The sequence below is a fragment of the Panthera leo genome, chromosome B1 (assembly GCF_018350215.1).
Source record: "Panthera leo isolate Ple1 chromosome B1, P.leo_Ple1_pat1.1, whole genome shotgun sequence".
In the NCBI taxonomy this organism is placed as follows: Eukaryota; Metazoa; Chordata; class Mammalia; order Carnivora; family Felidae; genus Panthera; species Panthera leo.
This window is the reverse complement of record NC_056682.1, coordinates 177,584,437-177,656,525: the sequence shown is the minus strand read 5'-3', so window position 1 is coordinate 177,656,525 and position 72,089 is coordinate 177,584,437.

Genomic DNA, 72,089 nt, shown 5'->3' with positions numbered 1-72,089 from the left:
ATCTCTGGTGTAAAATTCATGGATAGAATTGGGAAAAAAAAGTCTCAAAAGTTCCCTTAAGGAGCTAATAATAATAATAATAATGATGATGATAAAGGTTGAGAAACGTTGTGTAGACTGGAGGTATTTGCAGAAAAGAAAGCTTTGGACACCAAAAAATAAACAAATAGTATTTAAATCAATGAAAATAGTAATAAAATTGCTATTCAAAAAATCCAAATTATAAGAAAAATATTAACCTCAGAAAGTATAAATGATGCCTCTTTCCCCGAGAAGAAAGAGGTTAAGGGTCGCCTGGGTGGCTCAGCCGGGTAAGGAGCTGAGTCTTGATTTTGGCTCACGTTATGATCTCCCAGTTCGTGACATTGAGCCCTGTATCAGGCTCTACGCTGACAGTGAGGAGCCTGCTTGGGATTCTCTCTCTGTGCTCCCCCACTCACTTGCACCTGAGTGTGTGTGCACAAAGGCACTTTCTCTATCTCCCTCTCAAAATAAATAAATACACATGAAAAAAAAAAACAGAGATAAGAATGAGAGTAGAGATCCATACTTTGTAAATAAAAGGAGTCCATTTGGTAGCTTTTATCTTCTCGTCCCTAAGAAATAAAATTATTTACTGAGAGTGATGGTTCAAGAGGTCAGATAGGAAGGAGAAATTAGAAGTTAAGCACATGTTGAACTATTACGGAAAAAGTGGGGGGCGGGGGATAGGGAGAATTCTGACATGGCCTCCTGGTGGACAAGCCCTGTATTTAGTTCTCTCCCCTTGAGTTTGGGCAGGACTGTGTATATGATTAATTTTGCCTTCATAATTAGGTTACATTATATAAAAAAGGAAGGGATTAAAATATATATATGAGGCCCCAAACACTTTGGAGGAATCAACAGAGATTGTGCTGGATGGGTCTGATTCAATTAACCCTTTCAAACCTCTAATGGTTTGGGCCCTTCCTGAAAGAAAAGTTCTGTGAAGTTTTTCTTGTTGGCCTTGAAGAAGCAAAGAGCCATGTTATGACCATCAGTGAGAGGTGTTCACATGGCTAGGGCCAGAGAGTGGCCTTTACCATCTAAGTAGTTTCTGGTAGATACTTAGCAAGAAAACAGGTAACTCAGTTTTATAACCATAAGGAGATGAATTTTGCCAACCACCTGAATGTGCTTAAAAGCAGATTCTTCCCAAGCTGAGCCTCCAGAGGAGGATATAGTCATTGAGTCTTGAATCTGTCTGTATAGCTTTAGGATGATTTTCCAGAATCAGTCATGGAGAGATGAGGAAAAAGGAATTAGCCTTATTTGTAATTTTTTTAAGAAAGCATGGTAAGAAAAGAAAAGGGAAGGACAAGATGACAAGATCGCAAGGGAGTGATTTAAGTAATGGAACATGACAGGGTCATTACAACTTATCAGAAGATGGATGCCAGAAACTTTCCTGGGCCTTGGCTTCCTAATCCACAAAATGGCATAATGATATCAGCTGCCTCATAGGATTCTTGTGAATATTTGATATATATAAATCACATACAATAGTGCTCGGCCTGTGGTAAGCTCTCAAGAACTGTTAGACAGTAATAAAGGGAATGGTTACAAATTAATAGTATTATAAACTGTGTAGGAAAGGAAGATGATATCAGTGTGAATAGATTAGAAGAAAATAGAAATCAAAGGAAATAAAAGCATAGTCAAAGAGAAAATGTTAATAGAGCAAAAAAATGAGAGAGCCTAAGGAGGTTGTAGTTAAAAGTGAACTTACACACCCACATAAGGATACACACACATGCACAGAAAAAAAAAAAACAACATATATATCATAAAAAACTTGTGCATTCAAGGAAATACATGATACAATTTTTCATGGAATATTTGTGAAAAAATGGGTGACTTATGAAATAAGAGAGGATATAGTTAAGTGGATTGGCTGGTATTTGAACAATTAATCTCATAAAAATTATTTTTTTATGGGATGAAGGTCTCTGGTGGCATGCCTACGACTCTTTTTGTTAAACAACTATATTAATCATACGTGTGGCATGACTGGCTAAATTGTAATGTATGTAACGTAAAGAAATATCTTGACCCATGGTAAAAATGGCACCATAGAATATTTTTAAGCTGAAATAATTAAACTTGTCCTTAGTTCAAACCTTTGCCTTAGGCACTCTTAATTTTGGTGAAAGCATAAGATCCTAAGTGTATTAGTTTGTTAAAGGAGCTACACTGCTTTGAAATCCCTTCCATCAAAGAGGTAGAACCCGTTATTCATCCCGCAAAGGTATATTGGCCTTATTACTTGCTCAAACTAATTAAATGTGAAGAAATTGATGCTGTGTAAATTCTGAGCCTGCCCCTCAGAGGCTGGACAATTGCCACTCTTGCTAATTTTGGAATTCTGTGAATGCCATATAAAGAAGTAAAACTTGACGTGAAACATGAGGTCTGGAGCCCTCTGTTGCCCTGGTCCGAAATCCAGCCAAAATCCAGCAACTGCTACACATGAATGAAGACATCCTTGATCAGCCAACCATCAGCCACATCCACCACCTAACCACATCCCATGAATGAGACCATGACAGATGAGCGAAGTTGGCTCAGACGAGACGAGGTGAACTGCCTAGCCAACAAAAAATCGTGAGCTAAATAAATATCTGTTATTTTAAGCCCCTAAGTTTTGAAATGGTTGGTGCAGATATATCAGTGCAATCAGAGAAAATAACCTAATATTTGATTATATACCCAATATGAATGACCTAGATGATAAATGTGCTAAAACAAGTAGAGAAACAAAGTGAAGATAATGACAGATTTGCTTAGGCTTCACTAATTGAAATAGGTTGTCCAAAATAATAATAATCATCCCAGGCTACATCTCACAGTCATGTTACAAATGGAAAATGGTATTCATTTCAAGTGCTGTACTTTTATAGAAATATTAATTTATTCTTGCATATTCAAAGGAAAGTAACTAGGATTGTACCCATGAGACACCATCATTCATTACTTCTAAAATCTGATAATAAGAATATGGAGGAAGAACATAAGAACTATCTTCAAATATCTGAGTTTTAACACGTTATGGAGAATTGAACTAACATTCTACCTAACTCTGAAGTTCAGAAAAAAAAATGTATATATATATATATATATATATATATATATATATATATATATGCTTTCTGGCTTTCTGGAGAGAAATACAGATCAAATGTGTACGTACATTTGATTTTAGGAAACAAATATAAGTTTAATCCAAACAGAAATATTCTCGCAATTAAAATTTAAAAAGGAATGAGCCCTTAAATGGTAGATATCCCCCTCCCAGGAAGCCATGTATCAGGTAAGACTTGAACTGTAAAGTTCCTTCTAACATGGAGATGTTACTATGTTATATATACTTCTTAACATAAGGGAGAATGGAAAGTCTTTAAACATGATCACATTGTTAATCAAAACAAAACAAAACAAAACAAAACAAAACAAAACAAACCGGGGCACCTGGGTGGTTCAGTTGGTTAAGCATCTGACCCGAAATTTTGGCTCAGGTCAGGATCTCATAGTATGTGAGTTTGAGCCCCATATCAGGCAGCAGGCTGGCAACATGGAGCCTGCTTGGGATTCTCTCTGCCCCTCCCAGCTCGCTCGCTCTCTCTCTCTTTCAAAGTACATAAATAAACTTTAAAGCAGCACCAACAAAAACAAAATCCTACCATTTACCAAGCTGGAAGACATGTGGCTTTAAGTTATGAAGGTGCAGAAGACGGAGAGGAAAGAGGAAGAAGTGGGAACCATCCAAACTCAAACTTCTTTGTTTTCTTTTGTGTCCGATTCCCATGTAGCAATTGGATTTGCCTGGTATGGTTCTCAGTTCAGCTCCCTTTGAGGATATCATTAGTCACGGAACTTGTATCACGATATTCAAGAAGAGGTAAATATCAAAAGAGAATGGAGCAAAGAAGTTCATAACTAAATGCTTAGTTTGGTGGCCTTTGTTATAATATTAAAGGAGCTGAGTGAAAATGAAACAATTATATAGAGGCTGCATCGAAGACAATTTTAAAATAAACTGAGCCGTAATGGAAAAAAAAAAATAGACAGAGAGAGAGAGAGAGAGAGAGAGAGACAGACAGACCAAGAAATGGATTTTTAATTATAGAGAACAAACTGATGGTTACCAGATGGGAGGTGGATAGGGGATGGGTGAAACAGGTGATGGGGATTAAGGAGGGAACTTGTCAGGATGAGCACAGGGTGATGTATGTAACTGATGAATCGCTATATTGTACCCTTGAAACTATTAGAACACTGTATGTTATCTGTACTGGAATTAAAATACAATCTTAATAAAAAAAATAAAACGAGCCTTGAGTTGAGCCTTAACGGATAAAAAGAGAAAAAGGAGGCATATTTAAATTCAATGTCCTGAAGTTTAGATCTATTCACTAAGCATGTAATGACAACGGGTTATATTTATGGACTACTTATTAAGCACACAATACTGTTAGTTTTATTAATTCATTTTTAACTTACAACAATCCTATTAAGTGTGTCCATATTTCTCAATTTTAGAGAGAAACTCAGAGAACAGAAAGGTTCCTTGCTTTGCCTAAGGCTGCACAGCTAAGAATGAGCAGAATCAGCAATCGACCCTATTCAATCAGATCCCAGAACCCAGGCATTGAATAAGCACAGCACTACCTCTGTGCAAAATCTGTGCGCAAGGCATCGCACCACACTTAGCAGAAGACGCTGAGCAATGTCTTTCTGATTGAGGTCCTAAATACCATCGTAAAGTGAGAAAGACTAATTTGGAATAAACTAAACACAACTGAAGGCAGAGTTGTATAAAGTTTCAAGCTGACGTGCAAACAAAATGCTCTGGGATCACAGTAGTAGGTGAGATTAGTTTGGCTGATGAGATTGAGGACCGCTTCAGGAAGGAGGTAATATTTAATTTTGATTTTGAAAAAGGGGTACAATTTTGAGCATTTTAATCACTCAGACACTTTAGGAGAGACAGATGATGTTTTGTTGCTATGGGTTGAAGCAAAAACTCCAGGGGGAATGAAGAGAGGATTTTTTCCTCCTATTCACAATGCAAAGCACACTCTGCTACCGAAAAAGAAAAATCAGGTGCATGATCTTTTAGATTCTTGTGGATATCTTTTACCAGGAGATCATTTTGTTTCCCGCACGCTGCAATGCATTAAAGTATACCTCACATACAACTTTCTTTTAGACGCAGATGCTTTTGATGTAATACAATGCTGCCAGAGGATTAATAAAATTAATGTTGTGAGGGTATACTTACGTGCTTCATTGAGTTCTTATAAAATAATCTGTGGAAGAAATTAAAGTAACATTATTTTACACTAAGGGAACACTTTACAATGCTCCTCTGGCGGGGGGAGCACCACTTTTTAATCAAGCTGCTAAATTATTATTTTTTTTTCTCTCTCTTTCCTCTCAAGTCCCCGACTTGGGTTCCTTATCTTGGAATCGCATTAGAAGGCAAGGCCAGAATTCACTTTCAAACTGGAAACCTCTGCCCCCACCTAGTCCCTTCCAGTTAAGGCTTCAGTGGGAAAATACATTGCTGGAAGCAGCCTGTCATGTCCACCTGGGAGTTAAGTCTCCCATGAAACTTTCAGGGTCTTCTGGGTCATCTGCTTTTATGTGCCACTGACCTCACTCACATGCCCAAAGTCCACACACCGTCCACAACATTGACATCTCTGACAGAATGCCTCATGCTCAGTGATGCCTTCTTCCTAGAGATATCCCTTTAGACAAAGACAAAATTGTAGGTGGGGATAGAATTGAAATGGAAATACAAGCTTGGAAAGAGGATATAACTCATTCTTAAAAAGTTGTGAATTCCATGCTGCAAAAATATGAACTTCAGTGAATCGTTCAGGATTATTTAAACTTGGTGCCAGTACCACGATAGTGGTAATATCTGTGTTGTGTCACTGGAGTGAAAAAAAAATCGAGAAAGTGAGAGAGTAAATAAAGGGGAATTAGTTTATAATATTGTAATGATTCAAATGTGTGGTGAAAATGGCTGAAAATGGACAGTCGAAGTAGGCATTAATGAACAGAGTCGATGAGAGAGAAACTGCAGAGATAGCATAAATAGAAAATGATGCCATAACTGAGGGCTTGGGCAAACGCAGAGATGGCTTTAACATTTTCAGTCTGGGAAGCTAATGAATTTAATTCACTCAGGAAAACCTTAACAACTATCTAAAATGTGCTTGTCTCAGAAAGAGGTGCTTGCATCCAGAAATAAAAGCTCCAATCCCTACTATCAGATAGCTCACAGTTTATCATGGAAGAGCAATGGTCTAGACAATAAAAGTTGACAATAATTTTAGTAATGGGGGGTCAGAAATCATTTGTATGTTTAAAGATAGGAGCATGCCATGAAAGTATGATATTCAGGAAGAACTTAAACAAATGATGGCAGTCCAATGAGTGATAAAGGATAAATGCATCTGCCTTTTCTAGACATGGCCGGATTGGGGAAGGATATATTTGGAACAGAACCAATGTCTTCAAATAAAATTGTGAGAAAAACTAAATTTTTAAAAGCCATTATTCATGCCTAGAAATTGGAATTCAGTGGAAGAAGGAGAAGACAGTAAAATATTGGGTGGTCAGGGAGCTTCTCATGAAAGATTTTCTGTGGACACTGCCTTGAATCAGTGGAAAACATTAAAGGTTTTAATTAGGGAAGTTTAAGGATTGGATTTGAAATTCTAAAAGCTCCAGGGTGGTATCCTGAAGAATTGATTCTGTGGTGGTCAGACTGGAGGCATGAGCCTAGTTAGGGAAATGAGGCTACAAGAGAGGGGAGGAGTAGAAAGACCTTTACTAACACAGGACAGGGACAATGGGAATGGAGACTAAAAAAACAGATTCAAATGGCTTATTAAAGAGATGAAGTCAGTAGTATGGAACGATCAGAAATACATGCTGAGATTCTACTCCTCCAGAAAGACCCTCCCTGCTAATGCTAACTAAATAGCCACCTATAGCAGAAACATCTATTTGCCCCAAATCCTTTCCCCATGCAATAGCACAGTGCAATTTTGTTTGGAGTGGCCAGATAACTAGCGAAGAGCATCCTTTCCAGCATGATGTAGTCGATGGTAGTCAAATGAACATATTTTTCTGAGTCTCCAGGAATATTACTGAAAGCTGGCAGTTATGTTGGCGTGTGCCTCTTTTTTTCTCTTCCATGCTTTCTGTTTTCTGCTATCTGGAACTTAGACTCAATGACTGAAGTCCCAACTGCCTTCATGAACCAAGAAGTGAGCTGGAGTTGAGAGTTCACGTGGTTGGCTCAGGCTGCTATAACAAACTACCATAGCCTGGATGGCTTATAAACAACGGAAATTTATTTCTCATGGTTCTGGAGGCTGCAAGTTTGTCAACAGGATGCCAGCCTGGCTGGGTTCTGGTGAGAACCCTCTTCTGGGTTTTAGACTGCCACATATCCTCACATGGAGGAGAGCAGACATAAGAAGCAAGCTCTCTCATGAAACCCAAAGAGACAGTAATTCTATCATGAGGGGTCCACCCTCATGACCTTATCTAATTCTAGTTACCTCCCAAGGTCCCCAACTCCTAGTATAATCACACTGGGGGTAGGGTTTCAACACATGGATTTTGGAGAGACAAACATTCAGTCCATAACAAAAGCTCTATATAAGACTTGTAGAGGAAAGTGATTCAGAGGTCCCTAAAGAAGATGATGCCACCATACAAGCTCTAGACTGCCTACGAACAGAGTTTCTCTACAATGAGAGGGAAATAAATCTGAACATTAAGTTGCCATTATTTTAGTTTTTCTGTTTTATGCAGCTAAATCTAATCCCCTCCATGCTTAATATTCTTTGTTACTTTCTATTCTCTAAAACCATGTGCTTTATTTGTTGCTTTTTCATTGTCTACCACCTTCCCATTAGATCATAAGCATTATGGGAGAACAGTTATTGTTTATCTTGTTTATCCTAAGCACCTAAAACCATACCTAACATATATTGGGTGGCCAATAATTATGCTTTGAATAACTAAACGGATGAAAGTAGATAGGGGGTATGGGATAGACACACATACCAAATATTGGTTTCTGGCTTTGCAGGCTACCTAGATAATGGAAACAGTTTTCAAAAAGGAGAAAATCCTCAGTTCTGAGGAAAGGGTGATTTCAGTTTGTATCATCATGACGCTGAGGTGCCTATTTCACAGTTTGAACCAGCCAGTAGAACATTAAGTACATGGAATTAGAACTCAAAAGAGTGTTGTAGGCCTGGGAATATCTATATTGTTAATAATGAGAACATAAGGATATTGAAGTCCAGGGTGGTGATGAGGTTGTTATAAAGAAAAGCATTGAGAGCAGAAGCCAGAGAAACACAACTATCATGTGCAACAGAAGAAGAAGAGTTAGAAAAGCAGGAAAAGAAAGGGCAATGCATCCTGTAACCAAGGCAGGGGAGGGTTTAAGGTAAGGTAAGAGTCAAATACTTACTACAATAAGAAATTATTCTTTGGATTTCATATCTAGAAGATATCTGTGAATATTGAGGCAGCAGTAGATTTTGTGAGGTGAAAGACAAAAGCACATGGGAACAGAATTGAGATATTGAATGTAGACCAATTGTTCATTAAAATATACTAAAAAAAAAAAAAACAATGAGAGTTACAGCAAGATTGACAGGGAAACATAAATCAAGAGAGAGTCACTTGTTTATTTTCAAATGGGGAACATTTGGATATATTTTGATCTAATGGAGAGTCAGCATCAATAAAAAGAAAAAAAAAAGTTGAAAATACAGGGAGAAGAGAGAATTTTGATGGGATGAAATCTCTCCAGACCCTGAAAGCTGAAGTGAGATATTTTGTAATTCTAAACGGGTAAGTAGAAAAGAGAAATTTATGTTTATAGATCTAAATTCTGACTCAAATCTTGGTCCCAATTTACACTGACTTTTTGAAAATTGTAATGGAAATGTTCAGTCTGACTTTTTATCTGGTATGATTTCTTCACAATCCCTGAAGAATACGAGAGGTTATTCGTTCCCTTCCTTGACATGGACTCAATATTTCCAAAACATCTCCTGCGAGGGAAAGATGTTATTAGGATTAGAGGTAAAATCTCTGCACAGGATTAAGTATACCCAAATTTTTAAAAGATGAATGTGTAAGTTGGGACTGTAATATTTCAGATATCTAAAGTGATGCTATTGAAGGATGCAAAAAAGAAAAGAAGAAAATGTCATAAAGTGCCTCCTACTTATAAGATCTTTATCAATCTTACATATGCAGAAATAGCAACTTTATGTGCACAGAAAATGAAGTTGAAATATTTAGCAACTTACCTTGAGGACAGACCTAGTTAGTATATGACATATGATTCCAAGGTCCATGCATTTTCAAGCCCATGTCACTACCCCCTTACAACTATCTTCATTGAAAATTATTCATGGGGTGCCTGGGTGGCTCTGTGGGTTAAGCAGCCAACTCCTGATTTCACTTCAGGTTGTGATCTCATGGTTGTGATCAGAGCCCCACATCAGGTTGGGCTTCTTGTTGGGTGTGGAACCTGCTTAAAATTCTCTTTCCCTCTTCCTCTGCCGCTCCATGGCTCATTCTCTCTCTCTCTCTCTCTCTCTCTCTCTCTCTCTCTCTCTCTTTCTCTCTCAAAAAGAAAATATCAAGATGTATATTTCAATGTTGTGTGTTTATCATCACATCACTTCCCATTTAGAATAAAGGAATTACATTATGAGCATTTTTTTGTGCTGTGGTGAAAGGAAATTGGACGAAACAGTCAAGCAATGCCAAAGTTGGATGCTTAACCCACTGAGCCACCCAGGTGCCCCTATTTTTGTCTTAATTCTTAAATTTAACACAATAACCCCACAAAATTAATACTGACCAATGATTACAATTATATTCTGTTTCTTGACAAAGTTCTTAGGTATTACATACTGACAAAATGTTGACTCCCTAGTCTTTGTTATCTAATCAATTGGTTTTTAGCTGTATGCTTTACACTGCTTAGGTGATGGGCCAGGGAAGATATTATCTTGTTAGATATTATTGCTTTGAAGGCAATGATTTTGTGAATTTACTGTGTCTCAGTATGTAGCAAATCTCTGGGACTCTAAAAGTAGGACTTAGTGATTGAAATAAATGAATAAAAAAAGAAACTTCTAGACAAATCAAAATATGGAAGAATAAATGTCCCTTAAGCTTTGATAAGAAAGTTCTATTTCATGTCAAGAACTCTGACATAGCACCTCTATGTCATGGCGCCACAGTTGAAAGCTTCAAATACTAGGTGTTATAATGTGATCAGAATGAAATAAACCATTTTTACTTCTTTATGAGGAGAACTTTGACAGTTTGCCTTAATTTTAGGAAAATGTTTTTTTTCTTTTTTTTTAATTGAAAAAGGACACCCGTCTTGACCCATTACGCCAAGCTATGTTGTTACTGGAACTAAAAGGAAACCCAAAGAAAAGATTTTTCTTGAAGGAATATTTTAATTTAAGAAAATTGATGCTATGTCCAATTTCTCCTGCTGGATTTACTGTTATTTACAACTGTATCTTTGGAAAAGATGGCATATGTGTTATAGAAAAATGAAGGAACACTATTAGTTACAATTTGACTCATGGATATAGAAGAACATTAGAAAAACAATATGTTTTGGTGCATCTTTTCTCCCACAGACTCCATCTTCATTTGAAAGTTATGAAAGGCAATATATAAATATTGAGATTATATATTTGTTGTTACATCCAAGGAAGATGTTTTATTTTTTTCTACAAATATCAAAATTTAAAATGAGAGAAAAGGAAAGGGGCTAGAAATATGCACATTTTAATTAGGATTTACATAAACATTCTGTGGTATAATGTAGCAGAAGATACATTGATGTGAGGATAGTATTGATTATTTTTTTTGGAGGTTGTAAAATGTTGAATAGAAAGGCCAATCAGTATATCATCACACATCAGTTTGGTCTATAATAGAGATGGAGCTTTCACTGGCTTGATTTTGATAAGACCACCTCTGTGATCCCATGTGAACTTAGATAGACGTTAGGGTATTAACTATGTGATTTTGGAAATATAATCAAAAACAAATCATTGGAATTTCATAAAGCTGAAATACAGTCGTAAGATGATTTTAAGTAGAAAATTCCATTGCATATTATTGTAGGGAAGCAATATGGGTCTTGCTTTTTTAAAAATAATAGAGATGAGAGCTTAAAATAAAATGAAGAAATTAGTCTATAACATCTCAGATGTCTCCTTTAGTCCCCTTGTGCTCACAGAATACCAAATTCCTCTCTATTCAATCCTTTAAAAAAATTGCCTGTGTTGCTGTATTGTGTTTTATTTTTTTGATTTATTTGAAATTTTTGCTCCTACCTAGATACATTTTTATATAGTAATTGTGCATGGTAGTATAGTTATTTAATTTTTAAATAAAAATATCCTCTGGACATAACGATTTTTATTTATTGCTATGTAAGATGATCTATGATTCAAATTCACAAAATAGAAAGAATAAAAAATATCTTAATAAAATATCTTAATAAAAAATATCTTTCACCTCCTTTTCCTGGGCTTATGGATATAAAATCAGTATTTTGAACCCAACAATGTGATAAATTAAATATTGGGTGTTTAAGTCATTGTTCTATTCAGCAAATATATTGCCAATAGAGATATCCTCACAAAGGCTGCAATGTGTTGCGGTTGGAAGCCTTGTTCTGACTCAGGGACATGAATTTAAATATTTGCTTTTCCACTTGCTATTATGAGATGTGTGACAATATATTTAAAATCTCTAAACCCTATTTATCAAATTTGAAAAATGTGATAACACAAAATTGTTGTGACAGTTAAATACTGAATATCAACAATACACTTACTCTGCATCTGGATCATAGTAAGCACTAATTTAGGTAAGAACTATGCTAAGATGGGTTGGCAGAATGGTCCAGAACTTAGGTTTTCGAGTCAGACAAGGAAGGTTGACTCTCAGCCCCACTGCATATAAGTAGAGGTATGACAAGTTGCAAAAAATTTTGAATCCTTAGTATTATCATGGGATTATTTACACTATAAGGTTATTTTCAGAATTAAATTGCATAAATCATGGAAAACATCTACTGGATGGTGAGAGTAACTATCAAACCTCCTAGACACACATCTAATGTGCATATGTGTGTGTGTGTCTATATTTAAATGCAAAAGCTAGTTTCAGATCAATAGGTATCATATTGCACAATCATATATAAATATAGACACACATATGTGTAATATATATATAAATACACATATATGTGATATATATCCTTATATGTGATATATATTTGATATATATAGATAGATTCATGAACAATTTAGAAGCATTAACTGTAATGACCAATAGTTTACTATATGTTCTGACTAATTAACTATGTATTCTTATTTCTAATTCAGCAGAATCATTTTTTTCTTTTTTGTTTATCTATATTTTCCAAGTTTTCTTAACAAGTAAATTATTTGCATAATAATTCATAACAGGAATGTTAGTTCTATTTGTATGGAAGTTTAACTAATTAATGTAGGTATTTTACACAAAGCAAACAAATTAGAATAAATGTATTTAAATATATAGAAGGGTTTAGGGCACCTAGGTGGTTCAGTCAGTTAAGTTCTGATTCTTGATTTTGGCTCAATGTATAGAAGGGCTTAGGGCACCTAGGTGGTTCAGTCAGTTAAATGTCTGATTTTTTATTTCGACTCAGTTCAAGATCTCATGACTTGTGGGATCGAAATCCACATTGGGCTCTGTACTGACAGCATTGAGCCTGCTTGGGATTCTCTGCCTCCTTCTCTCTCTGACCCTCCCCCACTCACATGTGTGTGCATACACTTCCTTTCTCTCTCAAAATAAATAAATAAAACTTTAAAAATAAAATAAATATATAGACAGTTTCAATAACGAAAAGAGAAATTTCAGGTGCAAGAAATAAAAAGCACAGCAGAGACTATAATTGCTCAACAATATCTTTGTGCTTTCTTTTCTCTAAAGCCACAACTAAACTATATTTTCCAGCATGTCTTATTGATAGTTGAATTATTTATCTTATATCTGGCCCTTAGGCTGTGAATGGACTTGTGATGAGCACTAGGTGTTATAGGTAACCAATAAGTCACTAAGTTCTACTCCTAAAACCAATGTTACACTAAATGGTAACTAATTAACTAGAATTTAACTAAAAATTTAACAACAAAGAATGTGAGTGGAAGTGATATATGCTATTTATTGCACGGAAAATAAAATTATACCATGAAATAAGTTCATGTTTTATGTCCCACTTTTCAACTGGCTCAAGAGGATTCCAAAGGCCAAAATGGTCTTTCAAGTTGAAAGAAACCTGGATCTCTAAATGCAAGTGTTGAGTAAAACCTTATACTCCTGTTCCACTGATATCATTGGACTTTGCCATAGACCACACGTGCCATGTTCATGAATTGCAAGATTCAACAATGAGAAAATAAAAATCCTTAAATCTATCTAGAAATGTAATGTTTTCCTAATCAAGATACTAGCACACTTTTTAACAATAATTTGGCAAAACTACGGAAAAAGCCCAAATGTCCACCAACAGATGAATGGATAAAGAAGATGCGGCATATATAATATAATGGAGTATTACTCGGCAATTGAAAAGAATGAAATCTTGCCACTTGCAACAATGTAGATGGAACGAGAGGGTGTTATGCTAAACGAAATTAGAGCAAGACAAATAACATGTGACCTCATTCGTTTGTGGAATTTAGGATACAAAACAGATGAACATAGGAGGAAGGGAAGCAAAAATAATATAAAAACAGGAAGGGGGACAAAACATGAGAGACTATTAAATATAGAGAACAAACAGAGGGTTGCTGGAGGGGTTGTGGGTGGGGGCATGGGCAAATGGGCAAGGGGCATTAAGGAAGACACTTGTTGGGGGGAGCACTGGGTGTTATACGTAGGGGATGAGTCACTGGATTTTACTCCTGAAATCATTATTGCACTATATGCTAATTAACTTGGATCTAAATTTAAAAAAAAATAAATTACACATTAAAGTTAAAGAAATATAAAGCTAGTAAGTGCTCATGGCAGTAAATATTTAAAGAGTACTAAAAGATATAAAGAAGAAGGGACACAGCACAGAAAACCCTCCTTCCAGAGAGAACTGCCGTTAACATTTTGGCAAACATCATCCTGACACACACACACTCAGGCTGTTACATAAATAAGCTCAAGTTTTAGATTCTGTTTTAAAGACCTCTTTCTATTTTACGTATGTCTTACTACTGTCTTTCATCATGTTGACTCAAGCAGAAATGTGTTTTTACATTTTCAATGCAAAAAAAAAAAAGAATTTGGCAAGCTGGTTATAAAATACATATAAAAAAATCTAGAGTGGCCAAGAAAAATAAAAAGAAGAAGATTGTTGAAAGATTTATACTATTAGTTTTTAGACTTCTGATAAAACTACGGTGCTCAAGAAAGTATGATTTTGGCACACGGCGGACGTGTAGATCAATAGAACTAAATAGAGAGTCCCGAAATAGACCCAGACTTTTGTGGTCATCTGATTTTATAAAAAAATTTGCCAAGGTAATTCAATTGTTGAAAGGACAGCTTTACTGCAAAATATTGCTAGAACATTCGGTTATCCATATTTTTTAAAGAAATGTATCTATACCTCTGCCTCACACCACAAGGAAAATTAGTTTGAAATTATAGACCTGAATGGATCACAGACCTAAATGTCAGAGTTTAAACTATAAAATTTTGAGAACAAACCAGCACTTATATGTATAATATACATCCAAGAAATTCTACTCCTAAGTATTTACCTAAAGGAAATAAAATTATATAATAACATAAACATCATCTATAAGTCTTCATAGTAGCATTATTTATAATGGGGAAACGTTTGAATGAAACTAAATTTATATCAGTTAAGTTAATGAAGAAACACATTGTTTTACATTCTTTTTAAAGTTTTTAAATATTTATTTATTTTTGAGACAGAGAGAGACAGAGCATGATTGGGGAGGGGTAGAGAGAGAGGGAGAGACACAGAATCCGAAGCAGTCTCCAAGCTCTGAGCTGTCACCACAAAGCCTGACACGGGGCTCAAACTCACAAACCGTGAGATCATGAGGTGAGCCAAAGTCAGATGCTTAACCGACTGGGCCACGCAGGCGCCCTTGTTTTACATTCTTACCTTGAACTTCTCAGCTATAAAAAAGGATGAGCTATTGATAAATTCAAGAACATGGCTAAATCTCAAAAGCATCATTCTAGGTGAAATGAGACAAACTATACAAATACAATTTTAGAAAAGCTAACATTGTACTGACAGTCATCAAGGATTAGAACACACTATTTCTGCCTATGGGTTGGTACAGTCCGAGCATGTTGATTGCAGAAGCATAAGGGAATCCATGATTATACAACTGTATACAACTGCCATATATAATAACAAACTGTATGTTTCAAATGGACTAATTGTATTGTATATACACTATGCCTCAATAAAATTGCGACATTTTTCAGTGGAAAAAAAAAATAAAAACAATGGACATGTTTAAAGAAATTATACAGAGACTTACTGAAGTGAAAGACTGATTCAAGGAAATCTCTGAGAGAGCAACATAACAAAATCAGAAATGCAAATGCAAGAAGTTAAGAGATATGGAAGCTGTTCATACATTAAATTAGTTTTCAGAAAGAAAAAAGCATACAAAATGGAGGATTGACAATATATAAAATCCTAATGGCTGAAACATTTCCAGGACTAAAGAAAGATATATGTCTTTACTTCAAAGACCATTAAGTTCTAAGCAGATAAATAGATACAAATCCCTACCTCAAAGTATTAGAAATGAAAAAAAAATCTTAAAAGCAAAACTGAAGAAAAACACCTACAAAAACTTAAAAAACGTTGCAAGCAAACTTATCAGAAAAATATTGTCCATAATATATAGAATAATATCTTCAAAGAACTAGGAAGAAATACTTTTTAACCTAGAATTCTGTATCCTACCAATATCAAGAATAAGAGTGAAATAAACATATTTTATGTAAAAATGAAACTGGATAATTTCTTGTGCATACCTTTGCTAGGAAAAACTACTATATGGCACATTGTTAAAAGAAACAAATTCAAAACCAAATGCAGCAGCGAAAGTCAAATAGCAAAAAAACTAACAATGGTAAATGGATGTGTAAGTATGCCTGATACTCTTCTATTAAAAGTATTTCTAGAGGCTATAGCACAATGTGGAATTATTTTCGCATTTTAATAAAATATGTCAAACCATGAAGTAATCATATAACTGATCATTGATCAAAAATTATTAGGAAATAATTCAATATTGCTGCATATTCATTATGTATCAATAGCCATATATAATATTGAAAATGAATAATATAAATAAATAAAATTCCTTGATCCGATAGTTGTTTATTAAATATGTCTTATGTTCCAAATGTTGTCCTATGATTGGTGAACCCCTAATTTTATGTCCAATAATAACTAAGTCACTTGAATATTTTAAAACTTTTATATTTAAATTCTAGTTAGTTAATATACAGTGTAATTCTAGTTTCAGGTGTACAATATGATAATTCAACTCATCCACACAATGCCCTGGGCTCATCGCAAGTATGCTCCTTAATTTCCATCACCTATTTGCCAGTGTCCAAGGTGCTCTTCAATGAAACTTGCCTTCTGTGATTCATGGCTGTGTGTATCTCATCCCATATTATTTCAGGGATGGTCCCTGTGACTAATAGATTATGGAAGCTCTCTGTTTCTTTGTCTTTCTATGTGTCTATCTCCATCTGTCACCATTCACTTAGGAGAAAGCCATCTGCCATGCTGTGACGACCTTGAAACAACTCTATGGAGAGGCTCAAGTGGTAAAGAAAGCTCATGTGAAGGAGCTGTCCTGGAAACAAATCTTTAGCTTTAGTCAAGCCCTGCATCCCTAGCCAATGTCTTGCAATACTTTAACTTCAATCTCATGAGACAACATGCACCAGGACCACTTAGTTAAGTCAATTTTCGGGTCCTTCATTTTCTGACATCTTCCTTTGGCATCGAAACCAAATAGAGGTACTTTTAGCAGCAGTCTCTAAATATGAACATCATTATCATGTGAAAAACTAGTGTCACAAAACTTACAGTTGCAGCTGATTATAGCATATCACAGTATTTTAAGATTCACTTGTGCATTTCAGTATTTAACAGGAAGTTAGAGTAAAATTAAATTTCCTTCAGTGGTGTTCATATTGTCAGTTTACATTTTTTTTTAATTTTAAGAAGTATTATTAATTGTTTAATATGAGTAAATACTTAGGCCTCGAATGAAAGGTCAACGCTAAGTTACGCATCTGATAATAAGGGAGTGAAGGTAATATTAAGTATACTGTCATCAACGTTACTAATAAATATTGGCAAAGAACTGCAGTGTTCTCACTTTTTTTCCTGGGTGAAGAACATATAAAGCTAAGTAACACAGACGCTTTATTATTATTATTTTAATAATGCCCAACTTATTCTACAGCTTATTGTTGAGGCAACTATTTGATAGAGTAAACTTATAAAACTACAGACAAAAAATAAATGTAAATATAGCATTTCTTGGACCAAATATGTAATGTAAGTATGAAGGTCAATTGATACCTAAGAGTTTTGAAAATTTTAGCAATCAAGAAATAAAAAAAATATGATTAGTTACACGCCTTATTTCTGTTCTAAGACAATCCTACAACTACCTAAAATTAATTGGCAGGAGGGACTTCGCGGCCTTAGAATACACAATGCTCTTAAGAGCAAGTGTAAAGAAAATAAAGCACCTTTTTAAATGAAGCTGTATCTTAGTAGTTTCCCTTGATTAGGCCTGTAATACAGAAAGTGGAAGTGATTGTCTAAGGTCAGGTTCACAGACATACTGCTCAAACACCTGGATTCTGACCATCAAGTGGATCTACTGACGCAATCCTAGCCTGCTCGGAATTAAAGCTGTACTGCATAGTCGTCATCCAGCCCTTAATTAGTAGCACTTGGTTAATACACGCTGTAAATAACAGGTGAAAACAGAAGCTACAATTCATAACACTTTTTAGTTTTTAAAGGATGTAAATGCTATCAGTACTCTCCTACACTGTAGACTATGTAATGAGGTGAGAGACCTTTTGAGATCATCAATCTTACTGAATTATGAAAAAAAGCACTTGATTTTAGGCACTTAGACAACCTCCATGGACTAAAATTACATTGGTTACAAGATTGTCAGGTACCAATGAAAGGTGGTCTGTGTGTGTTGGGGGGATTAAGAGCATATGGGTAGAGTATGTACATTACATCTGTATCACCATCTAGCAGAGAATGTCAGTAGATTATATGTATACGTGAGAGTATTTTTTAAGTATCAGTTTGTTAATTAGAGCTATATAGATAACTACCCGATCACAATAATTAGTCAAAGTAACTGAAATTCATTACCTGTGGGAGGGAGGAATTAAGACAGAAATGGTAGGTGAGAAGAATGCTTTGTTGTATTTTACTTTGTTTTGTATTTTGCTTAAGACATATATTGCTTAAGACATATTACTATTTCACATTATGTAATATGGAGACATATCACTTAAATACAAATAAATATTACCTTAGACTTTGCCTCATGTAGTCCCTGTTAAATAATAGGCAGTCAATAAATGTTGCTTCCCTCTTGTGAGGGCCCCAATTTAAATGACTGAAGACACGAAAAGAAAGAATAAGTTGTGGTCTAAAATGATGAGGTAGAGTTTTGAATGATGCTCAGTGAAAGAAATTTTAGAGTTGGGTAAGGCTTTTCAGGAAAAGTTGCCGGTGAGCTTTTTAAATAAGTATTTTGAAGCTACGTTCTGTAGTGAAGCAAGAGGTTATAGGAGTATAAACAGGGAGAATGGATGCCAGAGGCCTCAGAAGCAGAAATCAATATGAGGTCTCTGGTCAATTGCAAACAGATTTTTATGATTTAAATGTGGGGAATATTTTCGACAGTTAATATAAAATTAAATTTTAAACATGGTTGAAATAGGGTCGCCTGGGCGGCTCAGTCAGTTAAGTGTCCAACTTCGGCTCAGGTCATTATCTCGCAGTTGTGGGTTTGAGTCCCGTGTCGGGCTCTGTGCTGACAGCTCAGAGTCTGGAGCCTGCTTTGGATTCTCTGTCTCCCTCTTTCTCATGCTCTGTCTCTCTTTGTCTCTCTCTCAAAAATAAATAAACATTAAAAAAAACATGGTAAAAATAATATTTGTTAGACATGGTTACTTGGTATTTGCTGGAGAATTTTCAAAGCCTCTGAATGTTTCTGAGGAAGAAGTTAAAATAATAAAATTTGTATTTGAAGTATATGATTACAACATTAATACACAAGACAATTCAGAGAGGAAGAGAGGCAAAATCACTTTTTTATGTTCTAGATTTTCTCTCATAACAGTAACTATAAATCTTAGTTGTTTTTTTTTTAAGAAAACAAAATTTCATCTCTGTATAAGAGAAAATTATCTGCTACACTTTAAAATGAAAAACTGCACACATTTATCTAACTACTGATTTTCTTACATTGATTTGAATTTGCTGGGGAGGTTAAGGGTGTTGATGATTCACTAATTTCAGAGGAATGAAGGTTTAATTTTCATTGGATCTGCCCCTTATATCAAGAATGCTAATGAGATAACATTAGAGGAATTTAGTTTGAGTCCTGTCTCTGAAATACTCAGTTCTTCCAGAGCAATGTTATATAATGTGTATTTGCATTTATCTGTATTTCCTGATTCTACAAATGATAGATCAGTTAATAAGCATGCATACGATAAAATGATAAGACATAACTAGATAAAAATTGCAACCTAATATACAGGTCAGGACCAAAGAAAAACTTAAAATGTAGGAAGATATGCAGGCCATATCTTACCAAGGTACTAAAGTAGAGTTTCAAACATGGGTTTAGTTTCCAGCAGCTCAAGATTAAATAAAAATTGTAGTCAGTGATGACTCTCAATATTTGAAGTTAGAAATTTCAATTTTTTTATATAGGAAAACACTTTTTGTTGTATTTTACTTTGCTTTGTATTTTGCTTAAGACATATATCCTGGAGCTCAAGTCTAAAAAAAAACAACTATTAAGTGGTATTTATATAGGAAACTGTTCATAGAGAAAATAATAATAATGACAATAACTAAAATTAATTGATCCTTACTATTTACTAGTCATCATGTTAACCAAATTGCAGATACTATATCATTTAATTGTTAATTTAGTTATATAATTTCTATTTTATGAAAGAGAAGATAACTTTTTGTTTGCTCAATATCACACAGCTAAAAGTAGTAGAGAAGTAATTTAATTTTTCTTACAGTAAATAGCACTCAGTTTCATCCTGATAAATAATAAAATATTGCATTCCATAGCTTTTCTACCATTTTCCAATGGTATCTGAATATAGAATGTAAAAGAAAACTCAGAATGCGCGATCCAAGAATGGCTGAAATAAACCTGCTTTGTATTATTTTTAAAACTAAAAAAGCATTTCACTAATTAAACAATTCATAGCATCAATAAACGTACAAATGTATACTCAATATGTTTCTAAAAAAATTTTTTTTAACGTTTATTTATTTTTGAGACAGAGAGAGACAGAGCATAAACTGGGGAGGGTCAGAAAGAGGGAGACACAGAATCTGAAACAGGCTCCAGGGTCTGAGCTGTCAGCACAGAGTCCGACGCGGGGCTCAAACTCACGGACCACAATGACCTGAGGTGGAGTCGGCCGCTTAACCGACTGAGCCACCCAGGCACCTCAGTACGTTTCTAATAACATAAATAGCCTCCTGTGAATGTCCCTGGCAGAGCATTCTGTTGTAATTTTTACATTAATTATTTGTTTCCTATGCTTCAGCAATTCTTGAAAGTTTGAGATTCTCTTATTCTTCTCCAGCATACCACACTATGCCTCATGCTTATTATACACTCAAAAATTAGTAAATATATGAATCAATAAATCATGTAAAAATGCTTTTAAAGATTTTGTATTAGTAAAATCATATGCATCCTAAGGAATAATCTCAATTATAATTATAACTTCAAAACTGACTTTTGAACATTTGAAATGAAAAATAATAACAAAAAGGAGGCACAATTAAATATATGTAAATATACGCATTCGAATCATAAAGGTCATGGATGTATGAAAAAAGAGAGAGGCATAGACATTGTGATTAAATGATGGTATTCTCAAAACAGAAACATAATGTTGACTTTGAAGTCAACAAAAACATGATGACAACAAAACTAATGTTGACTTTGAAGGAGCAAACTATTATTTGGATGGTAAATTAATAAACTTAGTGAAGAAAAAGCTTTGAGAACTATGATTTAATTAGGCAATCAAAATGCCTAGATTCCTGAAAATTAAGTGATGTGAGCTTATTTATAAAGCATGACATGGCTTTCTTAATATTTCCATTTATTTTTCTAGATTTTTTTTTCTTGACTGTCCCCCTAGAAGTTGCCCTTTCTAAGTGTATGTTCATTCTGGCATATTCTAGTATACTCTTTGGTAATATAGAGTACTGGCTAAAAGTGTGAACTTTGGAGCCAAACATTTAGGATTAAATCCTGTATCTTCTACTTACTAGTTATTGGTGAGGTAACTGAATTCTCTATATCTGGTTTTTCACCTGTTGAGATAAGAGTATCAATACTATGTTTTTATAAAGGTTAAAAGAAGTAATGAATGAAAATCACTCAAAGTTAGTTGTTAAAAACTGTGTTTATGAGTTTCACTATATTAAAACGTGCCCATGAATTCACTATGGCTCTGGTTACCATTTGGCAATTTTGGTCCTAAGTCTTTTTTTTTTTTTTTTAATTTTCATGTATTTATTTTAACAGAGAGAGGGAGAGAGGATGTCAGTGGGGGACGGGCAGAGAAAGAGAGGGTGGGAGAGAATCCCAATCAGGCTCCACTCTCAGCACAGAGCCTGATGTGGGGCTCAATCCCACAACCATGAGATCACGACTGGGAGATCATGATCACAATATCATGACATGAGCTGATATCAAGAGTTGGATGCTCAACTAACTGAACCACCCAGGTGCACCCCATCTTGGTAGTAGGTCTTAAAACAGGTTGCTTTCCTTTGCACAGTGACAAAAACATAAGGCATAGAATAGGATGTCCTGTTCATTTATCATTGTGCTCTTAAGACTGTTCACAGAATATTTTAAGGAAGGAACTGAAGCAATGCAAACAGAGGATCATATTAGGTAAATAGAGAAAATATTGTCAAAGAAATATTCTCCAGCTTTTACCAAGAACCACAACACAAACCAACCACAAAAATAAATTCTTCAAAGGGAGATATATAGAGATGTCTCTTTCAAGTTTTCCAGCCACATCTCGGGAAGTTCTATTTTTTTCCTCAATTCCTACTTCCACTCATTAGACCTAGACCCAGACCCAAACATTTCATACTTATGAGTCATTCAGTAAATGGTAGAACTTTGACTGCCAGCAGAAATACCATTTTTATGACTGAATTGTTGATACCAAATAGTAAGGAATTCTGTATGTCTGAAATGAGAGCGTGGGGTAAGATATGGGGTTGGAAATTGGTACTGTAAGTTGCAACGACTTTAGAGATCATATTAGTAGTATGAATTGCAGGCACATTCTTTTCTCCTTTAAGAATTATGCACATGTCAAATGCCTGCCAGAAAAAGTTACAATGCAGATATATCTGAACTCTGTGCAATTGTACATGAAATGTGCTAGGTCCTAAACTGGCGGATTTTGTTGGTCCCACAATGTTTTTCAAAAATATTATGTCTTAGCAACAGATAAAAAAAATAAATTTATACATAAAAATCTTGATCTCAATGTCCTTTGAAAAATGGTAAAGACTGGCAGTGATGATTATAAAGTCAGCCCCCTTACGTAAGATGGTGATGAAACATAAAATATTTTCGGAGCACCTGGGTGGCTCAGTCTGTTAAGCATCCGACTTCAGCTCAGGTCATGATCTCCAGTTCGTGGGTTGGAGCCCCACGTCAGGCTCTGTGCTGACACGTCAGAGCCTGGAACCTACTTCGGATTCTGTGTCTCATTCTCTCTCTGTTACTCCCCTGCCCATGCTCTGTCTCTCTCGAGCTCCCTCTCTCTCAAAAATAAAGATTAAAAAAATTTAAAAAAATAAATAAAATATTTTCTTAGACACTTCATCTTTCTTTAGCTCCTTCAAGAGATAAAGGAAATCCATGATTAATAAGAAGATAGATCATTTTCTTTCTTCATCTTTCTTGGCAAATTCTGGAATAAGAATGTAACCATATTACTTCTTTTTTTTTTTAATTTTTTTTTATGTTTATTTATTTCTGAGACAGAGAGAGGCAGAGCACGAGTGGGGGAGGGGCAGAGAGAGAGGGAGACACAACATCCGAAGCAGGCTCCAGGCTCTGAGCTGTCAACACAGAGCCTGACGCGGGGCTCGAACTCACAAACCGGGAGATCATAACCAGAGCCAAAGTCGGTTGCTCAACCGACTGAGCCACCCAGGCGCCCCACCATATTACTTCTTAATTGCTCTTCCCTTGATTAGGACAAAAATGAAACTTTGAAATGCTAATCGTAGTAAATGCTCAAAAAAACTTTTGTCAAAAGTTTTTGTTCTCTTCAATCTCCTTATTAGTAAATATAAAGAGGCTGGTCTAGACCAGTACAATACCAAATTAATTAATCAATATAGTACATTTCTTGAAAACAAATCCCACTATCCTACAAGTTGCTTGAAGTCAAAGTGTTTTTTTTTTTTCCATTTTGTTTGCTGTTATATGCCTAGTGCCTAGAAGAGTTCTTGCCTCATTCAAGGCTCCCAATAAATATTTGCTTAATGAATGAAATAAATAAAATAAATAAAAATAAGTAAATAAATAAATAAATAGATAAATAAATAAATAAAAATAAAATAAATAGATAAAATAACCACTTGATATCTGAATTTTTAATTTGTTGGGGAGAGAAATATAATTTGAATTTAATGAGTTCCAATTAAATTCCATACCCTGGAAGAGATTAACAATCAATATTTTATTTTATTTAATCCTCATAGAAATCGTTGAAACAAACTTAGGAAACTGAGGTTCAGCGAATTTAATACTTATCAGACCTTATGATTATTAAGTTGTGTTTCAAGCCCATAGTTTTTCCACACTCTGCAAGTAATTGTAATAATACTGAGATAATAGTAATATAATGTGAAAAATAACATTCTTTAAGATGTGGGTTAGCAATGATCTTCACAATTCTTCCTTACTTGCATGAATATTATATGTCAAGACTTGTATACATGAACCTTGAGAGGTTTGTCTTCTCATTACTAAACAACACCCCCTCACATTCCAACCTATGGTCAGATCAAAACAAAAATGAAGTCTTCATAAAAACAGAAGAAGGTTACTGTGCTATAGGATGGAGCATTATGTGGGACAAATAAAGTAATTATAGGAATTATAACTGGAGAAAAACGAAGAAGTTTATTTCCTTTATTGATTATCTTATTAGATGTCATTTTTCTTTTCCCAATGTAGCCAATTTTGTGAATAAGAACATCTTCTGCTTTCATTGCAGGCTCCTGAACTTTAGAAGGGTAATCTGAACCAATGTACAGCCCACAGAAAATACACATAGAGCAATGTTTTAGAATTTCATTGCTTTAAGCATTTGGAGGAAACTTCTCTTATAGTGTACTTTTTTTCTTTTTATCTTTGTAAATTCAGCATAATAAAATGTAGCGTGCCAGAATCGCGGTGTGAGACTTCAGGAAAAAAGGCAACAAGTAAGTAACTCAATCTTCTGAAAGTCTAAGCTCCAGTCAAAAGGTTTCCTCTAAATCATTATCTTTTACCTGTAATCCAACAAAATTGAAGAGACAGGATATCAGATGAGAGCTTAAGCCCAGAACCCATAACATAAAGCAATAAAGGGTATAATCTGGCACCAAATAGACTTTGTGGTAGGAAGCTTGGAATTGTGGTTGGGACCATGAAATAATAAGATTCCATTATCTAGGGATTCTGGACCTTTCTTTCTTTGGGCATGATGAATGCAGGTGTGTGCTAATTTGTCAAAATATGAAGAAAGCCGATAAAGTAATAAGTAAAATAAAGTGTCTACTGAGAACCAGACGTGGCAGGGGGAGCTTCCTTTTGGCGTTGCAATTTGGTTATTATTCTATACAATCAACACTTTGGCTAGTTTCTAGGGATCACTTCTCTAAGGTCTTACCACCAAAGGCCTTTCACATTTTTGAGAAATTACTCTTCTTTATGGTCAAAGGAGTGTTCTTTCTCTTCTAACTGTGATGTTATCTGTGCTGAACTACTTGCAAATTAAAGAATCTTAGATTAGGTGAACCAAAAAAATGTTAAGTTAAAAAAAAAAAAAAGTTCCAGGGGCACCTGGGTGGTTCAGTCAGTTAAGTGGTCAACTATGGCTCAGGTCATCATCTCATGGTTCGTGGGTTCAAGCCCCTTGTCAGGCCTCTGTGCTGATAGCTCAGAGTCTGGAGCCTGCTTCGGATCCTCTGTTCTCCTCTCTCTCTGCCTTTCTCCCATTTGTACTCCCTCTGTCTCTCTCTCTTTCAAAAATAAACATTCAAAAAAAGTTCCACATTTGATAGGATTTAGATGTGTTAGAAGTTCTAAAATCAATTACAGCTTTCTAAAATTCGTAAGCACAAGAGTCTCTGGATATTTGATGACAAAATTGATTTAATTTTAGGAAGATAGAAATATTCTTACCTTGTTGAAATACAGTGATTTCATTACTGGGTATAGTTTACTGCAGAGAACCAGTAGAATGTCAAGACAATTCTATCAAAATAAAATTACAAGGCTAGAAACCCTTATTGTATGTCAAATGGACTATTGATATTTTCTATCCCATGTTGATTATCCAGAATTTGTAATATAGCTAGTGCCTTATTTACAAACATTTGATTTAAAACCAAACACTTCATCTGATTACCTACTGCCATTTCCAGAGTCAATTGCTGCCTCAAATGCCACTTTCCATCAAAATCTGTTTTTGAGAACATCTGACCAGAAATTATTGCTGTTGGTAGCTTTTTCTTATATGCCATAGTAATTAACCCACTTTTGGTACAGACACACAGATTTAATTATCTACTTAATTATCTATTCTCCTGAGACCTAGAAAATGTAAGAAAGCCCAGAAATCAGATTCAAAAAGACTCGTGGTTCATGACACAAGTGAAAATTACACGAGGATAAAATAATTTGTTAGAAAACAGCATTTAAGCAACCTTTCTGATATAAATTTTATATGAAATGTTTTGAGCTCTAGATAACTTACTCAAATACCAAAATTTGGAAAACATTCTATTAATTACTGCTAGAACGTCTTCTTCAAACTTCTGTAGAACTTTTGTGAGAGCAAGCTTTATGACAAAACATACTTTACACTAGAGCTATGACTAAGTTTGAACTTCTCTCTCTTTATGGATTTTCCAAGCACATTGTTCCACATACTTGGAGAAATAACAGTAAATTAAAGCAGGGTGTTAAATTAGAGGAGTTTGGTAGATAAATTATCCTTTAAAAAGGCTTGATGTTTTCTACAGAATTCTTTTTTTTTTTTTTTTTTTTTTTTTTTGCATTGGGATGTACTTAATGTGTATCTAAATAGGGATCCAGGGGCGCCTGGGTGGCTCAGTCGGTTAAGCGTCTGACTTCAGCTCAGGTCACGATCTCGCGGTCCGTGAGTTCGAGCCCCGCGTCAGGCTCTGGGCTGATGCCTCGGAACCTGGAGCTTGCTTCCGATTCTGTGTCTCCCTCTCTCTGCCCCTCCCCACTTCATGCTCTGTCTCTCTCTGTCCCAAAAATAAATAAACGTTAAAAAAAATAAATAGGGATCCAGCAGCCAACCGATGATTCTGGTCAATGTGGCAACTTGGGAAGAGATACTAACAATACAACAGAGATAGATATGATAAAAAGATTCTAAGGATAAAGAAGACAAAGAGTATAAGAGTCCAAACTAAAAGCAATGATTTTTTTTTTGGATGGTGAAAGTTCAAAATAAAAAAAAAAAGTTTAAAAAAGTTAAAAAAAGATGTTTCATAAGATGAAAATAATTACATTTTATCCTCCTACTTCACAAAGTTTATGCGATGTGTAGAGCCATTTCCTAACTTAAGCACACAACCAAGGACATCCTCAAGATGGCTGAATAATTCACAAGTCACATAGCTGAAGACATGTCCAAAAAGTAAGTAAGGCATTGAGAAGCACTGTAGCAGGTGACATGGGACAGAGGCTTTACCATAAGCCATAGCTGCACGATACCTCATATAGCAAAGCAGTCTTGAGAAAGAACAAAGCTTGAGGCATCATGCTTCCTGAACTCAAACTATATATTGCAAAGCTATACTAATCAAAATGGAATGGTACTGGCATAAAAAAACAGACAAAGAGACCAACTGAACACAATAGAATGTTAGAAATATACCCACACATTTATAGTCAACTAATCTCTAATAAAGGTGCCAAGAATATACAATGAGGGAAGGATATATCTTCCATAAATGGTATTGGAAAACTGAATGGTTACATGCAAAAAAGTAAAATGGGACCCCTACCTTGCACTTAAATGTAAGACCTAAATCTATAACCACTCGAAGAAAAGATAGAGGAAAAGCTCCTTGAAATTGATCATGGCAATGACTTTCTTGGATGTAACATCCAAAGCAAAACTATGCAAGTGAAACTATATCAATCTCATCAAGCTAAAAAGCTTCTGCACCACAAAGGAAACAGTCAATGAAATGAAAAGACAACTTAGAGAATGGGAGAAGTTGTTTGCAAACCAGATATATGATAAGAAGTTAATATGTAACATACACAAGAAACCCATACAACTGAGTAGCATAAAAGCAAATAACCTGATCAAGAAATGGGCAAAGAACAAGAACACACATTTTTGCAAATAGGACATACAAATGGCCACGTGAAAAGGTATTCAGTATCACTAATCATCAAGGAAATGCAAATCAAAACCACAATATCATTTTACATTTGTTAGGAAAAAAAAAACTACCTATCAATAGATGAATGTAGGAATAAAGAAAATGTGGTATTTATATCTATAGATATGAAGAGAGAGATCTTGCACACTGCAATATTATTCAGCTGTAAAAAAGAAGGCAATCCTGCCATTTGTGACAACATGGGTGAACCTGGAAAGCACTGTGCTAAGGCATTATGAAAACCCAGACAGAAGGACTGATAGTGCATGGTATCACTTATATGTGGAATCTAAAAAATAAAATAAAATAAAATAAAATAAAATAAAATAAAATAAAATAAAATAATAAAATAAATAAAATAAAATAAAAATAAAAATAAAATAAAATAAAATAAAATAAAATAAAATAAAATAAAATATCAAATAAATGTCAACCTCAGAAAGAGTAGTCTCCAGAGACTAAGAAGTGGGGGAAATGAATAGATATTGGTCAGGGGGTGCAAACTTTCAGCTATAAGTTGCCCAAGTTTTTAAAATCTAACATACATCTTGGTAACGATAGCTAATAATGCTTTCCTGAGACTATATCTTAAGCACTGTCATCACACACGCACACACAGTATCTATGTGAGGTGATGGATATGTTAATTAATTTGATGTGGTAAATATTTCACAATGTAAACATTTATCAAATCGCATTGTACACTTTATTTTTTTTTTTAATTTTTTAAACGTTTATTTATTTTTGAGACAGAGAGAGACAGAGCATGAACGGGGGAGGGTCAGAGAGAGGGAGACACTGAATCTGAAACAGGCTCCAGACTCTGAGCTGTCAGCACAGAGCCCGAACGGGGCTTGAACTCACAGACCACGAGATCTTGACCTGAGCCGAAGTCGGCCGCTCAACTGACTGAGCCACCCAGGCGCCCCCGCATTGTACACTTTAAATATGTACAATGTTATGGCAGTTATACCTCAATGAAACTGGAAAAAACTAAAGTTGAACACAACAATTACTGGATATGTTAGATATCTGTTTTCAGAAGAACTGAAAGGAAAATTCGCAAAATTCATGAAGTAACTCATTTGCTTTGTAACTTTGTCTTACATTTTTATTATGTTTTTTCATATGAGATATATCATACATAAAGAAAATGTGTGTATGTGTGTGTGTGTTCACATGCATGTGTGGCATTTAAAAATAATTATACTGGGGCGCGTGGGTGGCTCAGTTGGTTAGGTGACCGACTTTGGCTCAGGTCATGATCTCACAGTTTGTGAGTTCGAGCCCTGCATCGGGCTCTGTGCTGACCGCTCAGAGCCTGGAGCCTGCTTCAGATTCTGTGTCTCCCCTTCTCTCTACCCCTCCCCTGCTCGTGGTCTGTGTCTCTCTGTCTCTCAATAATAAATAAACGTTAAAAAATTAAAAAATAATAATTATATGGGACCTGGGTGTCTCAACCAGTTAGGCTTCTGACTTGATTTCTGCTCAGGTCAGGATCTCACGGTCTAGTGGGTTAGAGCCCCACATGGGCTCTGTGCTGATAGCATGGAGGTGGAGACTTCTTGAGATTCTCCTTCTTTCTTTGCCCTTCCCCTGCTTGCACACTCTCTATCTCAAAATAAATAAGCTTAAAAAATAAAGAAACAAAAATAATTATAATTATAAAGGAGACACTCATGCGATTATCTCTCAGATCAAGAAAGAGACCACCTCCAGAATCTCAGAAGCCTCCTGTGTTCTTTTCCAAAGACGTCTTCTTCTGCTCCTCTAGAGGCCCTCTCAATTCCTAGCTTTCGTCATCAACCTTTCCTAGCTCTTCCACATGCTTTTACCACCTATGAATGCACACTTAGTTATTATATTTTAATTTTGCCATTTTGTATTTATATAATTGGAGCCATACTGTTTGTTTTGTGCCTTGTTTCTTCAGCACATATTAGGTTTATAAGATGTGTCTCTCACTTTCCTTGTGAAACTTGTCTTTCTATTCTCAGTTCTGCCTATGCATTAACTTTCTTGCCTATGGATAATTCCAAGAACCTATCTTTTCTCTTTCTTTCTCCCTCTTTCTCTCTCTCTTTCTTTCCTTCCTTCCTTCCTTCCTTCCTTCCTTCCTTCCTTCCTTCCTTTCTCTCTCTTCCCTTCCTTCCTTCTCTTGTTTTCTTTCCTTTTTATTTTCTCTCTCTTTCTTGCTTGTTAACATTTAACATGAGATATACCTTCTTAAATTAAGTATACAATCCAGTTTTGTTAACTATAGACACTATGTTGTACAGCAGATTTCTGGAAGTCATTCTTTCATCACTGAGACTTTATACCCATTGAATAGCAATTTTCCATCTCCCCCTCTCCCACATACTACACTGCTTCTATCAGTTTGGCTATTGAAGACACTTTATATAAATGGAATCATACAGTATTGGTCCTCCTTTGATTGTCTTATTTCACTTAACATAATGTCCTCAAGGTTCATCCATATTGCTACATATTGCAAAAATTCCCTCTTTTAAAAGACTCAATAATATTCCATGGTATGTATACCACATTTTATTTATCCATTCATTTGGCCCGGTCAGCATTTTTTTTTCTTTGACTTATAATTTGAATTTGAATTGCTTTACATCTGTCTAATAACATATCTCTATGTTTTCCATTTTCCTCTTTTACTTTTTTGGCTGGTATTATAATTTCTCAAAAACACATATTCATAAATCTCTTCAATAAAGGCACCATACCAATTTGTAAAGCAATTTTGTTCCCATAAAATCCTTACAAATATAATTTATCACCTTCCTTCATCCCTTTATTTTTCCTTCTCTTATTTTTTCCTTTTATTCTTACATATAGAAAAATCTGAGATTTGGTGTATTGGGGTAATTGGTATAGACATTTTATAAGGTACTTAGTAAAGTATGTCTTATAAGGTGTTTAGTAAGGAATCTATTATATTATTTAACACATACATACATATATATGTATGATATATATATATATATATATCACATATATTTACTAAATATATATATTTACTAAACCTATGGCCTTTTATTTTTTTATTCTTTTCAAGTTTTTATTTAAATTCCAATTAGTTAACATACAGCTAACAGGTGTAGAATTTAGTGATTCGTCAATTCCATACATCACCCAGTGCTCATCACCAGTAAGTGCCCTACTTAATCCCCATCACCTATTTACACCCTGCCCATCTCCCTGCTGGTAACCCTCAGTTTGTTCTCTATAGTTACGAGTCTGTTTCTTGGTGTTTGTCTTTTTTCCCCTATCATTTGTTTTGTAATATATATCTTTTCTGTGTTTGTGTTTTTAGCTTCTAAAAAAAGAGAATAAGGGACTCGATGCACAGTGTAAAACTAAAGTGTCCAATTTTTGTCCTTTAAATATTCTTTATCCTCAAGACAATTACTGTTAATGAGTTAAGTTTATTTTTAAGCCTATGTGAGAAGGTAATATAATTGTTCTCTTTAAATAACTAGAGCTTGAAATAACAGAGACAATGCAAACTATGCCTGGTGAATTAACTTGATGTCCTGTACACTTGACTCATCTGGGGTTTTATACTTAGTGCTCTCCTTTCAATAAGCTACATGTTGTATCCATTTTTTAAATAAAAATAAAAGAATTAATTCACAGTTTGTGTTTTAACTCTGTGCTTTCAGAAGTGTGTTGAATGTATGATCCTCGAACAGTGGGAATAAAGTGGTTGATTGCATTATTGAGATTTCACATCTATCACAAAATCAGGAAAATATTTATTCTTTGTTGCTTGGTGGTATTTTTTTTTTTTTTTTTGAAAAAAAAATCTTGAAAAGATTTGCTTCATCTTGAGAAGAAGTCTTAGTTATTTTTCCCCCCAATACTTCTTTGTTATTATCCTGTTTGGCAGAAATGAATGTGCAATATTTTATGGAATCAAGTTGGGCCCCATGATTGTGCTGGTTCAGGGTACCTAGAGGATTTAGCATATGCCAACCCATATGTCATTTATATGTTTTTCATTTTAAGCACCCTGGGATGAATCTATTCCTTTAAAGAGTGTGATGTAGTTTCTGTTACCGTGGAAGCCTGTGTGGGTTTGACAGTGTGGGTTTGGCAGGTAGGGAGGTGGGGGTGGGATATTATAGGCTTTTAGTAAGAAAATGTCTGAGGGCAACCTGATTTTCAAATTGTAATTATTCTGTTTTTTCCCCTTTCACTTACTTTCTAGCAAACACAGAATCTACTTTTTTATATCACTGTAATATGTTTCAGAACATGTGAACATAAATCCACACATTAAAAGAAAAAAAAAATCACTGTGGTGGCAGAAGAGGTGGGAGAGGTGGCCAAGAAAGAATACAGACAGAAGGAGGAAAGTAAGCGGAGGTAAGGTGAGGCGAGGTGAGGTGAGATTAGGTTCTGTTGATGCTGGAGAGGATGAAAAACCATGGAGTAAAGGCTTTGGGACATGACCAAGGCAGCAAAGACATTGCATCTCTGCCTTTTTTGTCAATTTGCACTTCCTCTCTCTTCTTGTCTGTTTTTGAAACATCCTTATTTTTGAGAGTTGAGTTTTCAGATAATCTCTTTTGTTAAGATACAATACAGAAAAGCCTTGGTATACGATATAACATCCTTTTAATTCCTAACACACTCCCTGAGTGTATCCAGCCCCATATCATACCTTTCTGTTTGCAAACAATTGCATTTACTGTATGCATATTTTGTGTCTGTACATCCTTCCTTTCATTTGGTAGCTAACAAGTAAACAGACAAAATATGTTCCTGGTATGCCATAGATGATATGGTGCATGAACAAACTAGCGATTCATATGCAACCTTAAAGATTAATCCTTATTTAAGTGCATGTATTATGAATTAAAATATAATCCTTTAAATAATATTTAAAGTATAAATCCTTTAAATAATATTTAAAGTATAAATCCTTTAAATAATACCTTATTTAAGTGCATGTATTATGAATTCAAGTATAAATAGTTATGGTTATATAAAAGCACTTAAATGAAGGCATTCACAATAGTATTCCTTAAACCAATGAACATTACCAAAACCAGAAACATTCAAGTTCCTGTGCATATACAAAGATGAATCTCATTAAGGAATACTATAAAATTATATATCATGACATTATTTGATTTACATTCTACTATTGTAAAGATGTCTCTCAATCCTCTGTTGACTTTATTAATTGCTTCTGTGAAATGTAAGCGGGGGTTTAATGGGTTATTATACTGCAAGGTCTTTTTCAAAGTGGTTCTGTACTTGTTCATCTCAATTCATCTTGAATTTGTGTTTATTATTTTGGAGTTCAATGTGTGTATCTCTCTGATTAGATTGGAATGTGTTTGGTGTTTAAACTGTTCTAGATGATAATTGGCCTTAGCAAGACAGCATCTAAAAATAAAATCAGAAAATCAAATAAATCTCTAGCTCATTATTCTAAGAAAAAAAGTGCTTTATTTTTAAAGGAGCAGCAGCTCAAAAATCTGTCATTCTTTGTGTTATATCCTTTTATGAACCATGATTTCAATATACTTAAACTGAATATATTGCTAAGGATATTTATTCACAATACCTTGTTCTCCCCCAAATTCTTTCCGTATCAGGACAGCTGCAATGTTTGTGTATTCTGCTTTGTTGGATTGCCATTTTTCTCCTTTGGTTTGTCATTTGGCAGTCAATCTAATATTTTCTATACCATTGAGCATGTTTTGCATCACAGGAAAATATAGAGTAATGAATCCTCCAAAATGAGTGAATGTTGCTCATTGTATCTAAGTTACCGATGGCCCAATGTCAGATATGTAATCACTGATTATAATAATGTCATAAGAATTATGACAGAGGTTTGTCATTACTGGCATACGAGGCTTGAGGTATGAGCCTTGTCTGGAGAATTCTTCAACATTCTAAGTTGTAGCACAATACAGCTATGACACAGTCCCTAAAACATACATTTCATTAGGAACTTTAAAATTTCCTTTGCTTGATCCTTCATTTTTTCTAATAGTGCAATCTATTTCCATTTATGAATTTAAAGTTCATGGTTTTAAATATATGTTATTTGCCCTTCACTGAATGAATCACGATGCCCCTCTTGTCCTCTCATGTTTAAGTTGTAAGGGAACTCACAGTGGGAAAAGTAAAAAAGAAAGATGGATTAATGGTTGGAGACGTCAGTCAACCGAGTGGCAGGAATGTGCCAGAACCATTCAGAACATAATCACAGAAGTAGCAACGTCAAATATCAGCTTTCTAAGCCAATTTCTCTATTGTCTCACTTTGAACTGAGTTTCCAAGGATAAGACTTAGAGTAAGTACCCTTCAAATCCTCCACTCCAGGGGTTTATTGTAGATTTTTAGTTAATTCATATTTTGAAAAACATTTACATCTAATTTCATAAATGAAGAAGTTGACATAATGAAAAATCTGGGTGTAACATGTTTGTAAGAGGGTATAGCAGCATGGCAAAACACCGGTTAGGCGAATATACACTTAGCTTCAGCCATATGGAACAATTCTTGGCACATTTATTCAAGAAAACAATACTTATTGAGTGTTTCTACATAAGCCAGTTACTCCTCCATTTAACTAAAACAAAAATCTCTTTGAAAGAAGCTTCTAGTTCGGTATGAAAGACTATTGTGGTAGATTTTATTAATACTCCCAATTCTCCATTCTTTCACTTATCAATGCCCTTCACTACATGAGTTTTCTTTCGACTTTGGGTTTGGCCATGTGGCCTGTTTGGGTCAAAGTGACGTTAGCACATGTGACAAAAACACAGGTATGAAAAGTCCTCATGTGTGCGCTAATGAGTAGGACACATCTGTGAGTCCTGTTTATCCAGAAAACAGACTCGTTTTTACCCCATTCTACTGTTGGAGAGTATTTTGCCTTAAAAAGAGGATCTTCTGGGGCGCCTCGGTGGCTCAGTCAGTTGAGTGCCTGACTTCTGCTCAGGTCATGATCTCACGGTTTGTTAGTTCGAGCCCCACGTTGGGCTCTGTGCGAACAGCTCAGAGCCTGGAGCCTGTTTCAGATTCTGTGTCTCCCTCTCTCTCTGACCCTCCTCTCTCTCTCTCTCTCTCTCTCTCTTTCTCTCTCTCTCAAAAATAAATGAACATTAAAAGAAAAGAGGATATTGTCCTTCCTTAGAAGCAGGATGTGCCCAATATTTACTTTTCTGACCTCTGTTACAGAAGATATGGGTATATGTGTAGGATATCTTAAACAATATATTTGCCCCTGACTTTGATTTGCATCTGGAGATTTGAAGAAACTGTACAGCATCCATTCTCAAGATCATGTTCAAAGCATCAGCAACCATATCAAGTTATGGGGAGTCAATTATTATAACGGAAGCCATTAGTTTATATCACTATATTTCCCTCTGGAAGTGACATAGTCTGTCTCTAGCAGTGACAACATGGTTGTTTTTCATAGATCTCTGTGGCATGAGTCTGGACATTGTCACTACTTAAGCACTGAGCCATATGTTTTGCACTTTTAGCATAAAAGGATGAGAGTCATTTGGTTTCACCACACTCTTGTAAAGGATGAAAAATCAATCCCACGAATCTCAGAGTTCCCAGCGAAGTTTCTGAGAGCTCAGTGAATTTGGGACATTAGAGTATAATGTACAAGAAGGACAACATGTCACACTTTGTTCTAGCTACAACTAGGAAAGAGGAACTATGCTTCCTCGGTTTTAAGAAGCAATCTATACCATAAAGCACGTGACGTCAAGCCATTTCACAGGTGAGCGAAGACTGAGTTTTGAAATGGATGAAGAGTGAGAGGAAAGCACTCTGGCTGATACATACCGTAGTGCAAGAAGATCTACAACTTAGCCTTTATACCCCAGATAATTAAATTACCTGTAGCATCTGAATGCTTGTGGAGACTGTAGCAAGCCCCAATAGGATAACATGAGAGTTCTCCTCTTCTTTCAATCCTTACTAACGGAGTCCTGCCGACAATGAAACGTGGCTACCAACAACAGGTACACACGTGACATGTGCCATCCATCCTAAAGTGAATGTTATGTGGTCCACAAACTCATGAACTTAACGAACTTTCCTTAGGAAGCGGAAGTTCATATCTGAAATGCCCCTAAGCAGTGAGTGAAGGCACAGGTGAATAGATGGAGCCGGTGGTGTTTAATCACTGTTGTCTACTTCCATTCTGCCAATTTCTATTCTATAGCTTCACAAAGAATTCCCTTTGACTGGTTGACTAAGATGAAAATAATGAATGAATGAATAAAAGCCTTAGATGAAAAAATAAAAGCCTTAGATTAAAATAATAAAAGCAAATAGATAAAGCTGCCATTGTATGATATGCTTTTACCCAAGCAAGGCAGAATTCTATGTACAATACTATATTCCCACTTAGTGAGAAAAAATAAATGTCCCCCGTGGTCGGTTCTTATGGTCATACACCAAGATGTTCCCTTTACCTGGAGTGCTAGATTGCCCGAGGTAAGGAAATACACAGATATCTTAACAATGGTTCATATCTGGGTAGAGAGTCAGAGACATGCAAGTTGCAATATTAGGAAATTGCTTGTAAAGAGTTTAAGGGCATATCTGTTATGGGTTGAATTGTATCCCCTCTCCCCTTAAGAAATGTTGAAGTATTGCCCACAGTACCTGTAAATATGACTATATTAGGAAATAGGTCCTTGAAAATGATTGAGAAAAGATGAAGGCACGGGGTGGGCCCTCACCCAATATGACAGGCACCTTTATAAAAAGGGGAAATTTGGACACAGAGACAGACTCATAGGCAGAGAGAAGGCTGAGAATGGGACGATTCATCTCCAAGCCAAGGAATTCCAAAACTTGCCAACAAAGTACTAAAAGCTAGGAAGAGAGACATAGAACAGATTCTTCCTCATGGCCCTTGGAAGGAACAACACTGCCAAAAACTTAATTTCAAACTTCACGCCTCCAGAAATGTAGGACAATAAATATTTACACGGATGTACCTTACAAGGAATAGTTCTTAGTGTGAGCATATTTATGTCCACATAAATGTTCGATAGACCAACACTGTGGAGAAAGTTACAATTAATGAAGATAACTTGATTTGCTCTGTGGATACATCACCTTTTTTTTTTTTTTTTAATTTCAGCTCCAATAATTAATCAAAGAAGTCAAGAAAAAAGTGGCCAGATGGTACATGGTCTTTCCTTCCCTAAAGATGACTTAGCAACTGCCAAATGTCCTGTAGGACAGAAAAAAATCAGTATAGACTCCCCACAATGGCAGCATAATTCAGAGATACAAGCCTGTCACTTGGTGGTAGGTTTATTACATTGAACCTCCTTCTGTCATGGATGGGAGTAACTGTTTGTTTTTCTTCAAATATTTGCTTTGGCAAAAGAGTTACTGTATCTGTCAGTCATACTTTTGTAACACTGCTTCTGTGGACTTGCTGAATGCTTTGTTCATCATCCTAAAATCCAGCATAACATTGTAATATTGTAGCATGAGAGATAAGGTAGTGGGCTGAGGGCCACAATTTTTTTGGTTTTCTTATGTGCCCTGTTACAAGAGTACCACATAGTAGAATGTTTTATACCAGACTCAACTGAGACTCAACTTTCTCTGTTGGCTTGCACAGCCTCTTAACCCCCTACCAATAGTTTGGGAATACTCGACCTTTAAGAGACAAGGCTTATCTTCACCCACAATTGCTTCTTGTATTTGCAAAAGCTCTTGCAGCCAGATCATGGGGATATGACCTTGGATTCACTAGGAAGATACACAGAGTTTTGACTTCTTAACAGAACCTTCTGATCTGAATAAACAAAATGGAATAAAATATATTATGACAAGGATGGGGGGCAAGCTGCAGAAACTATGGCAGTTTCTAAAGATATTGCTGGGCTTACCTCCAGTACAGGCCCTGTGGTTCTGTTCTTCTAGAAGCATAGCTTTCCTCTACTGAGAATGCCTCAGAGGGAAGCACAGATTTACTAACATTGTTCATTCTTTGTCCCTTTCTTTCCATCTTATCAGATCTTTCATATTTAGAAGATATTTTCAGAAATAACAATATGTTCCCTATTCTAAAAGTTTCACCTTGTAGCTATTAACCATCACTTCATGGTGGTATCATGACCACCACTATCGAAGAGAACAGCATATTTAATATTATAAATATTAGTTTATTGGGGTGCCTGGGTGGCTCAGTTGGTTCAGAGACCAACTTTGGCTCAGGTCACAATCTCACAGTTCATGAGTTCAAGCCCCACGTCGGGCTCTGTGCTGACAGCTCAGAGCCTGGAGTCTGCTTCAGATCCTGTGTCTCCCTCTCTCTCTGCCCCTCCCCCTCTCATGCTCGCTCTCTCTCTCTCGAAAATAAATAAACATTAGAAAATAAAAATATAAAAAAAGAATATTAGTGTATCAATAACCAACAAAACGATTCTGAACTTGATGTTAATAATGGCATTGCTAACAAATTAAAAACAAAACAAAACAAAATTAAAAAAAAAAAACCTTCAGAAAAGAAGAGTCTAAATTCATGAACCAATTCTGCCAAGAAGAGAAGTGGTGAAGTATAATAGTAAAAAGAATGGGTTCTGGAGCCAAACAGCCTGGATTCACATCCCAGTTCCAACTCTAAAATCACTATGTTATCTCTGCCAAGTTTCTCGTGCCTCAATACTCCCATCTCTAAAATGGGATGAAAATTATACCAACATTAAATGAGTGTCAATGAGATGAACTGTTGAAATATTTGTAACTTTCTCAAGGAATGTCTCATTCATCATAAGCCATCTATACTACTTATTTACATTAATAATTAATGTAGATAAATTCACTAATGTGTCCCTAAAAGAGGAAAATAATAATAACATTTTATCTTATGTCCCGAAGAGTCGACTCTTCCTGCTATTTTTATTAGCGTAGCTTCCATTACTTAATTTGAGTAAAGAGAGTATGAGCCATAAGTCTCACTTTACAATAGAAGAAATGTGTTGATGTGAGATAGCTGTCACAACAGTAGTGAGGGTTAACTCCCTTGCTCCATTACCAATAAAAAAGACAAACAGAAAAATCCCATCTGTCCATATGACAAGTCCAAACTCAGACACCTGCGTGGCAAACATGCGTAGCAATGAGTACCACAGATGCTCTATATTGAGTACAAACCATATGTTCAATGATTTACTTAAATTGAATTGGGCGGATGATCCACTATAGAAAAAGTCCACAGAGCAATTAAGGAACAACATGTTTTCTTGCTCTCATCTCATCTTCCCTGCTTTAGTCCCAGATGTTACAAGCACTACAGAGACATTAGTCAATTTGTTAATTTATTGTCAGATTGTTAAGGGTTTATGAAGATTTTGACCCATTTTGCTACATGCATCTTGGCAGCAAGATTAATTTAATTACAACTGTCTTGGGGACAACAGGAACACAGTAGGATCTCAGGCTAGATTCGAATGGCTTAGTGTTTTGAGCACACACTTCAAGCACTTCTGTGCTCTCAACCGTCAAGTGTGTGATTGCTCTGGAGAAAAGAAGGAATCAAAGGAGCTACCATCTATCAGCATTTCCCATGTGACATTTCTTGGTTCCTCAACCCTTTGATTTCTAAAGGGAAGTCCATATATTTCCTGGATTTCCAAAAGCTGTAGTATTTTATTCAAGTGGCTTTTAATCTGTACCATGTTCCATGTTTTCAGAGTTGCTGCTTAATATTTAGAAACTTAAAAAAATAATAAAGTTCTAGCACTGGTCATTAGCGGAACTTTCCAACAAAACGTGGTTCACTTTTTGAAATTTATTTCAAAGGAAAAAGCATGGTGTAGGTTTTTCTCTAGTTCACCACAGTCATACGATAACCCAGTGTTGTTATTTAAGACAAGGACTCCTTTCGTCTAGGTTCCCTTATCTAATAATGGGGATACTCTATGTCCGTATCAGTGGACAGTATTATTGCATAGATCAGATACAACAATTTGTATAAAGGTGTTTTAAATATTATAATAGACGAGACTATATTGGGATTACAATATTTTATAATATCTTTATGCCATCTCTCCAGCTAGATTCCAATTTCCACAAGGATAGGAAATATGGTATAAATAACAATATAATACAAATACAGATACTTCTAATACGATTTAGGACAAGTAAGCCCCCTTTAAATACATCTTGAATTAAATTGACTTATCCCTACTTAAATACTCTGTGTACATGAAAGTTGCCAGGTACAAAATACAAAGCCCAAAGAAAATAAGGATCACTTGTCAAGGAATTTTGAGGAAAAATAAACATACCAAGCCGGTGGTTCTCAAAATGTCTTCTCCAAACCAACAGTATCAGAATCACCTGGGAACTTGTTAGAAATTCTGCAAATCCTCAATCTCCAACTCTGACCTAGTGAATTAGAAATTCCATGGTTAGAGCCAAACAAGCTTATTTAACAAGCTCTCCAGCTGATTCTGATGTACTCTAAATGTGAGATCCACTGTAGTCAATAACAATGGTATGTTGGAAATAATTGTGTAATTATGTAGAATCTCCTTCAGGGTTTGGGGGTAAAATGTGTCACCCATCCCATAACATTATTCCATAACAATAATCAAATTACTTTAATGAAGGAATTGCACTGAAATTCATGTTTAAAAACCCCATAAGAGAGTCTTAATCCTCTAGTGCGGCACTGTCCATCAGAACTTTCCGCAATGACAGAGGTACTCTGTGTCTGTGTCATCCAACTGAAATGTGGCTAATGTGACTGGGAAAATTTTTAATGTTATTTTATTGTAAAAATTTTGAGTTAAATAGCTACATGTGGCTAGTCGCTACCATATTAAACAACACAGCTCTAGTGGCTCTTTCTCTTATGGAGACTATTTTTTTTAATGTTTATTTATTTTTTGAGAGAGACAGAGACAGAATGCGAGTGGGTTAGGGGCAGAGAGAGAGGGAGACACAGAATCTGAAGCAGGCTCCAGGCTCCGAGCCATCAGTACAGAGCCCGACACGGGGCTTGAACCCATGAGCTGTGAGATCATGACCTGAGCCGAAGTCAGACTCTCAACCTACTGAGCCACCCAGGCGCCCCTGTTGTGGAGACTATTAAACACCGCATGGAAGATCTTCAGCATGACATGAAATAGGATAATTTATTAAATGATAGGAAGTGCAACGAGAAGGGTTAAATCCTAGAGAAAGTGGCATTTGGGTTGGGCCCTGGTGATGGGATCGAATATCAGAACACAGGAATGTCAGGGATTACAGACAGTGGCTGTGACATACTAAAAACATGCCTTGGGATACAAGGTGTACAAACTACCAAAATCAGTGTGTGGGCAGAGTGTATGTTTGTGGAAAATAAAGGTGGAAATTTCCATGCATCCAGAATATGACAGCCTAAGAAGTTTGGGTTTTATCGCTGTTTAAAAAATAATGAATGTTTCAGGCAAAGTAATGACAATTGAGAAGATGTTTAATTGCACAGGATGCATCAGGTGATAGAAGGAAACAAGAAATGAGGCAGGAGACCCAGCTGAAATGTAAATTTGGAGCAATAAGAGGACTCGTGTAGCCATGTTTCAGTTAAATAAATAATTCTTTGAGAACCCATTACAGGTCCAGCATTTGCTAATATGCCATATTTATCGATATTCATAAAACAGGTACTGGTTTAAAAGGCTGATTACTAGACCTCCCATTAGATGCACTAAAACAAAATCTCCACATGTGAGGCCCAAGAATCTACAAAATATTCAGCAACTCTAATGGTGATTGTTTAGAACACATTTTATAATGATTGAGCAAGTGATAAATAGAACTTGACTTAGAAGAGTCATGTCTGTAATTAACTAAATATGTAATATTTAGTGATTTGACTGCAATGTTTGCTGATCTTGTGACTTGCACTGACTTTAACTTCTTTATTTCTCTGCTGCACCACCCTCCTAAGATTAATGGATTCTGAGAATGAGCTGTGTGATCTTTTTCATCTATGGGGTCATACAAAGAGACATGTCAGATTAAGTCAACGATCTCTACAATTTAACCTAAAATCACTTTCACCTGAAGTAACCAGATAATTTGGGAAAGGGAATTGGGTGTTAAACTGTTTAAATGATCACATCAACTTGATACATTACTATGTGGTCAGAGATATCCCTAGTGTGTATTCCCAATCTATTCACATTCCCCATTTTGCAATTTGAGGAGTCATTATCTTCTGCTCCACTTGTCATTGGGATTGTTCTTCTTATTAGAAGATGACACAGTGTGAAATACTCTTCTGTAACCCCTTTCTATGGGAGCAGGGCATTAAAACAGTAGCATACATGCATTTCCAGGCCCTTCTGATTGTGTAGTTAAGAATATAATAGTAGACAGTAGTTCCTTGTGTTGGTATACCCTGTGCCCCACCAGCTAGTTAAGGATTTACAACAAAGAGAAAATTTTCAGTATCTGTGTCCCTTGCAGCCTATTTCGACTCCAAAGGATTGGGGGTGTGTCATTCAACTCAGTAAAAAAAAAAAAAAAAGGAGTGGGGGGGGAAAGATTCTAAAGGTGATGCTGATGGAGACAAGGTCCATTGTCTGGTCTTGGAGGCCTTCATCGGCACTATAGTTACAGTTTAGAATGCCAAAATCACAATGTTGCAGCAGTAAGCCTAGGAGTGGCAGCAATGTCAATGGTGTCTCTATGGCAGAAGTAAGCAAAATGAGAGGAGTCGTTTCTTCCTTCTCAGCCGACCTGTAGTAATTTGTGCTGTTCACAACCTTCATTTAGAAGGAAACTGATTGAATTGTGAAACATAGACATTCCCCTGACTTCATTTCACCGGCGATGAATTCTATTTCCTGCATGTTGAAATAGCTTCTCTTAATATATTGCTTTTGATATAGGAAATGAGAGTAACGAACACACTTTATAAAAACGGATATACATTCCCACTTGGCTTACAAAATGATGTTCCTCCTACCTGCTGCAATTGATTAAGAGTAAAATAGCAGCATTCATCGGGGAACTCTAAGCACCGTAAATTTCTCTGGCCCCATGGTGTGTTAAAGATTTTCTCCCTATAATTTAATTCTGTTTACTAACTATTTGCATATTGCTTATGCATCATGGATGCTGAAAAATTGGGACTCTGCAGCCAGAAAATAATGTAACAACAAACATTTACATTCCTTACATTAAATATTTATAAAATCTTAAAAACTGCTTGAAGCTTCTTCCATTTTTAATTATAATTATGAAAGGGAAAACTGTTCAGTTTTCCTCTGAAGAGATACTTTACTATGCACTGAAATTGTTTCTTTTTTAAATAATGCTAATCAATTGTTATCATTTCTTAATACAGCTCCGTGGCTACTCTGTACAATTTCATAGCTCAACTTAACATTCAGTGCAAAATACTTAATTCACGTGCTACTAACGTTGGAGTTATGCACACACAAAAAAATCCACCTGAACCTAGTCAATAATAAAACATCAAGTCGACTGTGTTCTAATGGACTTTTAAACATAAGTTAATAGTGTTCTTTTCTAAGAATTTTTTCTTATGTTTGGAATTGCTTTAGCCCTGTGAAACACGAAAATGTTCTCTCTTCTACGTCCTTCTAGTATGTCACATTTTACAGAGTCCTTTGCAATAGCGATGGTTTCACACATTGCTACCCTCCCATCTATCCAGTTCTTGAAAGTTGGAGCAAACTTCATATTTTTAAAATGAAGTTAACATTACACAATTATAATGGCCCATTTATTTTAAACTGTCTGCTCATGACCATTTTATAAGAGCAGTAGAGTAAGCTCAGCTTTGACTACAAATCAAGCTTAATAAATAAATTCGACATAAGAAATGGGTTGTATGCCTCCAATTTTGTTGAATAATAACCTGGTATATGTGGTAAAAGATTTAAAAAAAAATATCATAATGGGTGGGGGGCACCTGCGTGGCACAGCCTGTTAAGCATCTGACTTCAGCTCAGGTCATGATCTTGTGGTTAGTGAGTCCGAACCCCAGGTCAGGCTTTGTGCTGACAGCTCAGAGCCTAGAGCCTGCTTCCGATTCTGTGTCTTCCTCTCTCTCTGCTCCTCCTCCACTCACGCTTTGTCTCTCTCTCTCTCTCTCTCTCTGTCTCTCTCAAAAATAAACATTAAAAAATTTTAAGAAAACATAACTGGAACTGCTTTTACAAATAAACTATGTTTGCATATTTAAATATTTTGATTTCAATATGTAAAATTAGCAATGAAACATACCTAATTGAACCTATAATCTAAACACCATCAATCCTTGGGTCAATTTAGCCCTGGTGGCTATTTTCTTAGTCTTTTCTTCCCACACCTCCAACACACCTTCTTCCCCAAATTGTTGACCCAGTGTCTGCTTTTTGTCTTCACTTACTCCATTTCTGAAGAAACAATCCATCCAAATTCTCCTAAGTTCATGACGTCTGGTGTATGTGAGTTTTGGGGACTAAATCTAATAAGAATTTTATACCTCAAGCCTACCCAGTACGGACGGTATCTTAGGGTTGCACCTGGTAAACCTTAGATGAGAATTCAAGGAAGGTAGGGCACTTTGCCATTTGGTACTCAGCAAGGGGGATGATAATATTTTGAGTTCAGAGGTCTTACCCTTTATTTAGCAAGGTAGGAAAAAGAGCTCTTTCTGGAAAGATTAAAAATGTAGATAAACCCCATAAACTTATAAGAGAACAGGGAAGTATGTTTAAAAGGCTGCTGCGTTAAAAAGCAGAAAATACAATGAGCACTCAGAAGAAGGAAAAACAGTTGGTTCAAAGTTCTCAGGAAAAATCGATGAGATGGGCTTGATGCAAAAGGATGGGATATGCATACGCTGGGGGAAAGGTAGTCTCTTAATGGACATGACATATCCTCTTGCTAGATACTTTAGGAAGAACACTACTTTTCAGTATGTGTTAATGGTTAATGACTCACATGTTTGTAAAATGTCTGGAGGTAGGCATGTAATGAACAGCACTATTAGTAGTGAGGATTAAAAAGCAAACCCCTTTGATCCCTTAAGAAAATTGAAATCATTCTTTTTTAAAGGAAACATGCATGAATTAAAAGACCTAAATTTCCATTAGAGATAAATTTCCTCTAGGGAGTTCCTAAGCTACTTACTAAAACAAATGCAGACTTCAGAGCAAAGAAATGCTACACATTTGCTTTAAAAATTTAGATTCCTATCCAACAACAATTTGCCTCTCTAGGAAAAATTTCAGATAAATTACCCACTCCTACTTATCTTGTGTCACTTCTGTGGCTGCATAAACTCAAAGGTAGTTCATAAGGGCTTTGAAGGAAGCCAGGGAAATGGGATATGTCCTTTCTTTTTCAACATATGGACCTTACTCTTGAATACTGGAATTACATTTCATATCTGGTTTGGAACTCAGGTTTTGAGAGCTGAACATAATCATCCTTAATCCTTTTCGCTGCTTATTTATTACTTTGAAGAGCGGGGAGAAAGGTGCCTCTATTGAGTTTGCTCTCCAATCTCTGCTTCTTTAAAGAGTGAAGGTGAATAATCTATATTTCAAAGAAAGATGACCTTTACTTGATTTAATGGAATCTCTCTTTCAATATCTGAAATGAGAAAGTGATTAAAGCTTTGGTTGATAGGCAAGATGTATTTTAGGAATAGATAAGCATAAAGGTCAGACACTGTCAGAAAGGATTTTGACTTTCTTTAATATTTATTTCATACGAATCATGGTTTATGCATTAATAGTATATTTTTAAGTTTGATTAAATGTCCTGAATTTTTGTATAATTCAAAATTGGTTTCTGACATAAGGTAAAGATACTTGGCATGGCAGATATATTTTTGTTAGGATTTTCATGGAGACTGGATATATGCTGTTCTCATAAGACCACAGGGGAAGATAATGGTCATTTGACTCACTGCTCTGGAAAGCTTAAAATTCTGTTTGATATATTCTTAAATTACAATTAATTTGAATTTCAATAGCAATGTTTTGAGTATCATCTATATTCAAGGAATCTTTCTCAGTAAATTAATAGGAAAGTAAATATCTAACATTTGCTGGGGTCTCACTAGGTATGAAATGTTTTTCTAGCTGCTTTACAAGTATCAGTTAATTTCATATGTGTGTGGACCCGTATTTGACCCATAGTAAAGATTTGTTGAAAGAATGAATAACTTTTTGAAGCAAGTTTTTTATTGTCCCCATTTTGTAGAAGAGAACTCTGGGACACAGAGAAATTAAACAGTTTGCCCAATATTATAAAATAAACAGTGATGCTGGTTTCAACATAGGTCTCAAGCAACAGCCTGAATTCCTAACCATGGTGCTCTGCCGTGTGCTCTCAGCATTAACAATAGCATATAACTTTTATTTACTTAACATTTTATATTGTGCAAAATGCCTTTGCTCACCTTTCCTTTATTACTAATAACTTTGCCAAGTATGTGTATTTTCTTTTTAAAGGTTTCCAAGTACCCTAGTTATTCCTATCTGTACTTTACAGGTAAGTACTTGGATGATTACCCAAATGGCTGGAGTGTAAGGTAGAATATATATAACGTGACAGAATAAATGTATAACGACAACTCCTAGGGGATTTAAAGGAGAGGTTATAGCCTATTCCTGGGTCAATAAATATTTTATTGAGGAAGAGGAATTGTGATGACCACTCAAGCAAGGTTTTGACTGCTGAAAACATCTCAGGCAGAAAGAATGCCAAGAGTAAGACAAGAAGACAGGTAATTACAGTGAAATCATAAAACTCTTCCTAGAAGTCAACTTACAGCTACATTCGTAATACCTCCTAGGTGTCTTCAATGTAAGAAATAGCGTGAAGTCCTTGACATATCCCCAGTGTTATTGATGGTGCCCCAAATCTGTGATACCATGGGCTTCTTTACCAAGCCTTTACTAGCCTCTTGTAGAAGTCAGAATAGTAAGATAATTCATAACCAGAAAAGGAAACCTGGGTGAAATGCTTGGTCTAATGTGTATTTGTGGTATGATGGGAAAACTAATTAGTATTTTTAAATCTTTTTTCTCAATTTTAAAATGGAGATAAAATTGCTAATATTACCTTCATAAGCGGCGCCTGGGCGGCTCAGTCAGTTAAACGTCCGACCTCGGCTCAGGTCATGATCTCGCTGGTCTGTGGATTCAACCCCCACGTTGGGCTCTATGCTGACAGCTCAGAGCCAAGAGTCTGCTTCAGATTCAGTGTCTCCCTCTCTCTGCCCTTCCCCCGCTCATGTCTCTCTCTTAAAAATAAATAAGACATTAAATTTTTTTTTCTGTGGGACTCAAATAAGGACCTTGGAAATTACAATGTGCATTAGAAATTACATAATATGATATATATATTTCATGTAAAATGTCACCACAATACAAAAGTTTTCCTCTACTTGACCTTTATTTCTACTTCTGTTAAGTAGTGTTGTGTCACTGGGACTAGAACATGAGCCTATTTCCATGATGTATTTCTTGATAATTCTTTTTTTTAATGTTGATTTATTTATTTTGAGAGGGAGAGGGTGCACATAAAAGTGGGGAGGGGAAGAAAGAGACAGAGAGAGAGAGAGAGAGAGAGAGAGAGAGAGAATCCCAAGTGCAGAGCTTGGGATGTGGGGTTTGAGCTCACGAACCATGAGATCATGACCCAAGCCAAAATCAGGAGTTGGATGTTCAACCAATTGAGCCACCCAGGTCTCTCTAATTTCTTGATAATTTTTAATATTCCTTGATAGTTCTCATTTCTTGATATATGAAGGCTGACATTATCTGTTAGAATCTGAACTCAAATTCAAATTCAACACCATCACAGTCTGTGGTTGAGAAGAGTGCTGTGTGCTGTGTGCTGTCCCAGCCACCTTCTCCCTTCGCCAGGAGGGGATCCCCCCTGCCCCTACACCAGCACTCCTAGGTTCCTCATCACTCACTGCCTAGACTCCATCAAGGCTGACTTCATGATGTCATTATTCCAGGTCAAATTAGTCACCAGGAGAAGCCTGGGATGGATAGGTGATTCTCTAACACCTAGATTGAATCCCTTAGACATGTGTGATTTACACCTGAATAACTCCTAAAACTTTTCCATTTTATCTTCTGGAACACACAGTTATCAGCCAAATCCTTGGATCTTCAATCATTTACCTAAAAGTCCCTTTTGACTTCTTCCTCTAATAAGGCTCTCCCCCTCAGCACGTGCCCTCCTATGAGGTCACCCAAATGTCCACTGGCTGTCTCTTTTCCAATGATTATCTGAGCACTAAGCTTAGAGGTAGAATAGGTGTCCTTCTTGCACCTCATTCCTACTTTCAGACACTTATGCTCCTCCCTTCCCCAAAAGCAGCCATGACTGCATCAAGGTCAAGAGTATATCATATATACAGCTTCTTGCTTTTGTCATTTGCCAACCTCAAGGTCACCCTCAATCATTCCTTGAAGAGTTTAGCTGCTTCACTGTCACCCATTCTAACTTACTCTTGCCATGTTCTTGACAATGTCAATATTCTCACAGATATCCTTCCAGCACCCTGCTCTCTCAGTCCCTTCGCTTCTTCTCGTCCACTTGTATTGCCTCTACTCTGTCTCTCACTTCCTGAGCCAGATTCTAGAATACACCATTATACCAATACACCAATACTGAAGCCTTTCCACAGTCTCAAGGTCAACCACCCAACTCTGACTTCACTTCTGTCATCCAGGTAACTCCAACTAGTATGCAGACACCAACAATTTTTGACACCCTCTGAGAATTCTATTTTAATAACTATTTTTCCCTCTTCATGGCCTCTCACCCACTTTATTCCTCACTTCAGTTTTTATCCAAATTAAATGCCTTGTTACAGCAAAGTAGTCATCTCTTTATTTTACACTTTTGATCATTTTGCTTCTCTTTCATTCCTCAGATACTTGTGTAATATAAAAACCAACCTTGCTAAATATCTGCTGGCTTGGTATCTGCATGTGTAACCATGCTAACTGTTCTCCCTTTAAGTCACTACGAGTCTTTTCACTTGAGCCCATGATGCTGCCCAACATCCATACTATATTTCCCTTATCTATTCACTTACCCATGCTCCTAGACAGTTATTAAATATCTTTTTCTTTCTATTGAAATCTTCAAAATCTTAGAGAACGTGACCTTGTTTCTTACTTTACTAAGAGTATAGAAACAATCGTACGAAAAATGAAATCCAAAAGCAGGCTACCATCACCTTTCCCATTTCTTCCGTGCTTCAGTTTATTAATATGTATTTACTCTCCGTGTTTGTGTAAGACCAGCCCATCCACCTCTGCATTCCATCTCATACCCTCTCACTTAAATCCAGCCCGTTACTCCAGCAGTACCTGCTCTTTCTCTCCTGGATCATTTATATCTGCACACAATTGTATCGATATTTTCCCATTTTAAAAATGTAATAAACAAATCCCTCTACTGAGTTCATATTCCTTCCAAGCCACCACTCAACATTTTCTATGCGTTCATTTACAGCAACGATCCTCCGAAAAAGGAGTGTACTTAAAAGTCTCCATTTCCTCTGCTGCCTTAAACTCATTCCAATCAGTTTGGGCGCTAGCACTCACACTGCCCTTGTCAGGATTGACAACAACCATAACCTTGATAAATCATGGTGAATCTCTGCACTCATCTCATCTGACATAGCAATGCAATTAATACATATAATCTCTACTCTCCTTTGTCATATCCTTTTCACTTAGCTTCCTGAGAAGAAGCATCCTCCTTTTACTTCCTACCTCTTGATTGTTTCTAGGTCTCAATCTTCTTGCAGATTCGGACTAATCTCTCTGTCTTTTTAACATTGCAGTGTCCAAAGCTCTCAGTCCCCGTACTTCTTTTAAGGTGGTTAACTCCTGCCTTGGGGAATTAAGAAATACTGTCATATGAGCATAAATAAAAAAGTAACCCTATCTTTGTAGTTACATGAAATTATTTTTATATATAATGATGACACAATGTTGTATGTTTTCTGTGTGTGTGGCATGATGAATCTGTGGGGATAGTTGAAAAAAATAATTGTAACTATTACAGTAGTTCAACATAAGTCCTGGAAGGGAAGTCCCAAGCCATGTCTTTGTAGATAGATAGCATGGAGTGAAAAGAGCATGGGGAAAATTTGGACATACCAAATTTGATTCCTCTATTTGCCAATTATTAGTATGACTTTGAGATTTTCTTTTGAGATTTCTCATCTATCAAAAGTGGCCAGAAGACAATACTCTGAACTTTTACAAGTGATAAAACTGGGATTTGGATTTTCACTCAGGTTCAAAGAATGATTTCTCTTCTTCTGACATTCAAAGACAGTCACTTCACTTGTACTCTTGACCCCATCTCTCTTTGTCATCTCCAAACCTTACACCATCAGTAGATTACTCTCCTCTATCTTTGACTTTCTAATATGCCTCATTTCATTTACTCTATAATCGTGCTTAAGCCTCTCAAATAATAAAAGAAATGTGTGCTGGACATCTTTAGCAGAATGCAGATACCAATACCTCAATGTCAATAAGCTCTAAAACAATGTATATATTAGCAGTTAAATATAATATTTCTGATCATTTCCATGCCAATGCTTAGCATTATTACACAGCTAGTTATCCTAGAATTGCCCCTTTGTCTTACCATCTCCCATATCCACCACATCTAATTCATTATGAAGTCTTACACATTGTATCTCCTAAATTTTCTTTTTTTAAGTTTTTATTTAAATACCAGGTAGTTAACATAAAGTGTAATATCAGTTCCAGGTGTACAATATAGCGATTCAACAATTCCATACATTGCCCTGGGCTCATCATGACAAGTGTACTCCTTAGTCCCAATCACCTGTTTAACCCACCCCCTGCCCACCTCCACTCTGATAACCATCAGATTGTTCTCTACAATTCAGTCATTTTTTTTTTCCATTTGCTTGATCGATTCTACATATGAGTGAAATTATATGGTATTTGTCTTTCTCTGACTGACTTATTTTGCTTGGCCTTATACTTTCTAGATCCACCTATGTATCTGTTAAATTTTTCTTAAATCTGTACCTCTCCTTTTCATTTTTATAGTCACTACTATAATTCAAAGCTTCATCATCTACCTTTTAGAATATGGTAAAGATTCTTTCTAATCTAAAAAAAGAAACAGATTCTTTCTAATCTGATTGACATACCTCCTTTATTATACCCCTTCAATTCTAGTTCACATAGATAACTCAAACTGACAATCTAAGATGCCTGCATAAAGCAATTAAGTCGCTTCTCGTTTTGTAAGACTTCTCAAATTTTTCCAACAATATATTCCTAATGGACAAAGAAGAGTGGCTTGCCATGTATTTTATAATTCGGATGTTCTATTTCTTATTATCTCTGTTCTAATATAAAAAAATAACATCTTACGATGTGTCTAAGAAATTTTTTTTGTTGTAATCAAATCTACTTTTTTGCTTGTATATCTGAATTCTCCATTAAATCAAGAGCTGCTCCATGGAAAGAAATCTTTCTTATTCTTCTTTGTTTTATCAATGTGGTGCGTATTATTTGATTCATAGAAAGAATTCAGTACATATTTCTCAAATGAATGAGAAAAAGGAAAACACAAGATAGTGTTGTTAATAGCATACTAAAGTCTCAAGTTAGAAGCAATATGTTCAGATACTCAGATTGAATCCATACTGATCTCTACGTTTGTCTACTTGTGCTGAATAGTAGGATGGAGGTTATTGTGAAATGAATCTCTTCTATCCTGTATCTTTGTTTCTTTATGATTATCTGTTTCTTTATTATTCTTGGTTCCCTGTTTGTGTTCATGTAATTGTTCCTCCCTTTCAGATTTTCTCTCTTATCGTAAAATGTATGTTGTCTTTTTTTCTACCCTACTCTTAGAAATGGCAATTAAAACAATTTGCTGGAGCAGACGTATTTAGTATTCTCCTGATAGATTTCCCACTACTTCTTTAGCAATAGAATTCCCAATTTTTCCTGGGGCACATGGCTGCTGGGAATATAGATGCAGTCCCCAACTTTCATTGAAGTCGAGTTGTGACTAAATAACTAACTTGGGGCACAAAAATGTTCTATGGGAATTTCAGGAAGAAGCCCTAAATGGAAGACACATTCCTTTTCATATCATCTTTCTTCCTGCTCCCTGGATGGTGGACATGGATGGTAAGACTTGTAGGAGCCATGGTGGACCTTGAGAAGGCATAAATCTGAGATAGTGTTGGAGACACTATGCAGCCATAGGCTACCTACTTTCAGATTCCATTTACAAAACAGGTTAAGTTCTATCTTCCATGAGCGACTATTCTCCTGCAGTTATTGTCTATTACAGGTGAACATAATCTTCACTAATGCACATAAGGAAATTTACCATATTGACAGAGGCCACCTAAATTCCTCTTAGAACAGGGACTGCAGTGCTTGGGTGTTAAAGCAAGTTCAGTTGGTGAAGTGTCTGACTTCGGCTCAGGTCATGATCTCATGGTTCATGAGTTCAAGCCCCACATTGGGCTCTGTGCTGACAGCTCAGAGCCTGGAGCCTGCTTCAGAGTCTGTGTCTTCCTCTCTCTTTGTCCTTCCCCTGCTCATGCTCTCTCTCTCTCTCTCTCTCTCTCAAAAATAAATAAACATTAAAATACATACAAATAAAAAAGAAGAGAAAAGAATGGAAAGAGCATGGGAAAGAAGAAACAGAGTAAAAACATAATGGGACAACACAGAATGATCTACTAAAGTCTATTCTAACAGCACAAAACCCTTGATGTGTGGAGAACGGGACGTTTGATGGGGAAAGAGCAGCAGCGGTTTGCCGTTGAGCTTGGCAAAGAAACCTAGGGGAAAACTGAACGTTTTAGGAATTTTCTGAAATCAAGGTGGGATTTTTGGGATTTTACAAGCCATGAAATTGAGGTTTAGCAGATATAGCTACATCTTTATATGATAGAAGTATTTGCAACGGACATTATCAGTGAACACTCATGTTTGATTCTCATGAACTTAGACTCTACAAAAGGAAAAAACAAAAAACAAAAAGACAGTGTTAAAATAATTAGTGGGAAAATTCTGGGTAATTCTGGATAGGCCTTAAGACAAAATAACACACAAAAAAACCAGACTCTTAAATAAAAAGAACAAACTGGTGGCTGTCAGAGGGGAGGTGGGTGGAAGGATGGGTGAAACAAATAAAGAGGATTGAATCTGAGATTAACAAGGCTATAAAAAAGTCCTTCCTGGGGCGCCTGGGTGGCTCAGTCGGTTAAGCGTCCGACTTCGGATCAGGTCATGACTTCGGATCAGGTCATGAGTTCGAGCCCCGCGTCGGGCTCTGTGCTGACAGCTCAGAGCCTGGAGCCTGTTTCAGATTCTGTGTCTCCCTCTCTCTCTCTGACCCTCCCCCATTCATCCTCTGTCTCTCTCTGTCTCAAAAGTAAATAAACGTTTAAAAAAAATTAAAAAAAAATAAATAAATAAATAAAAAAAATAAAAAAGTCCTTCCGTATAGGAAAAGAGTATTATGGAGCTATACAAAATGAAAAATCTTCATTCACTTATATGGTATTAATTCCAGGACATATTAGAAAGTTAAAAAACAAACCATAAAATAAAACTTTATATATACATACATATATATATGTGTGTATATATATATATATGTATATATATGTGTGTGTGTGTGTATATATATATATATATAAATTTGGGGGGTAAAAAAAGAAGTGGAAATAAGAAAATATACACGTATCTACTTCTTTTTACAAAGGTCACCATCTGTCACCATACCATGTTATTACAATATTATTAACCACATTCCGTATGATGTAATTTTCACCTTTATGACTTATTTGTTTTAAAACTAAAAGTTTCTCTTCTTAACCCCCTTTATCTATTTGACCCATCCTTCCATCCACCTCCTCTCTGGAAACCATCAGTTTGTTCCCTTTATTCAAGAGTCTGTTTTTGTTGTTGCAGTTGTTGTTTGTTTGTTATGCTGTTTTGTTTTGTAGATTCCACATATAAGTCAAGTCATATAGCACTGGTCTTTCTCTGTATGACTTATTTCACTTTGCATAATACCCTCTAGGTTTATCCATGTTGTCACAAATGGCAAGATTTAATTCTTTTTAATAGCTGAGTAATATTCCATTATGTGTGTATGGATATATTATATCTATACCACATCTTCTTCATCCATTCATCTATCGATGGACACTTGGGTTGCTTCCATAATTTAACTATTATAAATAACATTGCAATGAACAGAGGGGTGCATATATCTTTCAAATTAGTGTTTTCATTTTCTTTGGCTAGATACCCTGTAGTGAAATTACTAGATTACATAGTATTTCTATGTTTAACTTTTTAAGGAATCTCCATACTGTTTTGCACAGTGGTTGCATCAATTTACATTCCCACTAAAAGTACATGAGAATTCCCTTTTTTCCACATCCTTGCCAACACTTGTTATATCTTCTTTTTGATAATCACCAATCTGACTGGTGTAAGGTGATATCTCATTGCAGTTTTTATTCACATTTTCTTGATAATTAACAACATGAAGCATGTTTTTAATGTGTGTGTTGGCCATCTGTATGTCTTTTATGGAAAATTATATATATATTCAGGTCCCCTGCACATTTTTAATCAGATTTTTTTTTATTTTAGAGTTGGTGTGTATAAATTCTTATAAATTTTGGATTATAACCGGATATATCATTGGCAAAAATCTCCTCCCGCTTCACTAAGTTGCCTTTTTGTTTTGTCAGTTATTTCCTTTGCTGCACAAAAGCTTTTAGTCTGGTATCAATAGTTTATTTTTGCTTTGTTTCCCTTGCCTGAGAGACATACACATATATACATTGCTAATGACAATGTTCAAAAGATTATTGCTTATGTTTTCTTTCAGAGGTTTTTTTTGGCTTCAGTCTCACATTAAGTCTTTCATGCATTTTGAGTTTATGTTTGTGCATAGTATAAGAAAGTGGTCCCATTTCATTTTTTTTTCATGGAGCTGTCCAGTTTTCCCCACACAATTTGCTGAAAAGACTGGCTTTTGGGGGCACCTGCATGGCTCATTCGGTTGAACATTTGGCTGTTCATTTCAGTTCAGGTTATAATCCCAAGGTCATGGAATTGAGCCCCTTTTTGGGCTCTACACTGAGCATGGAGATTGCTTAAGATTCTCTCTCTCTTTGTCTCTCTCTCCCTCTGTCCCTCTCCCTGACTCACATGCTCTCTCTCTCTCAAATTAAAAGGAAAAAAAAGACTGCTTTTTTTTGCCATTGCATATTCTTGCCTGCTTTGTGGTAGATTAATTGACCATATCGCTGTGGATTTATTTCTAGGCTCTCTAACCTGTTCCATTGGTCTATGTGTTTATTTTTGTGTCAGGGCAATATGATTTTGTCTGATTTCTGTTTTAATCAGCGTCTAAGATTTACCCCAATGAGCCTTACCTCCTTGTATCTTTACCCCTATGTATTTCCTTCTCATGCTAAATCAGGGCTTGAATGGCTAAAAAATACCAGATGTGATAATGTGTGTTTCTTAAGGCTAGGCCATAAAAGATTACACACACACACACACACACACACACATACATACACACAAATATATATGTGTGTATATATATACATTTTTTTCTTGCATCATGCACTCTCGAGGAAGCCAATCACATTATCATACAAATATGGAAGCCATCTTGGTGTGATACCCATATTGGAGGACATTCTAGGGTCTCTGTCAAATAATCAATACCTACAGGGCAGGCATCTGAGTGATCCATGTGGTGGCTTCAACCCCAGTCAAATCTTCAGTTCACTGCAGGCCCAGTGTGAACTGACTGAGAAAACTTATGAGAAGTCCTAGGCAAAAACACCCAGCCTAGTACTCTTCAATCCATGATCCACAGCAACTGCAAGAGATAATACATGTTTAAGATTGTTTTAAGCTACTGAATTTTGAGGAAATTAATTAGGCAGCAAGTTATAACCACTATGGTTTCTAAATACCATTAACCACTAAAAGAGCAACCTTGGAACTTGCACCCTTGGAAAAAAAAACTGATTCTAGGTCCTAAAGCTTGATAATGAAACTAAAACATCTTGCTGGACTAGAAGGCAGGGAATTGCTTAAAAATAATAATGGGGGCTTCTCAAAATTTTGGACGAGCCAGTTTGGCAGGGTGCTAACTAGCCAAACTGGTATGATATAGTGTCAAAATATATAAAGGTATTTATGGTCCTATTGAATAAAGTAAGGATCTTTGAGCTTGTATTGAAAAAAAAAAAAACTTACCATGTATCAATGTGTGCATAAATATATAAATAAGTAAAAGAATAAATAACTAATGGATAAGAAAATCGCTTCATTTTAGTATAGTATCAACTAACGTATCTAGAAGAAAGAACATAGAAATTACCATTACAATCAATATAGTATGAATTGATTCTGGCAAGAATCATCAGGAGGAGAGCATTTGATAAGGAACAGGATATTTACATTTTCTCATAGGGCCTCTCCTCAAATTAGTTATTAATTACAAAAGGAAAAGTAGTAATCATGAAATAGGTAAAATGGATAACATTTTAAACACATGATCAAAACTAACTTTAACAATAAACTACAAAGGAGACTCCTGGGCCTCCGTTGCGATGTCCTGAAAAGGACATAGCATCACTTAAGAAGTGTGTCTGCCAAAAATGCATAACTTGAATCTAATCATGAGGAAACATCAGACAAATGCAAACTGAGAGATAGTGCATAAAATAACTGGCTTGCATTCTTCAAGAAATCTCAGTGTAATAAAAGTCAAAGAAAACCTGAAGAAATGTCCCAGATTAAAGAAGGCTGAAGAGATGTACAAGATATGTGCAAGCTTACTCATTACGTGACCTGGCAAGAATACTGTGTGGAGAACAGTCCTACACAGGGCATTATTGGCACATAAACTGGAGTAGGACTGTGGGTTACAACAAAATATTGCATTACTGTGAAATTTCATGAACTTACTAATTTTATTGAGGTTATTTAAGAAAATATTCTTCTTCTTAATAAATGCAAATTAAAACATTAAAAGGATAAAGGGTAATGATGCCTGAAATCTACCCTTGTACGTTAAAAAATATGCATATCACACACACACACACACACACACACACAGGATATACTGAGAGAGAAAAAGAAAGATAACAGGAAATGAGCTAATAATTGGTAAAATTGCACAACTGCACTATTGCAACCTATCCAAGGCTTGAAATTATATTTCTTATAAGAATCCTTCAGTCCTTTAATATTTTACTTCAAATCAATGGCATGTTTTAAGAGTAAATGGTGAAAATATAAGATGTGATTCAATTCAATTATTGGTGGTCAGAAGGAAGAAAGAGGAGTTAATTTCTGTAGTGAAACTGCTCTAATGAAAAGTTCTATTATACAAAGACAAAATCATGAGCATGGTGAGAGCAGGAAGAAAGATAGGAAAGGCTATAATAAAGAAATTCATCCTGGAGTACAAAGGATTAGAAGAAGGATTCAAGATTTATCTAAGCACTGATAAGAAAGTTATAACTTTGTATCAATTTTGATTCTCTACTACAATTGGAAATTTTTGTTGTACTATGAATTCCACCTAATCATGAATAGAAACTAAAAATGTATTTCTCTGACTCTAATTATTTAATTCTTAACTTTCAACTTGATTTTTTTTTTTCAATCCAATTCAAAATTCTCTGTAAGGTCCGGTTTCCCCCTTTTTCATCTGTTCTCATTACTCCTTAGTTTTGATCTAAACAGATGGGAGTGGGATGTGGGCTAATCTAAATGAGGGTGGGCAGTATGAGAAGAATCACATAGGCAAAACTAAGAGGGTAACTCAGATTTTCCTTCTTTATCAATCTTTGGTTTAGAGAAGCATCTGTTCTCAAGTTCTCAGGATTTATCACCCACTGCTTAGGTGGGCTCCTTCCCTCCCTCACACATTTATGACATGGACATGTCTTTATGATTACAAGCCAGTTAGTTTATAGACTACCAGATCACTGAGGTTACTCTCCCTCATCATCAGATACAAAGCTTCTCTAGTTCCATTGGCCCACTCTTAGCTTTCCTTGATTTTTTTTAAAGACTTGGGACATTTTATAATAATCTATTGTACCTACAGGGTCATCAGAGGTTAGGGAAAGGGGATATACCAGACACGTTCTGAACAAATGCATTTTTCTTCTCTTGTCACTCTTCTTTGTAAATGCACTAGTGGGAAGCCTTTATCTATGATGCTGCGGTCCTCCTTTTTCTTCTTCTATGTGATCTATGTAAGGATTTATCTAGATTATGTCTTTTTGTTGAAAAACATGCTCTTATATAGAAACATGCTCATCCCAACAAGTGCCCTCCTCAATGCCCATCACCCATTTTCCCCTTTCTTCCACTTCCCTCCACCCATCCACCGTCAGTTTGCTCTCTGTATTTAAGAGTCTCTTGTGGTTTGCCTCCCTCCCTCTCTGTTTGTAACTACTTTTCTCCCTTTCCTTAACTTCTGTTAAGTTACTCAAGATCCACATATGAGTGAAAGCATGTGATATCTGTCCTTCTCTGACTGACTTATTTCACTCAGCATAATACCTTCAAGTTCCTTCCACGTTGCTGCAAATGGCATGATTTCATTCTTTCTCATTGCCATTTGTATATAGAAATGCCATTGTATATATAAACCGCATCTTCTTTATCCATTCATCAGTTGATGGACATTAGGCTCTTTCCCTAATTTGGCTATTGTTGAAAGCACTGCCATAAGCATTGGAGTACATATGTCCCTATGCATCAGCACTCCTATATCCCTTGGGTAAATCCCTGGTAGTGTTATTGCTGACCCAGCAAACTATGTTTTATTAAAACATAATTACACTAAAGAATCCATGTTCTTAGCCTTTGCATTCAATAACAAATGTTTCAATTTTTGTGTAAAAATTTTACTTTTTGAAAATATCAAATCACCAGACTTATTAGATATCTATCTCTGATTTTAGAACTTTACAAAATGTATTAAGATACCCAGTGGCTACTTTTTCGCTCTGGTTCTCTGGTGTACTTCTTTTTTTTTTTTTCTTTTTAATTTTTTTAATGTTTATTTATTTTTGAGAGAGAGAGAGAGAGAGAGAGAGTGAGTAGGGGAGAAGCAGAGAGAGGGAGACACAGAATCTGAAGCAAGCTCCGGGCTCTGAGCTGTCAGCACAGAGCCCGATGCAGGGCTCGAACTCACAGACCGTGAGATCCTGACCTGAGCCGAAGTCGGACGCTTAACCACCTGAGCCACCCAGGCGCTCCTGTGTACTTTCTTTACTAGAGAAAATAAAATCTTTTAGGCATGGCAGCTGTTGCTCCAGTGGAGACTAGGAAGGAAAGTAGTAGAAATAGCCACAGCAGAATTACTTTATAATTGACAAAAGTCTTATCCCATTTCTCAGGTTATAATATAGCTCCTGTTGAATCCGTGAATGTATTCATACGCTCTTCCTTTGTGCCAGACAATATACAGGGCATATTTGGATGGATAAACCATAGTTTCTATCCTCTTGGTATCCCTGGTGAATACCGAGGGAGAATACATTCATAGAAACTCAAAGGATATACTTAAACTAGTCACAGCTGGGGTGTCCTGCTCGGTATTAGCTTAGGAGTGACTTCCAGAATAATTCTGAAAGTCTGGACTTCAGGCAAGACTGCGATAAAACAGCCCCCGCACCCTAGGCAGCGTTTGAGCATTCTGGAAGTTTCTTAAAGTCCATAAGATATATGGCTTCAGAGTTTGTTTCATCAACCTACCTCTGAGCACTACTGAACAGCAGTGATAGAAACACAGCCACCAGAAATACAGTCTTTTAATATCACTGGTCTGGCAACATTGAAACAATATTCATCATAGCACAGCTCTACTGAGCTGCACATGTGCAGAAAATAGAAGACAGCAGGATACCCAACTGCTGCTGTAAAGTGGACTGAAATGGGGGTAATCACAAGCAGAGAGGGCAGCAGAAACATGTTAAGGATTCATAGAAGCACAGCCTCAAGCAATGTAGCATAACTGAATATATGAGAAGGGGCATGTTGCTGAAGGAATGAAAGAGGAAACTTGCTCTTAAAAAGTCGATTTCTGATGAAACAAGACAATATCAGCCACCTATGAGCAGCTCCCACCATTTCTGGTTTTAAATAACAAAGATTAGCATGCATATCAAACCCCGTCAGAAAATGTGCATTTATCTGAACTGTATTAGTCATTTTTACTTATTATTTTCCTTCTTAACTTAACAATCATGTTGCACAACAGCTCCAAAACAATATTATTAATTTCTTAAAAGCTGTTGCAAGTGAATTTGGAGGTACAGATGTTGTTTCTCTCTCTCTCTCTCTCTCTCTCTCTCCCCCTAGAAATATTATATATTATTCTAGCAAAAATCTAAAAAAGGAAAGGATGGAGGTGAGAGATTGCTTTTGCCTGTATTGTCATAGCATTACCAAAAAATAATAAACCTGCCTTTTGAGGGTAGCTCCTGGAAATCACTCTCATTATTTCATACATGTATATTTATTCATTCAATTCATTCAGTAAGTATTTACCCTATATTGTATGCATGCCCCATGCTAGCCACCCCTGGAGTTGAGGGATGCAAACAGCGACTATTGGCATGCACGAAAGGAGGTTTACTTTTCCTTCCAGATTTTAGCTCTAGGTAGGTAAAGGGAGTAAACTTATTTCCATGCAGGCAGTGTTACTCACTCCGTATAACAAGAGTACTTAGCTCTCACAGACTAAAATTCTGGCAAACATCCATCGAAACTTAGAACAACTTCCAGAATTACAATGACTTTAGCTACAGAATCAACAGTACATCATTATGATGAAAGTATCCTTTATTTTTCTTTCCTCCCCCTGCCTGTAGAAAATTTTGTGGCAAAGGTGAGCTAAAGGTTGGAAATGAAAGAAAATGTAAGGGAATTAAACAGCAAGTAAATAATTAGAAGGGATAATTTAATTTAAAAAGATTACGATGGCACACAGAGGCTTTCCAAGGTCAATTCTTTAGATGGTTCAATTTCAGTGTATTTTTTGAGCTGATTTGATTGAGTTCATTTAAAATTTTGCAAGATGGTTTTCTTTATTGTCGAAGGAATTAATGAGGTACAGTTTAATTGAACTACCTAGAAAGTGAGTGAATTTGATTATAAACGTACATAGACAATTACTCAGTTTATGTTAGCTGAATGCCATTCACTTCAGTGATGATCTTATGCACATTTCAGGTTCCTTATTAGCTGTGCCGTTATTGTCTCAGTGGAAACATTTACCAATTTCTATTGAAGAGAAGGAAACAAATGAAGGTGTGGTTTCCTCTTATCCACCTAAAACCCTAAGAGCTTTATTTGAAGGAGGTTTGAATTAGCTGCACTTCCCCGTTTGTTTGTTGTTGTTTAATGAAAGAGATTATTTTCATTTCCTAATAAAACGTCCTTGCATCTCAGTACAAGGCAAACTTTTGAGATTTTGCAAAGATCAAAGGTCGAGACTATAAATCATTCTTTTTTGCAAAGTCAATTTCCACAGCCTATGAGTTTTATTATTCAGCCAACAGTGGACAGGTTTCAGTGTTTAACGGAACTAAAGGAATCGAATTTTTAAAAATCTAAACTGCTAATCGGAAAAATAAATTACAATTTAGGCTGTACTGAGTTATTTCCTTGTATGTCTTTCTTATTCATTATTTAGTTATTTATGCATGAAGAAATAATGCTGGTTTTTTTTTTTTTATTTATTTACTTTTTTTTTTTTTTTTTTTTGAGAGAAAGAGAGAGAAAGACCGAGAAAGTGTGATCAAAGGAGGGGCAGAGACAGAGAGAGAATCTCAAGCAGGTTCCGTGCCCTGCATGACCCCGTGAGATGATGACCTAAGCTGAAATCATGTCTGATGTTTAACCAACTGAGCCACCCAGGAGCCCCAATAATATTACTGTTTCTAATTTCATTACGGAAACCCATACAAAAACTGTGTTTTAGAATGTAATACTTAGAATAACAACTATGTATCAGCGAAACATTAATTCTTGCATTTCTTGTTTACATCCTTTAAAAGAGATTGCCACCCCTGAGTGGGGCAGGTAAGTCAGAATTTGTTAGCCTTAGTAAATTTAGCCAGTCTCTTTGTATGATTTCTGAGTGCTTCCTGGTTAAAATCAACCCCATGAGAATAAGGCTTATTCTTAAGGTGATTGAAATCAACTATTGTGCTGGTATGTTGTTACCATATTCTAGTTTATTTCTTAAGTGAAAATCAAATTCAAAATTACAATTTTGAAGAAAATATTTGGGTATAAGAAATTATGTTTATTTGGTATGTAACAAGAAATAAATCTTTTAACATGTTAAAGGTGTACAAAATTTCTTTGGACTGTAAGAATTTTAATTATCCTTCTCAGGGTAGTATATATGTTAATGAGAGTAAACTATTATCATTTTTTTTTCCTTATAAGCACATCTTGCATGTATACCCTTTAACATTCAAAATTCCAAAGTAAGCAAATAAATAAAACGTTATCAAGATGTTCAATTTATCAATAAAGTCAGGGTGAATGTGGGTCTCATCTGATTGGCCAAAAATTATCCTCATTTTTTTATATTCACATGATCTATTAATATTTATTTTATACGAAAGTGAAATACTATTTGTCCTCAAAAATGTGTGGTAAATAGCTTTTCATCTCTATCAGAAATTAAAACATAATATCATTTCCTTTAACCTTATCTCAAGGTTTAATTTTCAAATATATAATTATTTATTTTGATCCCTCCATAAGTTTTTCCATAATCTTTCTAAGTCAGCCTCCATACATGTCACTGATAAGGGAACACAATTCTCTTAAAAACGCCGGTATAATTCTAAACAAAATGAAAGGCTTTCTCAAAAAACTCAGCCTGTCTTCCTTCTTATATGCACTCCTGGCAAAACATTTTTCATTCAAATGTGTTCCATGAAATTTCTTATTAACCTAGACCAACTTTTCATTATTCATCATCTGAGTCTATGGAAACAACTCCCTAAAGTGTCACCATATCTAATCTTCATTACGCACAACCCCATGCCTTCTCATTGGCTACCATTAGCTAAGCTCACCATGATTATCTCCCAAAATGAGAGCAGGACTAAGGTAAGGCATTGAAGGCTGACCTCAACTTCTGTCAGTTCTTATGTTCTGATCTTATTATTCTGTTCTTTTCTGAGTAGCGTAATGCAAAGACAAATCATCCAATAAACTGCTTTATAAGAACCCTATGCCTTCTCCAAAAGCATTTTTCTCTATCTGAAAATTACCATGACTTATTTCAAACTATTGGGATTATTATAGTCTCACCAAGACTTGCTCAAGTATAATCCATATACTATTTTCTCCAGCTGCAGTATTTTGTTTCTACATGATATATAAAATTTAGTACATTCCATTTTTCACATTATAAAATAAATATTACAATTCTCTTTCTCAAACTGAAAATTTGCTAGAGATATAGATAATGATATTAAGTACTTTCTTCTTTTCTTTTTTTGGGGGGGTTCATTTTTTTTTTCTTTTTCAAATTTTTATTTAAATTCTAGTTGGTTAAAAAATAGTGTAATATTGGTATCAGAAGTAGAATTTGGTGAATTATCACTTTCATGTAACACCAATGCTCATGGAACACCAAGTGCCTTCCTTAATACCCATCACCCGTTTAGCCCACACCCCCATCTTTGTCTGCTCCAACAGCCTTCAGTTTGTTCTCTATAGTTAAGCATCTCTTATAGTTTACTTCCCTCTCTCTTTTTATTCCCTTCCCCTATGTTCATCTGTTTTATTTCTTAAATTCCACATATGCGTGAAATCAATGGTAATTGTCTTTTCTCTGACTGACTTATTCTGCTTAACATAATACACTCTAGCTCCATTCATGTTGCTGCAAATGGCAAGATTTCATTCTCTTTTATGGCTGAACAATATTCCATTGTGTGTATATGTATATATACATGTACTTTCTTCCTTATCCATTCATCAGTCAATGGACATTTGGGCTCTTTCCATAATTTGGCTATTGTTGATAATGTTGCTATAAACATCGGGGTGCATATATCCCTTCGAATCAGTAGTTTTGTATCCTTTGGGTAAATACCTAATCGTGCAATTTCTGGGTAGTTCTAATTTTAACTTTTTGAGGAACCTCCATACTGTTTTCCAGAGTGGCTATACCAGTTTGCATTCTCACCAACAGTGAAAGAGGCTTCTTCTTTCTCCTCATCTTCACCAATATCTATTGTTTCTTACGTTGTTAAGTTTAGCCATTGTGACAGATGTGAGGAGGTATATCATTGTGGTTTTGATTTGCATTTCTCTGATGATAAAGGATGTTCAGCATCTTTTCATGTGTTTATTACCCATCTGGAAGTCTTCTTTGGAAAAAAAAAACCCTACTCATGTCTTCAGCCCATTTTTTTTAATGTTTATTTTATTTTTGAGAGAGAGCATGCGAGTGAGGAAGGAGTAGAGAGAGGGGGGCAGAGAATCTGAAGCAAGCTCTGTGCTGACAGCAGTAAGCCAGATACAGGGCTCAAACTCACAAACCATGAGATCATGACCAGAGCTGAGGTCAAGACACTCCACAGACTGAGCCACCCAGGTACCCCGTCTTCTGCCCAATTGTTAACTGTATTACTTGGATTTTTTTTGGGGGGGGATGTTGAATTTGATTAGTTCTTTATGGATTTTGGATACCGACCCTTTATCAGATATGTCACCTGCAAATATCATCTCCAATCCCAAAGACTTCTTTTTTGTTTTGTTGATTGTTTTCTTCACTGTACAGAAGCTTTTTGTCTTGATGAAATCCCAAGTATTCATTTTTGTTTTGTTTCCCTTTCCTTCAGAGATGTATCTAGTAAGAAATTGCTACACCTGCTATCGGAAAGGTGTTACCTATTTATTTTTCTAGGATTTTGATGGTTTCCTGACTCACATTTAGGTCTTTCATCTATTTTAAATTTATTTTTGTGTCTGGTGTAGGAAAGTGGTCTGATTTTATTCTTCATGTTACTTTTTAATTTTCCCAACACCTTTTGTTGAAGAGACTGTCTTTTTTTTCATTGGATATTCTTTCCTGCTTTGTCAAAGACTAGTAGACCACACCATTGTGGGTCCATTTCACGGTTTTCTATTCTGTCTCATTGATCTCTGTGTCAGTATTTGTGCCAGTACCATAATGTCTTGATTACTACAGCTTTGTAATATAGCTTGAAGTCCAAAATTGTGATGCCTCCAGCATTGCTTTTGGTTTTCAAGATTGCTTTGGCCATTTGGGATTTCTTGTAGTTCCATACAAATTTTAGGATTGTTTGTTCTAGCTCTGTGAAAAATGCTAGTGGTGTTTTAATAGAGCTTGCAATGAATGTGTAGACTGCTTTGGGTAATATAGAGATTTTAACAATTATTTTTTTAATCCATGAGCATGGACTGTTGTTCCATTTCTTTGTGTCATCTTCAATTTCTTTCCTAAGTATCTTATAGTTTTCAGAATACAGATCTTCTTTTACCATTTTGGTTAGGGTTATTCCTAGTTATCTTATGGCTTTGGCTGCAAGTACACATGGGATCAATTTCTTGATTTCTCTTTCTCCTTCATTATTGGTGTATAGAAATGCAAATTTGTGTACACTGATTTTATATCCTGTGACTTTGATGAATTCGTGTATTAGTTCTAGCAATTTTTTGGTGGAGTCTTTAAGATTTGCTACATAGAGTAGAAATATCATCTGAGAATAGTGACAGTTTGACTTCTTTACCGATTTGGATGCCAATTATTTCTTTTTGTTGTCTCTGACTGCTGAGGCTATGACTTCTACTACTATGTTAAATAACAATGGTGAGGGTGGACATCCCTCTCTTGTTCCTGACCATAGAGCAAAAGCTGTCATTTTTTTCCCCATTGGGGATGATATTAGCTGTGGGTCTTTCATACATGGCCTGTATGATGTTTAGACATGTTCCTTCTTTCCCTACTTTGTTGAGAGTTTTTGTCAAGAATGAATGCTTTATCTTGTCAAATGCTTTTTCTTCATTTTTTAGAAGATCATATGGTTCTTATCCTTTCTTTATTAATATGGTGTATCACTTTGATGGATTTGTGAATATTGAAATGACCCTACAGCCCAGGAATAAATCCCACTTGATCGTGGTGAATAATTCTTTTAATGTACTGTTGGATTTCATTTGTTAGTATTTCTTGAGAATTTTTGAATCCATGCTCATTGTGTTCAGGGATTTTGGCCTGTAATTCTCTTTTTTAGTGGTGTCTTTGTATGGTTTTGGAATCAAAGTAATTCTGGCCTTGTAGAAGAAGATTGGGCATTTTCTTCCCATTTCTATTTTTCAGAACAGTTTGAGAAGAATAGGTATTAACTCTTCTTTAAATGTCTGGTAGAATTCCCCTGGGAAGCCATCTGGTCCTGTACTTTTGTTTGTTTGGGAGATTATTGATTATTGATTCAATTTCTTTGCGGGATATCGGTCTGTTCAAGTTTTCTACTTTCTTCTGTTTCACTTTCAGTAGTTCATATGTTTTCAGGAATTTATCCATTTCTTCCAGATGACCCAATTCATTGGGATATAATTTTTCCTGATATTCATTTATAATTGTTTGCATTTCTGTGATATTGGTTGTGATCTCTTCTCTTTCATTTGTGATATTATTTACTTGGGTCCTTTCTCTTTTCTTTTTCATAAGCCTGGCTAGGGGTTTATCAAATTTATTAATTCTTTCAAAGAACCAGCTCCTGGTTTCATTGATCAGTTCTACTGGCTTTTTATTGTTGTTGCTGATTGGTTTCATATCATTTATTTCTTTTCCAATCTTTATTATTTACCTTCCTTTGATGACTTTAGGCTTTATTTGTGTTCCTTTTCTAGCTCCTTTAAGTGCAAGGTTAGGCTGTGTATTTGGGACCTTTCTTGCTTCTTGAGATAGGCTCAAATTGCCATTTACTTTACTCTTAAGACTGCCTTTGCTGCATCCCAAAAGGCTTGGAGTGTCCTGTTTTCATTTTAATTTGCTTCCATGTATTATTTTTTAATTTCTTCCTTAATTTCTTGGCCAACTCATTCATTCTTTAATATCATGTTTTTAACCTCCAAATGTTTGAGAGCCTTCCAAATTTTTTCTTGTGGTTAACTTCAAGTTTAATACCATTATGATCTGAAAATATGCATGGTATGATATTGATCTTTTTGTATTTGTTGAGGGCTGATTTGTGACCCAGTATGTGATCTATTCTAGAGAATGCTCCATGTGCACCTGAAAAGAATGTGTATTCTGCTGCTTTAGGATGAAATATTCTGAATATATCTGTTAAGTCCTTCCAGGTCAGTGTGTCATTCAAAGCCATTGTTTCCTTGTTGACTTTCTGCTTAGATGATCTATCTATTCCTGTAAGTAGGGGTGTTAAAGTTCCCTACTATTATTGTATTATTATCAATGAGTTTCTTTGTGTTTGTTATTAATTTATTTATATATTTATTTGGGTTCTTTCAAGTTGGGGCCATAAATATTTACAATTGTTAGATCTTGTTGAATAGAACCTTTTATTATGATATAGCTACTTTCTTCATCTCTTGTTACAGTGTTGGGTTTAAAATCTAGTTTCTGTGATATATGTCTACTCTGGCTTTCTTTTGATATCCATTAGCATAATAAATGGTTATCCATTCTCTCACTTTCAACCAGCAGGTATCTTTAGATCTAAAATAAGTCTCTTTAGATCTAAATGAGTAGGCAGCATATAGATGGGTCTTATTTTTTGTTTTTGTTTTTATCCATTCTGATTCCTTATGTCTTTTGATTGGAGCATTTAGTCCATTTACATTTAGAGTAATTATTGATGGCTATGAATTTAGTGCCATTGAATTATCTGTAATGTCATTGTTTTTGGAGATTTTCTCTGTTCCTTTCTAGTCTTTGTAGTCTTTAGTCTTTCTTTTCCACTCAAAGAGGACCCTTTAATATTTCTTTTGGTATTAGTTTAGTAGTCACAAACTCCTTTAATTTACGTTTGTCTGGGAAACTATTTATCTATCATTGTATTTTGAATGATGGCCTTGGCGAATAAAGTAATCTTGGCTGCACATTTTTTTTTTTCCATTCAACACTTTGGATATATCATGTGACTCCCTTCTGGCCTGCCAGGTTTCTGTAGAGAGATATGTTGCTAAACTGATATGTCTTCATTTGTAAGTGAGGGATTTCTTTTCTTTTGCTGCTTTCAGGATTCTTTCCTTTTTTGATATTTTGTGAATTTTACTATGGTATGTCTTAGTGTTTGCCAGATTTGTTGATTTTGATGGGAGCTCTCCATACTTCCTGGATTTGAACATTTGTTTCTTTCCCCAGATTAGGGAAGTTTTCAACTACAATTTTTTTTTTGGTTTCTAATGTTTATTTATTTTTGAGAGAGAGAGAGAGAGAGACAGAGACAGAGACAGAGACAGAGACAGAGTATGAGCAGGGGAAGGCCAGAGGGAGAGGGAGATACAGAATCCTAAGCAGGCTCCGGGTTTGAGCTGTCAGCACAGAGCCAGACATGGCATTTGAACTCACAAGTGGTGAGATCATGGCCTGAGCTGAAGCTGGACGCTTAGCCAAGTGAGCCATATAGGTGTCCCTCAACAATAATTTTATCAAATGAAACTTCTGCCTCCTTTCCTTCTCTTCTTCTGGGACTCCTAAGACCAAAATTGTATTATACTTTATGGAGTTGCTGAGATTCTTAATTTCTATTTGTGATCCAATATTTTTCATTTTCTCTTCGTTTCAGCTTCATTATTTTCCATAATTTTGTCTTCTATATCACTTATTCATTGCTCTGAGTCTTCCATCCTTGTGGTCATTGCATTCAGCTGGTTTTGTATCTCAGTTACAGTGTTATTTTATTGGGACTGACCAGTTTTTACATCTGTTGTCTCTGCGATAAAGAGTTATCTCTGTTTTCTTCTATGCATTTCTCAAACCCAGCTACTATCTGTTGTTTTAAATTCTGTTTAAGGCATATTGTTTATATCGATTTTGATTAGCTCCAGGAAGTGACCTCTTGTTCTTTCTTTTGGGATGAACTCCTCCTTGTTGAGATTTTGTCTAAGACTCTGTCTTTTGTGTTTAGGAACACCTGTGCCTGGTTCTATTTCCACTAGAGCTGAAGCTTTGCAGCACTTTATGATCAGTAGTCATGGTGTATGTAGGGGGAGGTTAGTGTTGGTCTTCTAGGGGAGGAGCTACTCCTACTCTGGCTCTCAATCCCACTTTCCCCAGTAAAAAAGTCATCTGCAGAGTGGAGCATGGTGTAAGTAGCTCAAACCTCCACTGTGTGAGCTGGGCCAATCCCCGATGTTTGTCTGTAATGATGGGAGGGGTGAAAAATGACGTCAACTCATTCTTCCCCAGAGAGGGAAATGCGTGCCTGCCACTGTTTAGGAAGTCTTCACAGAAAAGCAAACAATCTCCCCTTTTGTGACACAGGCTTCTGTCAGATCCCTGCCTTCACTCTAGCTGTGTCCAAGCTGTCTGTATTCCCTGCAGTGCAGCGTTCCTATGTTTTATCTCAGGCACATGGCTGGGTTTTAAAATTTCAAATTATAGGGACCTAGTGTGGTTCAGACCCACCTGGTGTGGCACAGACCCATCCTCCTCCGGGGGAAGGTCTTGCCACGCCATGGCTGGTAACTGTTTGTTCCAGAATAGCAGACACGTGACCACTGAGGGGCTTAAGCATAGCAAAAAGCTGGCATCCAGGTTAGCTGCCCTTGGCAGGTGTTGCTGCACCTATGCTAATGAATAGAACAGTTTAAAGGCACCCTGCCAGCTCTTTGGTCCTCTGGGAGACAGTGTCTCTCCAAATGCACTCAAAGAAGGGGAACTGTCTCTCTCAGTGTGACACAGGAGATCATCAGAGCGTACTTTCCACTCCTGGGCCTCTGACCTACTTCTCTACAGGAATACCACCACACCCACCAGGCTTGACGCTGGCGATGGCATGGACTTCTCAAACTTCAGACTTACAGCTCTGCTGCTTGTAAAATCTTGCAGGAATCAGCCCCTCTCCTTTTCTTAGTCAACGGTTTTGGGGAAGTGTTTTTCTTATTCAATCCCTTATGTGCTGCTTTGTCCATTACAAAATTTTTAAGAGAGCAGGTGTTTGAGCTCAGATCTGTGTGAAACCAAAGATATTGCTCTTAACTATTGTCTCAGAAACAAATTAACATTATATACTTTTTTTTAAGTATGTAGTAGAAAGGATACACTAACTTAAAAATTGATAAATAGTTGCTCAACTAAATCCTTGGAAGTCCAAAGGGTAAAAATATCAACATAAATTGACATAATTAAAAGTTGTCAAAAAATTGTCATGAACTTATTTATATTTGGATGGGCTTGGAAAAGAGAGATTTAAAGATGGATAGAAATGTGATATGTGAAAATGATGATGAAGATATTTCCAAGGTCATCTATTGCACAAACAGAGGCACATATGACTATAGATTGGATGTATTCATGAAAAATGACAGATTTCATTGGAGGGAAATTCTTGATAAGTGCAACATGCATATGGAAAGTATTTTTCACCTAACACAAAATAATAGAGATATTGCACCTACATCCATGGTAAGTATGTTGTAAACATATTTGTTTCAAAAACCTCCATTTTTAAGTTCAATGAAACATAAGAAACTTTGATAGAGATCATTTTAAAATCAACTGGTTAAGTCCTACATTAGCCTGCTGCGATAAATTAGGCTGTGATAGCAAAATACCACAGAATGCTATAAATAACAAATATATGTATGTTTCATAGTTCTGGAAGCTAGAAGTCCATGATCAAGATTCCAGCAGGGTTGGTATCTGGTAGAGCCTTGTTCCTTGGCTGGTAGATGACTGTCTTTTCAATGTGTCCTCCCATGACCTCTTCACTGTGTTTAAGAGAGAAAGTTAGGGTGTCTCTTCCTCTTTTTTTAATTTATTTTTGAGAGAGAGGGGGACAGAGTACAAGCTGGGGAGGGGCAGAGAAAGAGGGAGACACAGAATCCAAAGCAGGCTCCAGGCTCTGAGCTGTCAACACAAAGACTGACGTAGGCCTTGAACTCACAAACCATGAGATCATGACCTGAGCCAAAGTTGGATGCTTAACTGACTGAGACACCCATGTGCTTCCCTTTTTTTTCTTCCTTTTTTATAAGGACACTAGTCTTATCATATTAGAACCTTAACCTTATGATGACATGTGACCTTAATTAATTACTTCCTTGTAGTCCTTATGTCCAAAAACAACCACATTAAGTTGAGGGTTTCAACAAATGAATTTAAGGGAGAGTGGACACAATTCAGTCCATTGCCAGTCTAGTCATCAGATGCTTTCTGTATAGAGAGTCAGCAGAAAATAATCATCTCTCATAACATCTTTCTGTCTCTCTCTATTCTCCCTTCTTAGGAATCATACTCAGAAAAAATGCTTACTAAATGACTAAGTGTCTATACTTGTGGAATAATGAAAGTCCCATTTTAAAAAATGATTACTGTTTAACATCAAAATATATTTTTTAATTTTTTTAAATGTTTTATTTGTTTTTGACACAGAGACAGAACATGAGCTGGGGAGGGGCAGAGAGAGGGAGACAAGCAATCTGAAGCTGGCTCCAGGCTCTGAACTGTCAGCACAGAGCTTGACGCTGGGCTCGAACTCACGGACCACGAGATCATGACCTGAGCCAAAGTCGGACACTCAACCCTCTGAGCCACCCAGGAGCTC